Raw genomic sequence first — 72,089 nt, 5'->3', positions numbered from 1 at the left:
TTCCTACCTTGGTAATGTGGTACCTGCCAGTGACCGACCACTTGAGACATATCTTCCTAAACCCTAAAGAAGCCGCACTCATAACATGGTGGGATGATGAGCGCAAGGTGGATGATGATAAAATTGCACACCCGGTTGATTGTAGTTAGTGGCAAAGGTTCGATGAGAAGCACAAAGAATTCAGCGATGACCCGAGGAATTTACGATTTGGCTTGAGCACCGATGTAATGAATCCCTTTAATGAGAGGATGAGCGACCACAACACTTGGCCAGTGATCTTGATCATGTACAACATCCCAACATGGTTGTGTTAGAAGAGAAAGTACCTTCTCCTCACTATTCTTATTTCTGGCCCTAAACAATCAGGCATTGATATAGACGTGTTCCTCGAGCCTTTGATGCAAGAAATAGAGAGGCTATGGAGGCATGGGGAGCCGATGTATGATGCGTTCTGAAAGGGGGACTTCATATGTAGAGCAATAATATTTGTTACTACCAATGATTACTCCGCGATGTTTGCTTTGTCTAGACAGATCAAAGGGAAGACGGGATGCTTGATTTGCTTGGATGGTACTACATGGGTGTACCTGGATGCATCTAAGAAGATAGTTTACCTAAGGAACCGACGCTTCTTAAAGACAAGTCACAAGTACCGTAGCAAATTGTTCTTTAGATTTTATGACAACACCCTGGAGATTGAACCCCCTCCGGAGAGACATCATAACAGAGAACATGTGTATAGAATGGCGAAAAACATACGTGTCGTCTATGGAAAAGAAGAATCCAGATGGGACGAACAGAGAAAGAAGCACACCTCCTATCGAAGGCGTACCTTTCAAGAAACAATCGATCTTCTTTTAGTATTTGCCTTATTGGCCAGATTTGGAAGTCCCCCATGCCATTGATGCTATGCACATGCAGAAGAATATCTTTGAGAGTCTCATTGCTACCTTGATGGACACAGGCAAGTCAAAGGATGGTCTAAAAGCACAGAAAGACATAGTGCAGCTAAATGTGATGCCATAGCTTCACCCGATACCTAAGGCTAATGGAAAATACACTTTGCCCACGGCGTGCTTCAACCTAACACCATACGAGAAGAGAGCTATATGCACTTTCCTGAGGGGGGTCAAAGTCCCGACTGAGTTTTCAGCAAATGGGAAGAAGCTAGTGTCGATGAAGGACTTATCAATAACACACTGCAAGGGTCACGATTGTCATGTGATGCTGAAAGGTCCTAATGGCTAGAGGGGGGGTGAATAGCCTAATAAAAATTTCTACAACAACACTTAACAAAAGGTTAGACAATTATGAGGTGAAGCAAGTGTTGCGCTAGCCTACTCAAAATGCAAGCCACCTACCACAATTCTAGTTTACATAGTGTCGATTCACACAAGAGGTATGACACTACCCTATGTTAGTGTGCTCTCAAAGGCTAACTAAAGAGCCACACCAACCAAGCAAACAAGCTCTCACAACTAGTTACACTAAAGAGCTTGTCAACTAGTTTGCGATAATGTAAAGAGAGTGATCAAGATAGTTATACCGTAGTGTAGAGGAGTGAACCAATCAATCACAAAGATGAATAACAATGAAGACCAATCACCTCGGAATCAAAGGATGAACACAATGATTTTTACTGAGGTTCACTTGTTTGTCGGCAAGCTACTCCTCGTTGTGGCGATTCACTCACTTGGAGGTTCACGCGCTAATTGGCTTCACACGCCAAACCCTCAATAGGGTGCCGCACAACCAACACAAGATGAGGATCACACAAGCCACGAGCAATTCACTAGAGTACATTTTAGTGCTCTGCCGGGGAAAGGTCAAGAACCCCTCACAATCACCACGATCGGAGCCGGAGACAATCACCACCCTCCGCTCAACGATCCTCGCTGCTCCAAGCCATCTAGGTGGCGGCAACCACCAAGAGTAACAAGCGAAATCCACAGCTAAACACGAACACCAAGTGCCTCTAGATGCAATCACTTAAGCAATGCACTTGGATTCACTCCTAATCTCACTATGATGATGAATCAATGATGGAGATGAGTGGGAGGACTTTGGCTAGGCTCACAAGGTTGCTATGTCAATGAAAATGGCCAAAGATATGAGCCATAGCCGGCCATGGGGCTTAAATAGAAGCCCCCACGAAATAGAGTCGTTATGCCCCTTCACTGGGCATAACACGGGACGACCGGACGCTCCGGTCGAACTGATCGGACGCCAGCCCTCAGCGTCCGGTTGCCCGATGGACGCCACGCGTCACCAGCTTCAAACGCTATTCGTCAGATGTCAACAGCTACGAGGCTGACCGGGCGCTCCGACAAAACTGACCGGACGCTGAAGCCCCAGCGTCCGGTCGTTTCCAGTAAGCTCCCCGAGGCGTATTTCTTCGACCGGATGTGTCCGGTCCACCTTGACCGGACACAGACCAGCGTCCAGTGCAATACCCTAGGTACTGTGCCGACCGACCAGTTCGACCAGACGCAAGCTGCTAGCGTCCGGTGCTTTCAGACCCAGCATCCGGTCAGTTGACCGACGCCAGCGTCTTCGTGGCCAACTCGTTTTCACTTCTAACTTCTTCACCCTTGCTCCAATGTGCCAACCACCAAGTGTATCACCTTGTGCACATGTGTTATCATATTTTCACAAACATTTTCAAGGGTGTTAGCATTCCACTAGATCCTAAATGCATATGCGATGAGTTTAGAGCATCTAGTAGCACTTTGATAACCGCATTCCGATATGAGTTTCACTCCTCTTAATAGTACGGCTATCAAACCTAAATGTGATCACACTCTCCAAGTGTCTTGATCACCAAAACAAAATAGCTCCTACAAATAATACCTTTGCCTTGAGCTTTTTGTTTTTCTCTTTCTTCATTTCAAGTTTAAGCCCTTGATCATCATCATGCCATCACAATTATCATGTTATGATCTTCATTAGCTTCTCTACTTGAAGTGTGCTACCTATATCATGATCACTTGATAAACTAGGTTAGCACTTAGGGTTTCATCAATTCACCAAAACCAAACTAGAGCTTTCAATCTCCCTCTTTTTGGTAATTGATGACAACCCTTATACAAAGATATGAATTAAAATTCAATTGAATCCATGTTGCTTGCCCAAGCATATTTACCAATTGTAAAAGGATATGGACAAGTTTCATGAACCCCAAATGGTAGCAATTGCTCCCCCTACATATGTGCTAAGAGTTTGGATTGAAGCTTACACATATGCTTAGATAGGAAATATAGGAGTCAATGTCTAACAAATGATCCTAAGGTATAAGAGATGGACCTTTGAAGCGTGATACTAATCGGAGTGCACCAATATACCATCCTTAACACCATGGTTAGCTCAATATCACTTGGAAACAAACTTAGAAAGATACCACTTGTAAAGACTTACTTGGAAATGAAGATTATCTAGTGATTTCATTTCATCATTCAATCTTACAACTAAACATTCATCACACAAGCATGGATGTTTAAATTTAATACTTGTGCCATGCAAGCAAACATATGAAATGCACATTCAAATGCACCATACAAGTTCATGAGCTTGCTCCCCCTACTTGTGTGCGCAAAATTTTAATTGATCCATTTCTCCTAGCAAAATTTTAATTGATCCATTTCTCCTATATCAAGATATTTTTATGTTTCTCTCCCTTTATGATATTTCTCCCCCTTTTTCACTATTTTTACTACTATCTTTGTTTCTCTCCCCCTTTGTCATCAATGACCACAAATGTTCTAAATATAGATAGTATTACTTGTAGGGTCGAGATTATCAATGTCAATCAATGGGGTGAGAATCATTTTCCCAAATTTGGTCTAATCTAGATCATTTACCAAAGATATTTAATTCGGTTTGATCCAAGGACAAGCTTCTTCACACCTCCAAATAAGGGTTATCTTGTACCATGTTGAGTTAAACACTTAGAGCTCATTTTTTTAGATCAAACACTAGGTTTACAAGCCCATAAACATGTCACATGCTATCACTAGATCAAGTCAAGCATAGAAGCAATAGTGATACCATATAAACATCAAAATCATTTAATTTTCATGAATGAGCCTAATAAAATAGAACCACTTGAAAGTTCCTAATAGGATTGAAAATATGACTAGATGCACTAAACATGTCCTTAGCAAGGATGTATGTTAAGCCAATCAACTTTTACCTTGGGATGCTCGAAGGAGAGGCATGTCATATTGGTGGGGGTGCATCAACACATATTTGAGAAATCCAATTTGTTCAACTCATTCCTTAGCTTGCAAAACCTTTTCTCATCCAATGGCTTGGTGAATATATCGGCAAGTTGATCTTCGGTGCCTACACTCTCAATGCAAATGTCCTTTTTTTGTTGGTGATCTCATATGAAATGGTGGCGGACATCAATGTGCTTTGTTCTTGCATGTTGAACCAAATTGTTTGTCAACTTGATTGCACTCTCATTGTCACATAGCAATGGCACTTTCTTGAACTTGATTCCAAAGTCACTTAAGGTGGCCTTCATCTAAAGTACTTGTGCACAACAACTACCGGCGGATATGTATTCGGCTTCGGCGGTTGATAATGCAACACTATTTTGCTTCTTTGATGACCATGAAACAAGTGATCTTTCCAATAATTGACAAGTGCCCGAGGTGCTCTTGCTTTCAACCTTGCATCCCGCATAATCCGAGTCGGAGTAACCAACTAGCTCAAACTTTGCTCCTTTGGGATACCACAAACCAACATTTGGTGTATGCTTCAAGTACCTCAATATCCTCTTTGTAGCCTTCAAATGACTTTCTCTTGGTGAGGCTAGAAATCTTGCACACATGCATACACTAAACATGACATCCGGCCTTGATGTGGTCACATAGAGTAGGCTTCTAATCATAGACCGATACAATTTTTGATCTACCATGTTTCCACTTGCATCACTATCCAAGTTGCCATTGGTTCCCATTGGTGTGCTCATGACTTTGCTATCAATCATGCCAAACTTCTTGATCATGTCCTTGATATACTTGCCTTGACTTACAAATGTACCATTTTTCAATTGCTTGATTTGAAGACCAAGGAAGTAGCTTAACTCTCCAATCATTGACATTTCAAACTCATTAGCCATCATCTTTCCAAACTCATCACAAAATTATTGATTTGTTGATCCAAATATGATGTCATCAACATAGATTTGCAATACAAATAGATCTTTTCCAATCTTCTTGATGAAAAGAGTAGTGTCAACCTTGCCCATTATGAACCCTTTAGAGAGGAGGAAATCCCTCAATCTCTCATACCATGCTCTAGGTGCTTGCTTCAAGCCATACAATGCCTTCTTCAACTTGTACACATGGTTGGGCTTCTTGTCATCTTCAAAACCAGGAGGTTGCTTAACATATACTTCTTCATTGATGTAGCCATTTAGAAATACACTCTTAACATCCATTTGATAGAGCTTGATGTTGTGAGCACAAGCATAGGCTAGCAAGATTCTTATTGCTTCCAATCTAGCAACCGGGGCATATGTTTCTCCAAAGTCAAGACCTTCAACTTGTGTATATCCTTGTGCTACCAATCTTGCTTTGTTCCTTACTACTATCCCATCTTGATCTTGTTTGTTTCTAAAGACCTATTTGGTTCCAATCACATTGTGTCCCTTTGGTCTTTCTACTATTTCACATACTTGATTTCTTGTGAAGTTGTTTAGCTCTTCATGCATAGCATTGACCCAATCAACATCCTTCAATGCTTCATCTATCTTCTTTGGTTCAATGGATGACACAAATGAGAAGTGTTCACAAAATGATGCCAATCTTGATCTTGTTTGTACACCTCTTGAAATATCTCCAATGATTGTATCCAAAGGATGATCTCTTACAATACTTGTTGGTTGAAGGATTGGAACTTGATTGCTTGCACTTGCTTGATCATTGGGTTGAGATGATGTACTAGCCACTTGATCTTGATCAATGTCATGATAGTCACTTGCACTAGCTTGATTTGTATCATCTTGCACATTTGAGTTGGAGAGCACTTGCACTTGATCATCATCATTCACTTGCCTAGGCCTCAATTCACCAACATCCATGTTCTTCATGGCATTTGAAAGTTGAATGCCTCTAACATCTTCCAAGTTCTCATTCTCTTCTTGTGAACCCTTGGTTTCATTAAATTCAACATCATGAACTTCCTCAAGAGTACCACTATCCAAATTCCAAACTCTATATGCTTTGCTTGTTGTGGAATAGCCAAGTAGGAATCCTTCATCACATTTCTTGTCAAACTTGCTCAATCTTGTGCCTTTCTTTAAGATATATCATTTGCAACCAAAGACCCGAAAATATGCAATGTTGGGCTTTCTACCATTCAAGAGTTCATATGGTGTCTTCTCTTTTAATCGGTGACAATAGAGACGGTTGCTACAATAGCAAGCCATGTTGATAGCTTCGGCCCAAAAAGATTGACTCACATTGTACTCACTAACATAGACCTTGCCATATCAATAAGTGTTCTATTCTTCCTCTCAACAAGGCCATTTGATTGTGGAGTGTATTTGGCCGAGAATTGATGTCTAATTCCAAATTCATCACATAACTCATCAATTCTAGTGTTCTTGAACTCACGACCATTGTCACTTCTAACTCTCTTGATGGTTGTTTCAAATTCATTGTGAATGCCTTTGATGAATGATTTGAATGTTGCAAATACATCACTTGTGTCCACTACAAAGAATACCCATGTGTATCCAGTGTAGTCATCCACTATCACAAAGCCATATTTATTTCCACCGATGCTAGTATATTGTGTTGGCCCAAATAAATCCATGTGCAATAACTCAAATGCTTTACTCGTGCTCATCATGCTTTTCTTAGGATGGGTGTTTCCAACTTGTTTGCTGGCTTGACAAGAGCTACAAAGCTTATCCTTTTCAAACACAACATCTTTCAAGCCTTTAACTAAGTCATGCTTAATCAATCTATTCAATTGTTTCATTCCAACATGACCAAGCCTTCTATGTCATAACCAACCCATGCTAGACTTAGTGAACAAGCAAGTAGATAATCTAGCTTCACTAGCATTGAAATCAACCAAATATAGATTCTCATATCTAAAGCCTTTGAAGATCAAGTTAGAGCCATCTACACTTATGATTTCTACATCATCTACCCCAAATATGCATTTGAATCCAAGATCACACAATTGAGCCATGGATAGCAAATTGAAGTTCAAGCTCTCTACTAGCAACACATTGGATATGCTCATGTCATTGGATATTGCAATCTTACCAAGCCCTTTGACCTTGCCTTTGCCATTATCACCAAATGTGATACTATCATAACCATCATTGCCATTGGTGTTGATTGAGTTGAACATTCTTGCATCACCGGTCATGTGTTGAGTGCACCCACTATCAAGAACCCAATGCCTTCCTCTGGCTTTGTAATTGACCTACAAAAGAAGATCAATTCTTTTTAGGTATCCAAACTTGCTTGGGTCCTTGAAAGTTAGTTACTAAGCTCTTTGGAACCCAAATGGCTTTCTTCTTTGAGCCCATCCATGGTTTTCTAATGAACATAGCCTTCACACCATTTGTACCCTTAGTAAGCATATAGCATGAATCAAGCTTAATGGATGATACATTAGCATTTTTACTCTTGTTTTTGCATTCTTGCTCTTTGTGACCAACTTGCTTGCAACTAGTGCAAAACCGACCATTGTTCTTCACAAAACTAGTCTTGTGAGGAGCAAAGGCCGCCTTGCCTTTCTTGGGGGTATAGCCCAATCCCTCTTTGTAGAGAGAAGCTCTTTGGCTACCCAAGCACATAAGCAAGCGGTCCTCACCACCATAAGCCTTAGCTAAGGTGTGAGTGAGCTTAGTGACCTCCTTCTTGAGGTTCTCATTCTCAACCACTAGTGAGGCATCACAAGTGAGACCATCACTACTAGATGAGGTAGAAGTGGAAGTGCTACAAGAAGGGTTAGTAGTAGCAACAATGATAGGCATAGATAGTGATGTATCAATTAAATCACAAGTTACACCTACATCACAAGTTTCAACATGCTTCTTTTTATCTTGTTCATTAAGCAAAGTGGAATGAACTTTTTCAAGCTTTTTGTGAGCTTTGCCAAGCTTCTCATTGGCTTCCTCTAGCATCTCATGAGATGCATTGAGCTCATCAAAGGCTTGCTTAAGGGCTTTTAGTTCCTTACGCAAGCTTTTGCATTCCCCTCTCTTGATATCAAAGTGTTCTCTAGCATCTTCTAGCATGTCAATTAATTCATCTTTAGTAGGTTCATCATCATCACTATCACTATCATTTTCATTTTCATGTTCATTATCATCAACATGTTCTTCATCGCTTTCATCATCACAAGATTGTACCTTAGTGGCCTTAGCCATGAAGCATGATGAAGATTCGAAGAGAGAAGGCTTCTCATTGATGGCAATGCTTGCAAGAACCTTCTTCTTGGTGGTCTTGTGATCATCACTATCATCATCATCATCACTTGAGGAGTCATCACTATCCCAAGTGACTACATATGAACCACCCTTCTTCTTCTTGAAGGCCACCTTGTCCTTCTTCTCTTTCTTTTCCTTCTTGTCCTTCTTCTTGTTCTTCTTGTTGTCATCATCATTGTCACTATTGTATGGGCATTGAGCAACAAGATGATCTTTGCTTCCACACTTGAAGCACCTTCTTGACTCTTCTTTGTTCTTGGATGAAGACTTCTTTCTTCTAGCACGGTAGCCCTTCTTCACCATGAACTTGCCAAATCTCTTGACAAATAGAGCCATCTTCTCATCATCATCATCATCCCAAGATTCATCTTCTTCACTTGAAGTTTCTTGCTTTGCTTTGCCCTTGGATGATGTGGCTTTGAATGCCACACTTTTCTTCTTCTCATCCTTCTTCTCATCCTTCTTCTCCTTCTTTTCTTCCTTCTCATCATCATCTCTATAAGTATCATCGGTCATTATATCTCCCAACACTTGGTTTGGTGTCATGGTGTCCAAACCACTCCTCACTAGAATAGTGACCAATGTACCAAATCTTGAGGGTAAGCATCTCAAGAACTTGTGGGAGAAGTCCTTATCCTTCACCTCTTCTCCAAGTGCTTTGAGATCATTGATAAGCACTTGAAGCCTATGAAACATCTCCGACACACTCTTATCCTCCTTTATCTTGAAGCTTGCAAACTTTTCTTTGAGGATATATGCCTTTGCACCCTTCACGGCTTGAGTGCCCTTAAATGATTCTTCCAACTTCTTCCAAGCTTCATGTGCCATCTCAATATTCTTGATTTGCTCAAATGTTCTTTCATCAATTGTATCATGAATCGCACTTAGAGCAATGTCATTGTTTTGGAGAAGCACTTCTTCGGTGGCGGTGGGATTCTCCGAATCACTAATCTCAATTTTGATTTCTACCACCTTCCACACCTTTCTATTGATTGACTTGATGTGTGTTGTCATCTTTGACTTCCAATAAGGATAATTTGTGCCATCAAATTAGGGTGGCTTCTTGGTGTTGTTGATTTGAGCCATTTTAACACCGAAGGTTGTTAAGCCTCAAATAACAGTGACCTTGGCTCTGATACCACTTGAAAGGTCCTAATGGCTAGAGGGGGGTGAATAGCCTAATAAAAATTTCTACAACAACACTTAACAAAAGGTTAGACAATTATGAGGCGAAGCAAGTGTTGCGCTAGCCTACTCAAAATGCAAGCCACCTATCATAATTCTAGTTTAGATAGTGTCGATTCACACAAGAGGTATGACACTACCCTATGTTAGTGTGCTCTCAAAGGCTAACTAAAGAGCCACACCAACCAAGCAAACAAGCTCTCACAACTAGTTACACTAAAGAGCTTGTCAACTAGTTTGCGATAATGTAAAGAGAGTGATCAAGATAGTTATACCGCCGTGTAGAGGAGTGAACCAATCAATCACAAGGATGAATAACAATGAAGACCAATCACCTCGAAATCAAAGGATGAACACAATGATTTTTACCGAGGTTCACTTGCTTGCCGGCAAGCTACTCCTCGTTGTGGTGATTCACTCACTTGGAGGTTCACGTGCTAATTGGCTTCACATGCCAAACCCTCAATAGGGTGCCGCACAACCAACACAAGATGAGGATCACACAAGCCACGAGTAATTCACTAGAGTACCTTTTAGTGCTCCGCCGGGGAAAGGTCAAGAACCCCTCACAATCACCACGATCAGAGCTGGAGACAATCACCACCCTCCGCTCAACGATCCTCGTTGCTCCAAGCCGTCTAGGTGGCGGCAACCACCAAGAGTAACAAGTGAAATCCGCAGCTAAACACGAACACCAAGTGCCTCTAGATGCAATCACTCAAGCAATACACTTGGATTCACTCCCAATCTCACTATGATGATGAATCAATGATGGAGATGAGTGGGAGGACTTTGGCTAGGCTCACAAGGTTGCTATGTCAATGAAACTGGCCAAAGATATGAGCCATAGCCGGCCATGGGGCTTAAATAGAAGCCCCCACAAAATAGAGCCGTTATGCCCCTTCACTAGGCATAACACGGGACGACCGAACGCTCCGGTCGAACTGACCGGACGCCAGCCCTCAGCGTCCGGTCGCCCGATGAACGTCACGCGTCACCAGCTTCAAACGATGTTCATCAGATGTCAATAGCTACGAGGCTGACCGGGCGCTCCGACAAAACTGACCGGACGCTGAAGCCCCAGCGTCCGGTCGTTTCCAGTAAGCTCCCCGAGGCGTATTTCTTCGACCGGATGCGTCCGGTCCACCTTGACCGGACACAGACCAGCGTCCGGTGCAATACCCTAGGTACTGTGCCGACCGACCAGTTCGACCAGACGCAAGCTGCTAGCGTCCGGTGCTTTCAGACCCAGCATCCGGTCAGTTGACCGACGCCAGCGTCTTCGTGGCCAACTCGTTTTCACTTCTAACTTCTTCACCCTTGTTCCAATGTGGCAACCACCAAGTGTATCACCTTGTGCACATGTGTTATCATATTTTCACAAACATTTTCAAGGGTGTTAGCATTCCACTAGATCCTAAATGCATATGCGATGAGTTTAGAGCATCTAGTAGCACTTTGATAACCGCATTCCGATATGAGTTTCACTCCTCTTAATAGTACGGCTATCAAACCTAAATGTGATCACACTCTCCAAGTGTCTTGATCACCAAAACAAAATAGCTCCTACAAATAATACCTTTGCCTTGAGCTTTTTGTTTTTCTCTTTCTTCATTTCAAGTTTAAGCCCTTGATCATCATCATGCCATCACAATTGTCATGTTATGATCTTCATTAGCTTCTCTACTTGAAGTGTGCTACCTATATCATGATCACTTGATAAACTAGGTTAGCACTTAGGGTTTCATCAATTCACCAAAACCAAACTAGAGCTTTCAGATGCTGATAGTGTTTTACCTATTGCAATCAGGGCTATAAAGCCAGAGTTCTTGAAAATGGCCATCACCCGCATGTGCTACTCCTTTTTGAAGATCTCATAGAAGACGATTGGCAAGCAAGAGCTGAGTGACCTACATGAATTTGTGGTGGAGACATAAAACCAACTAGATATGTGTTTACCTCTTGCTTTTTTTTGATATAATGACACTTCTCATGATTCACATGGTTCATCAAATACAGGCGCTGGTCCTATGAGCGGTTCATGTCGGTTCTAAGTCGATACGTGCATAATCGAGCATACCCAGAGGGCTACATGATAGAGGGTTATAGTACTGAAGAAGTCGTCGAGTGCTGTCAAGAGTACCTAAAAGTACAGAAAGGGATTGGTAAACCTGATTCTTGTCACAAGGGTAGGCTGACTAGGAAGGGCACCAGTGGTAGAAAAGTGTTCATCGACCATGATTATAAAGAGGTGAGTCGGGCGCATTACAATGTCTTGCAGAGTACACAACTGATGCAACCGTACATTGATGAACACTTGGCTATCATTATGGCGGAGAGAAATGGTCGTTCGGATGATTGGGTCATGAAATAGCATAAGCAACGACTAACTACATGGTTGAAGGACCAAAACATACCGCCTGAAGAAACCATAGACTCTATTACCATCAGTAGGTTGGTGGAGGGGCCATCGAGACAAGTAACATCTTGGAATGCTTATGACATCAATGGGTATACATAATATACCCACACAAAGGATAGTAAATATGTGAACCAAAATAGCGGCGTTCGAATAGAGGCTCTCGATGGATTGGGGTGAAAGATCCAATACTTTGGCATCATTGAAGAGATATGGGAACTTGACTATGGAAGGGATATAACGGTGGCCCTGTTTCGATACCGCTGGACCAAACAACACCAACTGAATGAGATCGGATTGAGAGTCCTAGACCTCAAGAATCTAGGCTACCAAGATGACCCTTGGGTTCTCACTTCACGTGTCGCACAAGTTTTCTATATGTCTGACCCACAAAGTAACCTCCCCTCGAAGAAGACAAAGCACGTGGTTGCCTCCGGGAAACAACACATTATTGGAGTTGATGGCGTGGACGATGTTGAAGCTTACAATAACTACAATGAGATGCCGCTATTCACAGACTTTCCTAAGAAGATCAGTGTTGTGGAAAAGAACCTACCCAAAGACATAACGAAAAGGTGTCAAGAGGAAAGTTGTTACAGTGGGCTAGCTAGTTGTTGAATGTGGAGTGTTTGTATAAGTGTGTGTTTGTAAGACTTCATTTATGCATGCGTATGAGACTATATATTTATGTATGTGTGTAAGACTATATATTTATGTATGTGCGTGAGACTATATTTATGCATATGTGTGAGACTACCCTTTGTAATATCTAGATGAATCTATTTCAACATCCACTTTATTACTACTAAAACTTTATGAAATTACTTAACACTTTATGAAATGAAGAAATGGCCAAAATAAAAGTAGGAAATAGTGATGTGTTCAACTACTTTTATATTCATCACCTTTACAGCTGAAATCATTTAGTGGTTCAAAATCAGGTTTGAAGCTGTCATTTTTAGAAATTCAAAATTTGAACTGTTCAAATTTTGTCAAATAAAAAGATGACCAAAATAAAAGTTGTAAATAGTGATGTGTTCAACAACTTTTATATTCATCACCTTTACAGCTAAAATCATTTAGTGGTTGAAAATCAGGTTTAAAGCTATCATTTTCTAAAATTCAAAATTTGAAATGTTCAAAATTAGTGACAAAGATAGATGACTAGACTAAAATGATAGAGCATGATTTTAGAAAATTTTAGGAAAAAACCATCACATTTGGAGTTAGCATGAGGAAAAAAACTAGTTACAAGTTTCAGCCACAAATTAAAAAGATAAATCACACTTGTTCATCATTTATCATCATGAACAGTTGTGATTTTTCTTTTTAATCTCTGGATAAAATTTATAACTAGTCTTTCTCCCTCATACTAGCTCCAAATGTGATGATTTTTACCTAAAATTTTCTAAAATCATGCCATATCAAGTTACTTTGTTGATTTGGTCATTCTTTTCATTTGACAAAGTTTGAGCAATTCAAATTTTCAAATTAAAAAAAATGACAAGTTCTAATAAGATTTTTAACCATTAAAAGATTTCAGCTGAAAAAGTGATGAATATCAAAGTTGTATAACTCATCAAGATCTACAACTTTTATTTTGGTCATTTCTTCATCTGACAAAGTGATAGTAAATATTGTTCACAAATCAACATGTCTCTCGTATAGTTCATGAAACTATGAGTCATATGTGAATTTGTGAACAATGTTTACTAATACTTTGGCACATGAAGAAGTGACCAAAATAAAAGTTGTAGATAGTGATGAGTTCAACAACTTTTATGTTCACAACTTTTATTGTTGAAATCATTTAAGGTTTCAAAATCTTGTTTAAAGTTGCCATATATTGAAATTCAAAATTTCAACTATTCAAATTTGGTCAAATGAAAAGATGATCAAAATAAAAGTTGTACATATTGATGAGTTCTATAACTTTGGTATTCATGAGTTTTTCAGGTGAAATCATTTACTCTTTCAAAATATTGTTTCAAGTTGAAATTGTTTGAATTTTAAATTTTGAATCGTTCAAACAAAGTCACATGACAAGATGACCAAAATAAAAGTTGTACATGTTGATGAGTTATACAACTTTTATGTTTACAACATTTTCATTTTAGGTCATTTAATGTCCTAAAATTGTAGTCGGAGTTTTAAAATTTAAAATTTTAAAATTCAAATTGCAGTCACATGACAAGATTGAGTTATGTTTACAACTTTTACGACTACAATTATTTATATATATATTTGTGCATATATAGAATAATACAAAATATTATATACATTTACTTTGTGTTTTTGTGATATAAAAAATACATAATTAATAATTTAATAAAATAGAAAATATTTGTAGGGGTGGCTAGATTAGGAACCGCCTCTATAAATCATCCAGGGTATATAACCACGGGCGCTCGAGTGAACAAGTGTTGGGCGCTCTCTTCTTCCTCCCGACACCATCAGGCTGCCCAACCTTTTCCTCGGCGCCCACGGTGCTCCCGCTAGGGTTTTAGAGCCCAAGCGCCTCGCTCCGCGCCCCATCTCCACAGTGGCTAGGGCTCCTCCACAACGCCACCACCCCTCTAGCCCTCCTGTCCCTGGGGCTCCTTGGCTCTCCACCGCCATGAGTTGAGGCAGCCTCGCGGTGCAGCTCCTCCCTCCCTGCAGCGCAACCTGCGGCGTGGCTCCTTACTCCCCGCGGTGTGCCCCATGGCTCAAACCTCCCCATCATTGTCGCTGTCACCGTCGAGACCCCCCTCTGCCGCCACTCCTCCCATCCCCATCGAGTCCCCCTCGCGGCGTGGCTCCTTACTCCCCGTAGCTCGAACCTCCCGTCGTTGTCACCATCGCCGTCGAGATCCCCCTGTGCCGCCACTCCTCCCGTCCCCGTCGAGTCCCCCCACAGGTACGCTCGCTTGGCTCCTTCTCGTGATTGGAATCTTGGATGGGAGTAGTAAGAGTCTGTGATTTGCTATTGGACACCTTCATGTGAAAAAAGATTTATTCTAAATCTTGGATGGGAGACACTAGTTTGCGCTGAAAGTTACTACAATGAAATTCTAGTTTTTTGACAGAGAGAAATTAATAGACCATTGTAGTGGCCTCTGTGATGATCAAAACTCAGACCATAGGTATTGTAAAATAGGATTTTAATTTCACCCAGCCACTAATTCCTAGCATTTTTTGGCTAGATGTGCCAACAGAAACAAATTTAGCAACCCATACTTCAAATGTATTAAATCAGAATCTAATTTTGCCTACTCACTATCCACATACATTATGTTTGGGGTACAATACTCTACAAACTTTCATAATAATATTTTGGTTCGACATTTTGAGCGCCACTAGGACCTAGTGAAAGGGTTGTTTCAGCTGGTGAATGACTAGTATGATTTTTTAACTGGGTTCAAAAGAAGGCCTGCACTAGGCCAAACTCAACATAAAATTCTACTTCCCTTTACTATCTTTAGATATTTGAGCAACATAGCCTTCTATTCCCAAGCAAGTTGGGGTAGTCTAGAGGTGAAACTCAACATGAGAGAAAAAATGTAGAAGAGCAAAAGGAAAAAGAGTTCCTAGCAATAGTAATAAGAGTAGACCAGTAGCCTAGTATTGGTTCTGACATGTGGATTACTGATTTCCATGCATTTCTATCCCTGGCCACTGTGTTAACCGTCCGAAGCTAAAAGCAAATTCTTTATGGATTGTGCTTTCTTGAAAATCTGTATCAGTACTTTCTTGTTTCTTCCCTATTAGCATTTGAACAAAATATGTTACTTGAAAGGGCGTACATGAAGGGCCATAGTAAGATTTATCAAGGTTCTTACTGGGGACCTTTTCTTCGTTGTATTTGCATTTTCCATGTTATCTAGAAGGCTAATTATTGCCATGTGATGGGAGACCTTAATGCCACTGCCATGCAGTGGATCTGCTAGAGCTTGCAAACTCTTTTATGGAGAACTAATGCATTCTGTTTTTGTTGGGATAGAGCTCTAGCCTAACACCACATAAATTACTTGGGAGTTGTGTTATTGCTCTGTGTTTTCTTGTACTTGGTTGTGCATGCTTGCAAAGTTCCTTTGGACAGCAGCATCTAAGAGTAAAATACCTAACTTGTTTAAGTGAAAAAGAAAAGAAAAGTAGTTGAAGTGTTGTTTTTAGTTAGCGAAAATTCTTTAGGAATTCTACCATTGAAAATCAAGTTTTTACTTGCTTAGTTATCATTCTACATATAGTTTAAATTTCGTGGACTCAATCTATCATTGAGAAGAAATGGCCAAGGATATTAGTAACCTAGTTGTAGCCAGCCTATAGAAATGTCCAATCCCTAATGTGCTTTTGATCTGCTACTTCAGCAATCTGTCACTGCTCTTTACTGTCTTTGAGCCCTTCACTTGCATGCCTATAACTAGTACATTGTTGTAGCCTATGGGCCTTTTTTCTCTATCTAGCACTCATATTTCTAGCACCTCCGGAACTGTATTTCTTGCACTGCACAAAGCACTCTGCCACCACACCTCCACTAAAAAATTTACTGTCAACTCCTCTTATGCCCATACCCTACTCATCAATGCAACCGTATACTAATTTGTACATCACTTCTTTCTAACTACAACACACTGTCTCCCATAAATTTTAGACCCTGCTTGCTTCTTCTAATACTTTCTACTGCATAACTCTCACTTGCCATAGAAATTAAGGCCCTCTTTACTTAACAGCACCTCCCACCTTGTCAACATGGTAGTACTGATGCTTGTATTCTATCACATTTCCCAAACTATCACTCTATTGCCTTGTTGCATCTACTGCAGTCTATCACTTCTCCTCTCTAATTACATCACAACACCTCTATCTCTCATAAATTTCAGACTCTGCTCTCTTCTCCCCAAACACGAGCCTGTCCACAAATCGAACCCTTAGTACACTCCATATCTTTTTTAAATATCTACAGCATTATTTAGTCTCTCTCCCATACTAAACTCTATATCTCTCTCATCTCTAACTGTAGCTCGATACTTCTACTTGCCATCAAGTTCATCCTCCCTTCTTCTCTATTGAAACTAATTTTACTAACAAATGCTCCCAACACCTCATTGGCTTGCAGTCTCCTCACTCCTTATGATATTGCTTTTTCTAGACTATGCCTACTGCTTTGCACATGCTGCGAAGAGGAGAGGGATGGGGATGGTGGGGGTTAGCGGTGGCGGCGCTGCTTCCGCCCGTGTCACCTCCAAAGGGACTGGCACGGGTCTACTGTTCTACTAATACTCAACTACTCTCTACTCTACTACTACTGTACTACTCTCTACTCTACTACTACTCTACTGCTATACTATTGTCCTACTACTGTCCTAGACTACTCTACTAAACTACTACTACTCTACTTGCTACTGCTAGCTACTCCTACTACTACTAGCTGGCTGCTACTCTACTCTCTTCCCTAGCTGCTGGCTGCTACTCTACTCACTTCCCTATACTACTAAGTGGCTGCTACTAAGTGACTCACTTCTACTACTCTATCTACGACCACTACTGTATCTAAGTGGCTGCTGCTCTTAACTACTAGCTACTACACTGCTGGCTGCTACTTCTATACTACTGTCCTACTACTACTACTACTATTGTATCTAAATTGGCATGATGATCGAATGGGTCCTCCTACTTTCCTATCCTCTATGTTTGGGAAGCAGCTGCTGCTTTTTTTACACATTTTCCTCTCTATGTTTGTTTCTCTATGTTTGTTAAGCAGTTGTTGCTTTTTTTTGCCAAATCTCCCCTCTCCTCTCCTCTCCTTCATTTTGCCGATGATGAAATTGTCTAAGTCCATACATTATATGGAATATGAGCTGATGATCAAGAACTTGTGAGGAACTTGGCATCATTAGTAGTTGCCCCTACATTACCTTCTCCTCTCTTCTTTGTTATGATGCCTTGATGCTCTAAGTTCAAGATCAGATGATGATTGACATGTTTATGAGGCCTCTACTACTGCTACTACTCATTTTTTATATATTGTTGTTTTATAGGACTACTTTGGTTTATAGACCTTTTTTATTTCTTATACCTTCTCGCGTACCTAAATCACACTTTCTTGCATCTATTAGAACAAAGCACTAAATAATGTCGTGGACACCAGACAGTGCAGCCTAATGCCCTGAGCATGATGAGCAGCCAACCTTTGAGGAGCAAGCACTAGAGGACCAGCTTACTCAGGAGCAGTTCAATAACAAGTTAGAAAAGAATCTAGAAGTGATGCTTACTCAGTAGTGGTGTGATGAGGAGGAAGGGGGAGCAGAAGGAAGAGCAGGAGATGCTGTTGAAGGCGAAGAAGAAGAGGATGATGATGATGATGACTTAGAAGAGGGATATGTAAGTCCTGACGATCCTTTCCCACGTGAAGCCAGAAGGAGGCCAATGGAGGAAGATTTGGACAAGGATTTTGACCCAAACGAGGAGGTAGGGAAAAAACTTTAGCTTGTAAATTTTGCTAAAGCTTTGGCTATGTTACCTCTGCTGACACTTTGACCTGTCGTATATATAGGTCCCTCCTGAAACTTAGAAAAGATGACGTCGATGTTTGTGACATCTTGCTGGACAAGACGGAGTAAAGGAAAGGAGAGCAGAGGCAACAGCCATAGAGATGGACATTGAGGCCTCTGCTCCATAACCTCAAGACACAACCATGACTACCAAGCCTAAGAGAAAAAGAGGGGATAGAAAAGCAAATCTATATCCAGATAAGGCATGCTATGTGATAATAGAGGTCGGGCCAGCAGGGGAGATCCTTAAGCCAAAGGAATTAAGAGGATGATTCCGTAATGCGATCGGGGCCCTAGTAAGAGATAAATTGAACCTAGCAATCCCTAACTAGAAAGAGGTACCAGAGAAGAAAAAGGATAAACTATGGGATAGGCAGCTGAAGCTCAATTTTAGATTTCTGGAGGGTAAGCACGAACTGGTAAAAAAAGCTTTTAGGATGATGGGAGAGTCATTCCGACATTGGAGGTCAGAGCTCAACAAGAAGTATATCCAAAAGGGGTTAACTCCCTTCAATGAGTTCGGCAAAATAACTCCTAGTCAATGGGAGGAGCTCGTGGCTCAGAAGACTTCACTAGAGGCATTGGAGCTCAGTGCCTGTAACACCGAGCTGGCGAAGAGGAACAAACACCACCATCATCTAGGCCCCGGTGGCTACTATGCTAAGGAAGAGAAGTTTAGGAAGATGGACGAAGAGGCCGCAACTACTAGGAATATCAATGTGATGAATTTGAAGTTACACTCAAGGAATTGGATATATACGAGGAGTACAGAATCATCTGACAGTAATCTTAAGTTTGATAAGCCAGAGACCCAAGAGGCAGTATCAAGGATACTGAAATATGCTAAAGACAATGAGAAGGGCTCATTCAATCCTTCTAGAGAGAGGGACAAGCTTAGCCTTGGCTTGGGAAACAAGGAGCACACAGGTCGCACCAGGGGCTAGGGAAAAGGATGACCTAGAAGCACGGATTCGAAGAGGACAGGCACATGTACAAAAAACATGGTAGAGACTAGGAGACTAATCTTGAGCTCCAAGTAAAGGCTCTAGTTGTGAAGGCGTTGGAGGAGGAAGGACTATCTATGGAGCCACAGACATTAATGATGCCGCTGGGAGAACTGGCATTAGTTGGCAGCCCTCCGAAAGTTCCTAGCAGCCAAGGTTCCACTGCAGCCACAACCCCCATTGATCGCATATGAGAACCAACTAGTTGCACCTTGGTGTTTCTCAGTGGCCGACAAAAAATTGTGATGGAGCTGGCAACGGGTGTGGCACATCCTCCCAGTGGCTTACACCACAATAATAAGATATCGCCGGACTACACTAGGGTCGAGGTGCATACCATGAAGCATGAGTTCTTACAGTGGAGGATAGACTATGCAACTCCTGAGGGGCTGGTGTTACTTGGAGACGTAATGGGGCAGTTCATCCCCTGGCATAAACGGGATATTATATTGAATGCTTCTTTGCCGCCTCCCCCTCTCCCAAATTTGGAGCTAGTTGTTGAGGTCGGGGAGATATTTTCACTGTCTCACAACCACCACATTCCTGAGATGCCACATTCTTCCCCGCCTCCTAGCGAGCATATGCCTTCTCCAGCTCGTACCGAGCAAGTGCATGATGAGATGCCACAGTCTTCTCAACAAGCACAGCCGATACATGAACAGCGAGTGCCTCCTGAAGAAGGTGATGCACAAGAAGATGAGGACGTGCCTAAATGGGAACTTCGAAAGAAGCATCCAATCACCATAAGACCAGTTTATGTTTGATGAAAGACGTCTCATCGGTGCACAAGTGGTATTCCCATGACCAGTTCAAGCCTGAGAACCAAGTTAAAAAAAGTCACATCACGGGGTTCTAAGGAGGCTGTCACTAGCAAACTCCACCAAACAGCAAAGCAGTATCCAAATGTTGATGCCATCAAATGGTCAAAGGATTGCCTGAAAATATATGAAAGAGGCAAGCCCTTCCTACCAAACAGGGACATCCAGCACCTACCACTTGGAATAAGAAGGTTCCATGATTGGTACTTGTGTGTTCTCCCAACGAGCATAGACCTCGTACAAGCATGCTTCCACTGACACATTTGGAAACCTAGCCGGGAAAATTGTCTTTGACTTCAATGACATGCAGACATGCTTTCACCTTGGAGCAATGGAGATGAATCTAATTCGCATGTGGCGCCTGTAAGTCCTTGTCCTCCTGATATGATATGAATGTAATCTTTGAATTTTGTTGTAACTAACCCATGCCGTGATTTGTAGAATGCAAGTGCACATTGTCAAACAAATGCCAAGTGTGAAAGCCGGGTATATAGACCCTCAAGCTATAGCACAAACAAATTTTAATTACCATAAACTGTGGAAACTGGATGCCAAAGAGCTAGCTACTGGAAAGACCCTTCGGGAGAAAGAGCACATCCGTACGGTGAAACTAAGGGAAGAGTCCCTTAAGGTTGCGGCATATATTGCCCTAGCTTTCAAAATTCTCCAACAGCACTCTACTATATGGCTACCATACAACTTCGAGTAAGTTCAACTCTATACTTAAAGCTGTGTTCGATATATTTTATTCGATGCAAAAGAGTTTATCTAGTTCTATGATTAAATCCATGCAGCAACCACTGGATTTGTATAGGCGTCGATGTCGGGAGGAGCATGGCATGGGTCTTTGATTCAATAGATAGGGACCCAGTGACATACAAATACTTCATATCGATTCTCAAGACGTATACATATCGACAATCCTCATTAGCTTATATGTTTGTATACATACTTGTAACATTCACTTTTGGATACTAACAAGTTATATTTGCTAAAATAATTTGAACAGGGCATTTAGGTTCTATGTCACTAAACATCATGGAAGGCATGATCCAGCAAGGAAGGAAAAGTTGGCTATGAAAACACTATGTGCGGTAAGTGTAACTTACTTCTTCAGTACTCCATTACATGGCTATCAAAAGTATTACTTAACATTTCCATATGCAAAACACATAGTGCCCCAAGCAGAAACCTAGGAGTGTACATTGTGGATACTATGTATGTTCTATGATGAGTAACACCGGTGCCTATAGGAGACACCCCTTAAGGGTAAGTTTGAACCTCTTTACTCGTAGTCTAAAAAGTTCATACATGGTATGAAATACTAAACCGAAACTTGTTCTCTTGTAGTGGAAAGAAGAGAAAGAAATGAAAAGAGACCCATACAAGGATGACCAACTCTTAGAGCTCGTTGACGACCTTTGCAACTTCATATTGGACCAGATTGTACATGTCAAAGGCACCTACCATGATCGAGAGTCTGACTTAGGTAGAAATCCTCAGTACCAACACCTTCATGAGACTGAAAGGCTAACTCTAGGACGTTGATAACAATGTGTATGCAATTTGACATTGGTTTTACCTTGTGAATTATGTCTATTTAATGATGGATTGTATATATTCTTGTGAATTAGAATTGTAATTGTAGTTTATATAATACTCTTGTGCTTGTAGTTTATATAATACTCTTGAGCAAACGCGGTTTGGAACGTTGGTCGCGGGGTGTTCGGCAGGATTATCTCGCTTTCCTCGCTCACGTTGGTCGTGGGGCGCTTGGCAATGCGAATGCTGGTCATGGGGCATTGGTCGTGGGACGTTCGGCAACGCGAACGATGGATGGAATATGCAGAAACAAACAGTGTTCTGGTCGAAATTGAATTGTAAATTTGAAATTTTTTGGTGGAAAAATGTACTGTAGGGGCGGTTCTAGAATGAACCGCCTCTACAAATAGGTATTATAGGGGCAGCTGGTACTACAGCCGCCCCTACAAATTGATTTGTAGGGGCGGCTGATAACACTAGCTACCCCTACAAATCAATTTCTAGGGGCGGTCTTGGAACCACCCCTACAAATGCATGATTTGTAGAGACGGTTTGGTAGGGGCGGCTGGCCAAACCGCCCCTACAAATGGTCTTGAGCCACCCCTACAAATGATATCTATAGTAGTGTCTTGCCTTCCGACAACACCGGTGTCGGTGTGGCGTTGCTACGGGTGCTTGTGTTCATGGTGCAAGGCACTGCTATGCTCAGAGACGGAACCAGAGCATGGCGATAGCAATTCTGAACTGTCGCATGGCATGCACCAATGCACGAGTTTTGCAATTCTTGAGCTATATATCAGATACTTGGAGGCATGTGCTCGATCATGAAAGGAGGGACGAGAGCTCGCACATGGAGTTAAGGGGCAGCTACGTGAAAGTACTATTCTACCCTTTAAATTTATTTTGTAAATAATTCTTTGCTCATATATTTTTAGTTCTGGACCCACTTTTTTTTGTTCCGGTCCACAACTTAAGTTCCTCTACATTGGTTCTTTTTATTTTATAGCCATATGATCTATCCTAATGGATGGCTCTAGTTTTTTTCCAAGCACCGTAAAATTTCACTTTCTATAAATCCTTAAATGGCCTTGATGTAATTTTGGGATTGATTGTAGACCTTGGGACACTAAACCCTTTGTTGTTCCTTGGCAACTTAATCATTTCATGTTATGCTCATGTTTTAACTTGTTAATGTTAATAATAATGTTATTTTGTGAGTAATTAACCTAATTGTTAAGTGAAGGAAAGTTGTACTCAAGTTAATTAATCTTGTTAAGTCACCTTAATCCTTTTTGCACCTTCAATGTGTTGAGTTAGCACATCCTCATTCTAAATCATGCATATTTATTTATGTTTAGTACATAAGAGTGGTGATCCTAGTGTGGAGCAAGTCCCCGGGGAAGGTTTTCACTATGTGGAAGTTGGGTCCGAGGGCTATGATATTTCTAGAATATCTGACAACCTTGACACCGCAGGCAAGCCCTAGAGCATACCACCACTTCCTTGTGTTTTACAAACATTATTCACATAAGTCTTATGCTTGTCACATTAGGTATAATAGGAATGGATTGATTACCAACTGCTACATTACCTGCCTTGATAACCTTATACCATCCCTTGGTATCCTTTTTAGTATGATAGGTTAGCTATGCTGAGCCTTGCTTATTTGATAAGAGTCGAGTGGTGATTTCATCATTCGTCAGGGTTTTACACTCAGGGATTCCCTGAGAGTTAATAATGAATAATGTTTAACTCGAGATCGGATGGGACACGGGTGATGTTTTTGGTGGTTAAGCCGATAGGGTTGCCTGTTTGTGCTTGTCCCGTCTATGTCGATTGAGGACCGATCGTTGTAGGCCTACTTGTGATCATGACTTATAGTACTGGCCACATACTTCGGTAAGCCTCATACCTCAGCTATTGCATTATGTGAAAGGCCAACCGTGCACTGGGAGTGGAGAGATGGCAAGAGTAGCGTGTACACATCCTGTGATTCCACCAGGAGTGGCGTAGGGAGGTGAAGTGTTGTGCTCTCGGGTAGCGCTGGACCCATTCATGTTTTGGGGGATCCGAGTGAGGGTTGATATATGTAGGTTTAGGACTGATCCTAGACCTACATATGTTGTGTGGTAAGGAAACCCTAGCTGGGCCAAACCAATTCAAATTGCCGCTGCTTCTCAGAGAAGAATACTCGATCAACTAACCTGCATCGTAGTTAATAACTGAAACATTAGTCTTATGATCTTGAGATGAGATGATTAATGGAGTGATTGACCTAGATCAGGTGCAAATGAGATACTTGTAATTATTTAACTTGAGCTAAAACATTGAAAGTAAGGATCAACATTAGTAAGCTTTTCTGCAAAAGTTCAAATTGATTCTTGCTACAGACTTACCTTGATTCCCCATAAACCTGCATATCCTTGGAGTCTTTCCTTTTCACCAGTTAAGTCTTGTTGAGTACCTTTGTACTTGGAGTTTGTTAAACCCTTGTTGAAGGTGAGCCTCATGAGCAGTCAGGCTTTTGTCCCTGCTGCATGACAGTTCTGGAGGAGTCTCAGTAGTAGAGTAGTTGTCATGCATCCTTGGGCAGGGTGAACTTCTTTTGATTGTAGTATAAGTGGTATCCTTTTGCTACCCCACTACCTGGATGGCTAAAACTTATGGTTTGTAATAACTAACTAAATAGTTTGTAAACTTATGGTTTGTAAGACTTTCGCCACTTACTCTGATGTAATATATTTGTATAATTGTTGTAATACTGTGATGCTTCCTGTGATGTGTCCTGCTCGGAAAGGTAAATGTGGATGATTCGGGTTTCCCCCGAGGACACCCGATAGACTACCAAAGTTGTTTGGCTCCCATGTGCAGCAGTTGAAGTCTGAAGGACAATGACAGGCTCATGTGGGCCACATAACTTGGGCAGTTCTCCCACAGCTGGTATGAGAGCATGTCATTATAGAAGTATTATAGTATTAGTTTACAAAACTTCAAAATGAACTATGCAAATTAATTTCAAGTCTAATTTGGTCAAAAAGGTTAATTCTAACTCATCCTTATGCTTTCTTAGGATGCCTCAAAGGATACCATTCGTCATGACTAGGGATGAAGGAACTAAATGATTTCTAGCTATGCTACGGGGGCTCATGTGGCATGCCAATTTCTCCTATGCACCGGAGTACATTGTCTACACCACCAAAATAGGTCCCAACCTTGTAGAATGCTACGCTAGTGTTCTCCAGCAACCTTGTCTCATGATCGGTTCTCTAGAAAGATCCCACATCTTTTCTGGTATTGGAAGTTCTACTGAAGCATCAATCCAAGCCAGTACTTATAGTGCCCTTACTAGCCTTAGACGCAGATACTCAGAGCTTAAATGTTCCTATACCTTTGCCTACTTCCCTTACTGAGTCATCCAGAGTGTGAATGAAGTCCTATACCCACATCCTGAACATGAGGATGATAACTAGAGCTGTAAGATGTCTGAGCTTATCCGAGCACTAGATGTCTCATACTGATGCCTTACCTCAGAGTTGAACAAATCTCGAAGGTGTTTAGGGGACATGACCGCAGAATTAGAAAATCTTCGCAACCGCCACTCATATCCCTCCACTAAGACAGGAGCACCCCAAATTTTTACCCCAACAGATCTTTTACCAGATAGGACTAGGACTCTTCTATTGTAACCAGCAAGGACTAGGACTCTTCTATTGTAACCGGCTTGGACTATATACGTGCCATTACCCTCTCGCCTATATAAAGAGAGGTACGATTATTGATATTTCTTAGCGTCGCTACTAAGAACAGAGTTTTAAATCTGTCCTCGGCAATGGCGCCAAAAATGTTTGTTGGTATTTATTAACATGTCACTTGTTTTAAGCAGTCACCCTATTATAAACCTATATCTCCTAACATTACTTTACTATGTTGTCATCCCTAGTGATGATGTCTGAGATGCTTGTTGGTACTACATAGCATTACTACTAGAATAATACTAAGCGGTTCTTTATTAAATTATGTGACTAGGAAGAATATATATATATAAGATAATATACCATTGTAGCACTTTACCCGAGAGTATTCTAGTTATCGTTATTTATATTTTTACCACAGGGAAGGTCTGACACGAACATGTATTGATAACTTATACTATTAATGGAGAAATAAACCATAGCCAATGTTCTACTCATAACAGGGGTAAGTCACAAGATAAGATATATGATAAGTATTGATCAATGATAATGATAAATAACTTAGAGTACTCTTTTCAATGGTATTAGCATGGTCAGGTAGAATATTAGAGGAATAATTCCTAAGTCATTCTTAATTACAAGTCAAAGCATACATTAATTGGTGCAATTATACCTAGTAGTCATTGCTAAGATCATCTTCATATTTACACATAAGGGATATTACTAAGGAAGATTAAGAACAGAGCTTGTTTTTCATTTGTAACCGGACCCTACGTGCACCTATATTCGGGGAGTGGACTACAAAGGACTTAACGGGAGTGTTACATCTGTGATCTACCACATGACCCAGAATATAGGGTGTATCCATAGGTAAACAACATATAAGCACCACGCTTACACAATGTCGACCACTCACCCATGGTACCTTAGAGTGAGCGCTATATGAACTTATGCACGAACATGATGATAATCTAATTATACTAAGCATATAATCAAAGTAGACGATGATCATTATAACAAAGAACATGAATAAGATGAATACTAATATTGTCATAACAATTGTAACTAGCATATAAAAATAATGGAGGTACAAAAGAGAGGGGGTACAAAGATTATACCGAACCATGCTCTTGATAAGATCGGGAATTCAAGCAAAGCCTGCTTGCCTCCCTCTAGACCTAGCCTAACTAGCTATGCCCTAGAATATGGTGGAGCTCTGAGGATGATTAGGGTTTCTGTCTTCTCAAATGACTTATGATTATGCCTAGGGTGGAAGGGGCTAGTATATATAGCCTGGAGTGTCTAACATGAGCCCTTGGATCAAACCGACATAAAGAATGGCGTAGATGCAACCTAGAAGGTGGTGAAGAACCAGCATTCGAAGGAGGGGCTGACAGGTGGGCCTAGGAGGTTAGGCGGCCTACAGGCAGCCTCTGTGTTTCTACCTCGACGTGGAGTCCTCTCGAATCTTCTAGAGTTTTCTGGTGTTTGTTTCGCTGTGGATAAGCATGATTAAATCTGACATATAGGTCCACCTTGATGGTTTTCTAAATAAACCCTGCAGAAAATACAGATTCACCAAAACTCATGGAATTTGTTAGTTTAAACCCCTAGACCTTTATTGGTGATTATATTTATGCCCTTTTGCATGTTATATTGACGGTTTATAATGGTTGTTAACTACCATCAATAAACTCCCCCAAGCTTACCCTTTCCTAGTCCCTTACCAAAGCTAAACTTAGTAAATAGATCAGGAGTTTAAGGATTTTGAAAACATCGACACAACTCCTTAAAAGTACATAGGCATTCAAACAAGAATTCTCCTTCGGATTAGAATGAACCGATCTGACTTTCAAACTTACCCATATTACCTTCAACCATGGGGCTTCTCAGCCTTCACTTGGGTCTTGAGCAATTGAAAGATAGAATGATCAAGTCAAACACTATGTCTCAAGTTCTTTATTCAACCATTATTCTGGAGTTTTTATAGGTTTTCAAAATAAAACTTAGAGCTTCCATTGTATGACACTCTCAAGTCTCTCAATATATGTGGTATTTGTGGATCCTCACCTAGGCAAAAGCGGTGTTATGCCTTTTTTTCTACAACTAAAGCTTATGTGGATCTCATAGGAGTGGAAAAAACATGAAAGAGCATACTTGCAATACATATATTGTAAAGTCAAACCTCGGATCCAAAGAGAGTTGAGTCATACAATCAAATCAAGATGTGCATGTGTATGGATGATATATATATGGTGGAAATATATAGTGGCTAACCTATTTCTACTATGCTCCTTGAAAACATATCTCTTTCTTGAAACTTAGAAACAACTTTGCAAGAAAACATGGGCTATCTTATTCATGTTTCCCTTTTTTTTAGGCCGGCATCTAAGTAACCATTGTTTTTAATATCTCAAACACTTGTCTATTTTTTCTCATCTCTTTTTTTATGAATAACTTTTTCATAGCCATATGCTTCTTTTATGCAACAAAACTTTTGAGAGATAGCAACAAGAACTTGGAGCATTTATTTGGTGGATATCCTATCAAGAATATTTTTTATGTTTACTCCTAGTGTAGGAGTAAAACATTTTTAGGTGGATCTAGATGGAATGGCATGTTGTTGCGCCTATCCCTAGTGTAGGAATAGTGCATATGTGGGTGGTTGTACGTGATCTTGATTTTAAGAGCATGACACCTCTCATAAGAGTAAACAAAGCTTGACTAAACTTAATGCAATACAAGCAGCACATATGTGGAAGTTTTCCTAATCTAAATATCATATATGGCTTTGGTAGGAATTCAAGCTTTGTCATATAGGAGCTTATCATGTAACATTTTTATGTTTTTCAAAAGATAAATCTCTAGAACTTTAGTGTCACTTGGAACAAGATAAACAACAGCTCAGACCTTCTCATGTCATATCTATCAATTACCTAGACTTAGATCAAGCATATGCTACCCACGAGTTTCAAGTTCAAAGTAAATTCTTATATCAAAACAGTCGTATCCAAAACTCGGGAGAACTCAAGACTAAAAACTAGGTACTTGAAAGGAATTACGACAGAGCAACTATTCATCATTTCCATTGCAAGAGATTATCCTCAGAGTTCATTTATTTAGCTCCTAAAAACATAAAACTAGACACACACTTTTTATTTTATTTTCAAATTTTAAGATCACACCTTAATATATATATATATATAACTAGCTAAGATAAATTTTTATTTTGTTTTTAGTTTGTTATGCATCTTTTTATTTCTTTATTATTTTTAGCAACTATATAGCAAACTTAAAAATAGTAAAAACCAAAAGGGGAAGAAATACTTAGCTAGATACATGGGGAATGCTCCTCCCTCAAGCTGGATGTTGTTGTGGTCTTTCTTAGAGTGAGTCTACAAGTAGAATTCTTTCTCATCCATCTAGAAGTAGGGTTCCTCGTGCAGTGGGTGTAGCAGCGGTTCAGAAAAATGTACTTCGGATGGATGGCTTTACTCTTGATCATCCTGCAAAATACTCCAACAAGAACACCAAAACTCGTGGCACAGATTAGGATAAGGGGTTAGCGGTCAGCCATTCAGAGATTTGTTGTCCTTGGGGGTTTAGACATATTTCCGTTTTGGCTGTTTTTTAACATGATATCTTTCTAATATCTTTATGGATTTCCTTATTTATATAATTCAGAAAGAATAATAAGCATGCATGATATATATTATTTTTTTATATATGCCACCACAGTGAATACTCCCTTGGGCTTTTACACACAAAGAAATTTTTTCACATGGGGCTTAGCCTTTATGATGCAATGATGTAATGCAGTCATGAAACTTTTTATCTTCCTTTTTCTAAATGCAATGCTAATGCTGAAAAATGAATATGCTAAAGTGAAAAGTAATTCATGCAATACTAAAAAGTAAATATGGATAACTACCGATGTTACCTCACGGCTAGGGTTCGGATTTTTTAGTCCTTCAGACAACAGTTGGCTGAAGAAAAGCCTTTACTCTTCGGGTGCATCATTCGGTCTCAACGATGGAGACCCAGATGGCTGCACATTTTGTGACGGTGTCTCTGATGGTGGTGTTACCTTCTCTTTCCCTACCTACTTAGTCTATGGACTTGACTTAGGTGGAGTAGGTTCATCTTTCACAACTTCTTTAGGTTCTTCATCATCTTCCCATCCATTCTTTGGGGATTGATTCTTTTGGTTTTGGGATGATCGATGTCTCCTCCTAGAGCGGGTCTTCTTGGACTATTCATAAGTGGTATAACTATTAAAATAACAGCGCACCTTTTCTCTAGGGAATTGGAAGTGGACTTGTCCAGATCCGACGTAGATGATTGTGTTGGTATTGTTGATAAATGGTCTTCCAAGGATGATGGGCGTATCAATGGTACACTCGATCGTTGGTACGCCTAGATCATCCTTCTTAGCAAGAAATGGTGAAGCGAGGAGGTGGTCGTACTCTGATCAGAGTGTATCGATCATGTTGGCTGATTCTTCTTGTGGCTACCTGACCTTATTCTTCCTCCTTCTCTTGTTGTTCTTCTTCTTGGCCACTATTGTCTCTTTGGGCAGATATGGCGTTTGTGGATGTCTGAGAGATCGCAAGATGTGGTTATTAAAAGAAAACTTCTCCTTCCTATCCTTGATTATGAAGCAGATCTTGGCACTGTCTGCGTAGATGATGGCTTTTGTGGTGCTTAGGAATGGTCGGCCCAAAATAATGGGTGCCCTTACGTCTTCATCTATTTCCAAAACCACAAAGTCTACATCAACATATTATTGTTCCACTCAAACAATGGTATCTTCAAGAACTCCCTTGGGGTAACAGAGTGACTAATCTGTAAGCTGCAAATGCATGTTTGTGTACAATAAAGTATCTTCATTAATTTGATCATAAATTACCTTAGGTATGATGTTGACACTTGCTCCGAAGTCACAGATAGCTTCTTGAAAAATATGAGGTCCAATGGCAATGGGGATGACATGTCTCCCTAGATCGCTCTTCTTTTCTGGCAAGGTATAATCTATCTACCTTCCTATCGATGGTTGTATATAGTAGTATGTTGCATTGTGAATATCAACAAGGTTTATAGTTTCTAGATCTTTCGGTTGCCCCAGAATCTTACCTTTGTCGGATGGAGGAACAACAGCTGCTAGCTGAGCTATTTGTAATTCTATCATTTTATTAAAGCTATGCTGGTTTTTAATGGCAGAAGCAAAGCTATCCATTCTATTATTTATGTTCTCTAGAATTTTATCATTAGTAGCTACCTTTCTAGATAATCCCTCCATAAGTTTGGATTGTCCAGCAATTAATTCTCTCAAGGGTGGTTGATTGAAATTATTAAAATTATTACCTTGATAGTTACCTTGGTAATTACCTTGGTAGTTCGGTCTCTGTTACTGATTCCATCCTTGATTCTGTTGAGGATGAAAGTAGTTGATGTTGTTGATAAAGTTCACATCCTCTTCAGTTTCAGGACAGTTGTTCTCTGAATGCCTAGTATTTCCACATTCTTCACATGTCATGCGAGAATCATGAATGTGCATGACTTCTTGCTTCTCATTGGCTCAATCTTCAAGCTTCTTCATCAGTAGGTCCATCTTGGCAGATAGCATGTCTACCTCTTTTAGTTGATGCATACCTCCACATCTCTTGTGGGTCTAAAGACGTTCTTCATTCCAACCTTGGTTGGAGGCCATCTTCTCCATAAGAGTTGTTGCAGCTAGTATGGTGAGTGACAGGAATGCACCTCCAACAGCAGCATCCATAGTTTCACGGGTACTATAGGTCAACCCGTGGTAGAAAGTCTGCTTGAGTAGCCAATTCTCCATCCCATGATGAGGATATTCCGTAATGTAATCTTGAAAGCGTTCCCATGCCTTAGGGATAGATTCACCATGTTGTTGCTAAAAGCTTGAGATTCTCCCACGTAGAGCATTGGTCTTGCCTGTGGGAAACAACTTTGCTAGAAAGGCAGTGGAGCAATTATCACAAGCAGTATTTCTATCTTTGTTAGCATAGAACCATTGCTTTGCCTTCCCCAAGAGTTAGAATGGGAAGAGGCGAAGTAATATGGCATCTTAGGTTACTACTTTGATGGTGAAAGTGCTACAGATCTCTAGGAAGTATTGGAGATGTGCACTCGCATCTTCATGTGACTTTCCACTAAACTGGCTTGCTTGCACCATGTTGATGAGGGCTAGCTTGAGCTCAAATCCATTATCTCCAATATTGACTGTCGGTCCAGTACGGATGTTGGCCGTAGTTGGAGTAGAGAATTCATGGAGAGTCCTATTAGCCATAGATTCAAATTCAGGTGTTAAGCTTCGCCTTATCTGGTTGTCTTCTGATTCTAAAGCTAGAACTTTCTTGAGTTTGGCTCTAGTCCTTCTGATTAATGCTTCTGGATCTTCAACGTAGTTTATTGGAAGGTCAAAACCGGTCATACATTACCCTGCATAAAATACACAAGTAGACAAAACATGGGTAAGCCTGCCTGAGTATAGGTCAAAGGTTTTCCTCGATCACATCAATAAGTATAAGTTTATCAATATTTCCTTTGCCTAACTACCTTCCCTGGCAACAGCGCCAAAAATGCTTGTTGATATTTCTTAGCGTCGCTACTAAGAACAGAGTTTTAAATCTATCCCCGGCAACGGCGCCAAAAATGCTTGTTGGTATTTATTAACATGTCACTTATTTTAAGTAGTCACCCTATTATAAACCTATATCTCCTAACATTACTTTACTAGGTTGTCATCCCTAGTGATGATGTCTGAGATGCTTGTTGGTACTACATAGCATTACTACTAGAATAATACTAAGCAGTTCTTTATTAAATTATGTGACTAGGAAGAATATATATATATAAATGAAAGGAATCTGCAAGTGCACAGATAATATACCATTGTAACACTTTACCCAAGAGTATTCCACGTATCGTTATTTATATTTTTACCATAGGGAAGGTCTCGCACAAACATGTATCGATAACTTATACTATTGATGGAGAAATAAACTATAACCAATGTTCTACTCATAACAGGGGTAAGTCATAGGATAAGATATATGATACGTATTGATCAATGATAATGATAAATAACTCAGAGTACTCCTTTCTATGGCATTAGCATGGTCAAGTAGAATATTAGAGGAATAATTCCTAAGTCATTCTTAATTACAAGTCAAAATATACATTAATTAGTGCAATTATACCTAGTAGTCATTGCTAAGATCATCTTCATATCTACACATAAGGGATATTACTAAGGAAGATTAAGAACAGAGCTTGTTCTTCCTTCATAACCGACCCTACGTGCGCCTATATTCGGGGAGTGAACTACAAAGGACTCAATGGGAGTGTCACATCCATGATCTACCACATGACCTAGAATATAGGGTGTATCTGTAGGTAAACAACGTATAAGCACCACGCTTACACAATGTCGACCACTCACCCATGGTACCTTAGAGTGAGTGCTATATGAACTTATGCACGAACATGATGATAATCTAACTGTACTAAGCATATAATCAAAGTAGACGATGATCATTATAACGAAGAACATGAATAAGATGAATACTAATATTGTCATAACAATTGTAACTAGCATATAAAAATAATAGAGGTACAAAAGAGAGAGGGTACAAAGATTATACTAAACCACGCTCTTGACAAGATTGGGAATCCAAGCGAAGTTGCTTGCCTCCCTCTAGACCTAGCCTAACTAGTTATACCCATATTATCTTCAACCATGGGGCTTCTCAGCCTTCACTTGGGTCTTGAGCAATTGAAAGACAGAACGATCAAGTCAAGCACTGTGTCTCAAGTTCTTTGTTCAACCATTATTCCGGAGTTTTTATAGGTTTTCAAAAAAAACTCAGAGCTTACATTGTATGACACTCTCAAGTCTCTCAATATATGTGGTATTTGTGGATCCTCACTAAGGCAAAAGCGGTGTTATGCCTTCCTTTTCCTACAACTAAAGCTTATGTGGAGCTCATAGGAGTGGAAAAAGCATGAAAGAGCATACTTGCAATACATATATTGTAAAGTCAAACCTTGGATCCAAAGGGAGTTGAGTTATACAATCAAATCAAGATGTGCATGTGTATGGATCATATATATGGTGGATATATTTGGTGGCTAACCTATTTCTACTATGCTCCGTGAAAACATATCTCTTTTCGGAAACTTAGAAACAACTTTGCAAGAAAACATGGGCTATCTTATTCATCTTTCCCTTTTTTTAGGCGGGCATCAAAGTAACCATTGTTTTCAATATCTCAGACACTTATCCATTTTTTTCTCATCTCCTTTTTTTATGAATAACTTTTGCATAGCCACATGCTTCTTTTATGCAACAAAACTTTTGAGAGATAACAACAAGAACTTGGAGCATTTATTTAGTGGATATTCTATTAAGAATATTTTTGGTGTTTACTCCCAGTGTAGGAGTAAAACATTTTTTGGTGGATCTAGATAGAATGGCATGTTGTTGCACCTATCCCCAGTGTAGGAATAGTGCATATGTGGGTGGTGTGTATGTGATCTTGATTTTAAGAGCATGACAAACCTCTCATAAGGGTCAACAAAGCTTGATTAAACTCAATGCAATGCAAGCAGCACATATGTGGAATTTTTCCTAATCTAAATATCATATATGGCTTTGGTAGGAATTCAAGCTTTGTCATATAGGAGCTCATCATGTAATATTTTTATGCTTTTTAAAAGAAATCTTCAGAAATTTAGTGTCACTTGGAACAAGATAAACAGCAGCTCAAACCTTCTCATATCATATCTATCAATTACCTAGACTTAGATCAAGCATATGCTACCCACGAGTTTCAAGTTCAAAGTAAATTCTTATATCAAAACAGTTGTATCCAAAACTCGGGAGAACTCAAGACTGAAAACTAGGTACTTGAAAGGAATTACGATAGAGCAACTATTCATCATTTCCATTACAAGATATTATCCTCAGAGTTCATTTATTTAGCTCCTAAAAACAAAAAACTAGACACATACTTTTTATTTTGTTTTCAAAATTTAAGATCACACCTGATGAGGACATCGCCACGCTAGACACACCGACGCCATGGTCTTCCCCAAGTTCCAATTCGTTCCCAACTCAGCTGCCACGTCGCCCTCGGATTCAGCAGACACGTCGTCACTGTTTCGGTCATAACTTCCTCATACGACATCGAAACGGGCCGTTCTTGGATGCGTTGGAAAGGGGACGACGACGCCGTCGTTTTGGATCTGGTCCCAGCTCCAGAAGGTCCATGGATCATTCTATGTGACCACGGCAAGGTGCTGCGTCACCTATTTGGGCCAACTTGGCCATGTATCGTGTCGGGCCTTAAGCCCAAGTTGTGGGCGCCCAACCCCTGGCCGTCCCCAACCCTAGGTCGAGTCTTAGACTATATAAACACAGCCGTCGCCGCTGCTACACAATTGGGTTTTGTTTAGAGTTTAGTTTTCCATTGAGAAACTGAATCGTTCATTATAACTGTGGTGACAAATCCTTTTACAGTGATCCAGGGCCCCCGTTCTTGATCTCCTCCACTGTGTCGATTAGTCCTTTGGAACCGAGTTCTTGAACCCTCTATTGATATTCGCGTCATTCATATTTGCAATATCAGATTGCGTGTTTTACCTTCTTGCTTGTGCTCTTCGATTCGCTTGCAGGAAAAGCCTTCTTGGCGAGGTCAATCAAGTTGTGCTTGGTTGATAACCAACGGAGCAGTGGTGTAACGGTTGCAGGGTTCGAATCGCGTCTGATTTGAAGCCGGATCGCCAGCGTCGAGATCTCCACAAATCGAACTTACCGGCTACCTCTCGAAAGATCGGGCCTGTACTCATCAATTGGTATCAGATATTTCAGGTTTACCGCGAGGTATAATCTCGTTTGCCTTAGATTCATATTTGTTCATTACCTAGCGTCCACAAAAAGCCCAAAAATATTTCAATTTCCGCTGTCCTATCGCCCTTTGTGCCTTTGCAATTTCGTTTCAGATTCGTGTTGTTGAGTTTGTGTCCGTGGTCGAGTCTTGTTGCTGGTTTAGGATTGTGTTCGTGGTCGTAGTTCAATCGCCCATTGCTGTGATTTTGTTTTCCGCCGCTATCCCATCCACCGTTCCCAAACAACAAGTCGAAGCCACCACATTACTCGACTTGCCCCGCTAGCCGCCTTGTGTAACTTCTCGCCGCCGCGCAAACCCTAGATAGGTTGCCAGCCGCTCATATTTTGCCTGCATCACAGCCCTCCTTACATCATCAGGCGAATACCTACTGCTATGATCGGTGTTAGAGTTTAGGGACGCTTTGCCCTAACTACCGCCGCCGTGTTGTGCCTCCCGGAAAACATACCTTGAGATACCTTCGGTAAAACAGGCATAACTTTTCGCTCGTTTATCAGAAAAATCTAAAATTTTTTGTGCAGCTTCTTGACACCATTTGGACCCGACCCAAACTCGGCTTCGCCCTGTTTGCTTTCGTCAAAATTGCCAAAAAAATTCGGGAAAATAAAGAAAAAAATTGTCAAAGTTTTTGCACGCTTTTCAGAGAACGTGCTGAATTTCTGTAGACCACATCCCACCTCAGTTGTAGGTGCCAATTTTTGTGGTTGCATCTTTTGTGATCCTTGTTCAGAGAAAAGTATAAAAAAATAGTAAGAAAAAAAAAATTTGTTTCCTACTAGTGCCTTTTGGAAAAATCCGGGGAAAAATTCAGGAAAAAGGCAAAATCCGGGCTATTTGCTTGTTCCGTGAGTTCTTTCGATCGTCCTTTGTTTTCACCTTGTTGCGCTACGTCTCGTCACGTCTTAGCCAGCACCTGTGACTTGTACTTTGGATCCGGATTGAACAATCGTTACTCTGCACTCGTTAATTGCTAATCCTTGCTGTCATATTGTGTGCCTACCCATAGCTCCACATATTCTTCTGTCAGCACAGGTTCAACTTGCAACTGTTACCCACGCTCGACAATAGATTGCTTCGCCACTTTGGTTTTGCTCCTGTTTGGCGTTGGTAAGAATACAGGCAAGACGGTGGTAAGCCGCTTGTGATTTTGCATTCCACTTTCACCACCACCACCACCACCACTTGTTTCCTTTTAGTTGATAGCGATAATACTTTGGTGTTGTCTTTTTCTATCTTCTAACCATGGTAGGAACTCCGACGGACTTCAATGAGTGCGTGTCCAAGGGCGAGCTTGCAACGTTCATGACTGAACAACGCAATCTTATGACCGAGCTGACGCGCAACGTGAACAATCTGGTCACCCGCATTGAACAGCTTGAGCAACGCCCTCCGCCTTATCGTGCTGATGATGAAGATGCGGATGCTTTTGGTGATGAAGATGCGTATGCTGACGGTGGTGCCCGTCGCCGCCTCAACTTCAATCGTCGCGGCATGGGAGGTAATAATCATGGTAATAATGATCCTTTTGCTAAAATTAAATTTAGTCTACCTCCTTTTGCTGGTAATGTTGATCCAGAGGCATATTTAGATTGGGAGCTTGCTGTTCAACAAAAATTTGATTCTCATAATGTTCCTCCTGAGCATAGAGTTAGACTTGCTACTAGTGAGTTTACTAATTTTGCTTTGTTCTGGTGGAGTGATCTTTGCAATGCTAATAATGCTGCTGTTGTGCCTCAAACTTGGAATGTTTTAAAGCAACGTATGAAATCTCGTTTTGTTCCTCCTTATTACCAACGTGATTTACGTTTGAAACTACAAACTTTAAAACAAGGTGATAAAGGAGTAGAAGCATACTATCAACAATTGCTTATTGGTTTAGCACGTTGTGGTATAAATGAAGATGATGATGATGCTAGTGCTAGATTTTTTGGTGGTTTAAACCATGATATACAGAACATACTTGATTACAAAGAATGGCGCAATTTTTCCCAATTGTATCATCTTGCTATTAAGGCCGAACGAGAAGTACAGGGACGTAAACAACACCAGCCTTTCAGGTCTAACAATGGGAGGAATTTTCAGCATCGTTCCGAGCCGGAGACGCCCAAGCTTCCTGTTGCACCACAGCCATCTACACCTCCATTTTCTTCCGGGGTAAGTAAATTGTCTAATGTGCAGTTTCCACAGCTGAAGAAAGGTGGCACTCCGGGTGCTTCTACTAGCTCCTCCTCGTCCAGCTCTAAAATCATTTGCCACCGATGCAAAGGCATGGGACATGTCATGAAGGAATGCCCCAGTTGTCGCGCTTTCATTGCTACCGAGGATGGATATGTAAGTGCTAGTGATGTTGAAGATGATTTAGCCCTTGCTGCTAACATTGATGTAGATCCCATCGAGGGCGATCAAGACAAGGAGGCCATCACCATTGACTCTGTGGCTGCTGCCACGGACTACCCTAGCCTTCTTGTGCAGCGTGTGTTGAGTACACGTGTGGGTCATGAAGAAGAGATGAAGATCCAACGCCACAATTTGTTCCACATGTATCTCATTGTGCAGGGTTGTCGTGTTCTCACTATCATTGATAGCGGGAGTTGCAACAACTTGGTGAGTTCAGATTTGGTTGACAAGCTTGGCTTGACCACACGACAACATTCGTATCCATATAAACTTCAATGGTTCAATAATAGTGGTAAGACTAAGGTAACTAAATCAGCACGCATTAGCTTTTTCACAGGCTCTTATCATGATACTGCTGATTTTGATGTTGTCCCTATGCAAGTTTGTTCCATTTTGTTAGGTCGCCCATGGGAATTTGATAATGATGCTTTACACCATGGTAGAACTAATACATACACTATCATACATAAGGACACGAAAATTACATTGCTGCCTTTGTCTCCTACGGATATTATTAAACATGCTAATGAGATAAAAAATAAACCTCCAACAGACATTGCTAAAAATAATGGGATTAAGTTAAAAGGAGGTGCTTTTCTTGCTACAACTCCTGCTACTGCTGAGTTATGTGATAATCCTGATGCACCATGTTATACTATGTTTTGTCAACCTTTTATGTCTGGTGCATTGCCTGCTGTCACTAACCTTTTGCAGGAGTTCGCTGATGATGGGATGGAGTCAAGGACGACTCCAATTCTACAAGGAGGGGATGATGAGGGCATCGCCAAGATGGAGTCGAGGACGACTCCAATTCGAGAAGGGGAGGATGATGAGGATATCGCCATGCTAGACACACCGACGCCATGGTCTTCCCCAAGTTCCAATTCGTTCCCAACTCAGCTGCCACGTCGCCCTCGGATTCAGCAGACACGTTATCACTGTTTCGGTCATAACTTCCTCATACGACATCGAAACGGGCCGTTCTTGGATGCGTTGGAAAGGGGACGACGACGCCGTCGTTTTGGATCTGGTCCCAGCTCCAGAAGGTCCGTGGATCATTCTGTGTGACCACGGCAAGGTGCTGCGTCACCTATTTGGGCCAACTTGGCCATGTATCGTGTCGGGCCTTAAGCCCAAGTTGTGGGCGCCCAACCCCTGGCCGTCCCCAACCCTAGGTCGAGTCTTAGACTATAAACACAGCCGTCGCCGCTGCTACACAATTGGGTTTTGTTTAGAGTTTAGTTTTCCATTGAGAAACTGAATCGTTCATTGTAACTGTGGTGACAAATCCTTTTACAGTGATCCAGGGCCCCCGTTCTTGATCTCCTCCACTGTGTCGATTAGTCCTTTGGAACCGAGTTCTTGAACCCTCTATTGATATTCGCGTCATTCATATTTGCAATATCAGATTGCGTGTTTTACCTTCTTGCTTGTGCTCTTCGATTCGCTTGCAGGAAAAGCCTTCTTGGCGAGGTCAATCAAGTTGTGCTTGGTTGATAACCAACGGAGCAGTGGTGTAACGGTTGCAGGGTTCGAATCGCGTCTGATTTGAAGCCGGATCGCCAACGTCGAGATCTCCACAAATCGAACTTACCGGCTACCTCTCGGAAGATCGGGCCTGTACTCATCAACACCTTAATATATATATAACTAGATAAAATAATTTTTTATTTTATTTTTGAATTACTTTAGCATAGATTGTTTATCATGTTTGATAATGAATTTTTATTTGTTCACTGCATTCAAGCATGGTTCAAGGCAAAGTAACTTGCAGCAAAAGACAAAGTGAATGAATTTTAATACTCACAGTTCTTCCTTCAATGAAGTATGAGATGTGTCTTCTTTTGCGTAGAGTTGTTGGAGTTCATCGCATGCCTTGATTTATCTCTGATGTGAATTCATCTCTTGACTTATCCAGATTGAATTTGAGAGTTTTCTGCAGGGGTTAGTCCAACAAAATAACCAGTATCTACTACAACAAGTTTTAGTTCAATAACCAAACTAAACTCCATGTCTAATTTGATTAAAAAAGGCATTTTAACCTAAACACCACGCTTAATTTAAAAAGGCTTTGGAAATAAGGTCACACACCTCTTGGTTTAAATTAAGCACCATGCTTACTTTAAAAGATGTATAAATATACTTCCAAACCTAAACATACTATAGTAAATAAAGGGTAACATGAAAGCATTATAGAGATTTATTCAAATAGAGATGAAAGAGCATGATCATGGTGAGAGATTTTTTTAATAAAAATATGCAAGTGGCATGAATGTATGCAAGGAACTAAATATGCTGTGAATTTGATATGAGAGAATTTAAACTAAATGGAGTGGATGCATTAATCATTTAAAGTAAACATGCAATGGTATGCAAAAATTAAAAGATAACTACTCATCAAGTTTAAAGTCCATGAGCAAGACTATCTCATCTTTCTTGATCATACTTACCATGACTCACATGATAGAATTTATGAGTAGTGCAGCATCTGTATTCATCACTTGAGATGTGATTCTTGTGACGTCGGCCTTTTTCTCCAATCTACACATGGTTAGAATAATATATATGTGTATACAAACCTGTGAGACGACAAGGTTCCAATGTTAATGGATCTTGAATGTTCAGGCACCCTAGGGTTCTTCAATATTTCTTCTTTTCTTGTGAAAGCTTTCCGAAAGGTCGAAACGGCATCTGTTATCCTGTCTATTTTGTAATATAATAGAACAAGGGTAATCCTACTAAAGCTAGCGGTATGTTAACGATCTAAATCTTTACGTCAAATGTTTCCCCGACAACAGCGCCAAAAATGCATGTTGGTATTTATAAGTGCAAATAGAATATGAATGATTCCGCAAGCGCACAGAATACCATTGTAGCATTTTACTGGGAGTATTCTAGGTGTCGTTATTTATATTTTACCATAGAGAAACAATGGAGTAAAGACTTATTGAGTAATAAAGAAATATCTATGAGTCAACATACCTGCATAGCTAGAGCAAGGGGTAATGGTAATGATAGGATTTAAGCATAAAAACACCCAGGGGATAGATCACTAAGATAAATAACTAGTCAACTCGCGAGAACAATGGGTGAGGTAGATTCCTATGATATTCTTATAGTGGGTGAGATAAATAACTAACTCTACTCTTGTGCACTTTGGGACACCGCTTAGACGGTAGAGCACCCATAATAGATAACTCTACTGACGCGACTACGGTCCTACAATTTAAGAACATGTTCAATTCGACGTGGAGTACAAATGATAGACAGGACTATCACCACCCGCTGCTATCACACAACCAGAGAATAGAGGTACTCATAGATAGAGCATCGTATAAGCACCATGCTTACACGAGGCTCGGCTATTTAGCCCAATCGATAAACTATAGCAGGCTAAACACCCTATGAACCCACACACAAAAGTAATGATAACCTCAACTAAGCAAGATATATATTCAAAGTAAGTATAGCCATGTAGATAAGAATATAATGAATTGATAGTAAGTCTTACAAGATGTAGAAGTGAAGATACAAGGCTTTGTCGAGCCTCCGAGATTAGATCCAGAACATGAGCATGAGCCCAACTTGACCCTCACTCCTGAGCTACTAATCTACTACATTGGAGAGTTCTAGATCTAATCCTCCTGGTGTGTGTGTTGATCTGAATGAGAGATATGAATTAGGATTTTAGGATGGCCTAAGGGAGGGGGTAGGGGTTGCTATATATAGGCTGAAGCATCAATTCTGAGCCCTCAGATCAAACCAACTTGAAAGAACGGCGTAGATGCAATCTAGGATGCGGTGGAGAACCAACATTCGAAGGGGATGCTGACACGTGGGTCCCACAGGCCGGCCGGCCTGTAGGTGGGGCCGGTTGGCCCCCCCACATCAGCGTCTCGGATCGATCTTCGGTGGAGAGTTTTATGAGGTCTTCTAGAATCTTCTAGTGTTGTTTACGTCGTGGATAAGCGCAATTAATTTTGACATATAGGTCCACCTTGATGATTCTCTAATTAAATCCTCCTACAAACACAAATTCACCAAAACTTGTGGAAGTTATTAGTTTAAACCACTAGACCTATGTTGGTGATCCTTTTTATGTATTTTTATTAGTTATATTGATGATTTATGATGAACATTAACTACCGTCAACACCAGCGCTGATGTATGCTAGGTACACTCTTATTTTTACCTTGTAGTACACGGTCGTAGTGAATGCACATATTCCTGGATGGAAAGAGGATGTCTTCAAATGAAAATTCATCCATGAAAAAAACATTGTAGAGGACATAGATAGGTAACTAACTCAGAGTCACCATCGCTTGTAATAATAATACCTATGATTTAACTATTTCTATATATTATTGATCGTGAATCTTGCCACAGACACTTAAGTGGATATCTTATTTTACGGTATATATCTACGTGGAATAGATCAAAAGCCACACATATTTATACGGTTAGTATAACACTTTGTTTTAAGTTTTTGTGGAAGATTTTTCAAGAGACGATGCATTACCCATGCGATAGGCACTTATATTGATATATATACTCGAACATGTATCTACGTGGAATAGATCAAAAACCACACATATTATTCTCATGTATTAATTTTATGCTAACAATTCAAACCTCACAAATAATTCATTTGCATGTTTGTAAACAAGACATAAAAAAATATTATGTCCAATAAAGGATGTTTCTTTTGTGATATGGTGGTATCTAGCTAGTAGGTCACGTTTGTGCCAACGTCAACTGGGTAGCTTGAGTTCATTTCCTGTCCAAACAAGAAATGGCTGCAACCATATCTATCGTTTGGTGCCAAGCAGGCCACATGACATTTGTGTTGCCCTCGAAATCATTTGAAATCCTACGCAGTTTATATCATCAACAATCAACATAGACTAATTATATCAGATAATAAGAGCATATACTAGCAAATAAACACAAAAGGATACCTTATAAAATTCAAAACAATTTCAAGCTAGACACTATAAGATATATCTTAATTTTAGATAAAAAGTTCGAGACTATTTCATATTTTTCAACCTAAAATAAATTTTTGTATGATTTTTTCTAAGACAAAATCAAGTTTGGGTTTTTTAATTACATAACTCTTCAAGAAAAAAATTAGATTTTTTTTGGAAAAAATATGTATTTATATATTTTTATAAAGTCCATTTGATCTTTTAGAACTATCAACATAGTTTACACTGATGTGGCGTCACGTTAGCTAAACCGTTGTCAAAACCGTCGACGGAAAGGTTTCAAAAGATAGATAGAGGAGCAAAATAAACGATTTTTTAATTGAGGGCGACCCACTTATTCTACGAGCGCACGTTGGGGGTGTTAGCGGCGCGCGTGCGTAGGCAATGACAGCCAGACGCGAGCGGAGTCCAGTAGAAGGCTACACCGCTGAAGGCTGCAGCAAATCCAGCGATAGCTGATAGGAGCGGGAAAGAACGAGCGTTGTGTTGGTGGTAGTAGGGTTGAAAACGGTCGGGAACGGTCGGGAAAACATCGTAACCATTCTCACTCCTGCATTATATGACCGGGAACGGTAGCGCGAACGGGAAAGCCGGACGGGAAAACGAATTCGATATTACGGGATATCGGGAACGGAATACTTCGATCGGGAACATGTCGATTACGATCGGGAATCGATAACAAAAAAACGGGAACATCGATATACATGTAACCACTTAAAACAGTTAGCTCGACGCAATAATTGCAACCATGCATATACGGATGAAAGCAACACAGAATGACAGCAACATATCCACACCACAGCTTGAGTGCTTGACAGAATGACAGGTTGACAGCAACACAGAACAAAAAGAAGAAGAAGAGATGTCTACTAAATACACACGGGCTTCTGCCAAGAGAAGTGGAAATGCAGAGATTATCACATCAGCACAACTGACCTCGCCGGATGCACGATCTCGAGCGCGCTCACGTCCTTGGTAACGGACTTCAGGAGCACCTCCGACGTCCTCACCCGGGAGAGTAGCTTCAGCCCGAAGCTGCAACAAACAGAAAACAGACAGCGCATAAGCCCAACGACCCTGCATCATTTCGCCATCTCCAAATCAATCCCAGCCGAGCCTTGAACTCACCTATGGATCCGGCTCTTCATCGACCCCTCCGGCGCGCTCCCGAACCCGATCCAAGCCCTGTTCATCTGCAAATCCAAACCAATCCATCAGAAAACCCAAATGCGGGCGACGCCACGGGTACCCGCGCGAGCGTGGCTGTGGGGTGGGAGGCGGGCACCTTGTCAGCGACAAAGTCAACGACGGCCTCGGCCTTCTCCGGCGCCGTGCGGCCCCGAAGGAGATGCCGCGCTAGAGATCCCTCAGAGTCGTCGGCGGCGGAAGGGCGCCATCGGCAGTGGACGCTGCGGCGGAGGCACGCGGGAGGGCGAAGCACCAGGCGCGGCCCTTGACGGGGAAGACGACGACGCGGGCCCGCATCGCGCGGCACGGCGCGGCGAGGTGGGAGTGGGAGTGGGAGCAACCGAGCAAGGGCAGGGGGCACGGTGCTGGAGGCGACGGCGTGGGGGAGGCCTTAAAAACGGGAATTTCCCGCGGGAGTTTTCCTGTACAAATACGGGATCCGCTAGATCGGTCGGGAAAAAGACCCTAACCGATTTCGATCCCGGATTCGCCGTATTTTCCCGAATTTCTTCCCGAATCCGTTTTTTCCCGAGAAAATGATATCCGGTCGGGAATTCCGGTATTCGGTGCCGGTTGGTACGGGAATTTCCCGTTCCCGCTTTCATCCATAGGTGGTAGGGACAGATTTGGAATTTCATGGCAGCTGAAAATGAGAGGGGAAGAAAAGATTAAAAGAGAGAGAGAGAGAAACCTCTAACCAAAACAATTTGCACGTTGGGTATTATATTACTACTAATTTCTGAAAAGCAAGCGAATCGAGTCTGACATAACAAAATCTTTCCCACGCCGCCGGCCACCAATCGAGCATCTGGCTCTGTCCCCGGCCTCGGCGCGGCGCTGTAGCCAGCAGGAACCGAACGACCGGTGGCGCCCGGCAAGCGAGGCTGCACTGCAACGGCGTGACAGCAGCGGTTCGTCGCGTGCGCGAGGGACGGTGCGGGTTGTGGCCAAGAACGACAAACGGTGGCAGCCGCGGAAGCGAGCAATGGCGATTGGTGGCAGCCAGCGGCGAATCTAGGATTTTAGGTCAGGGTACGTCGCTCAAAAATATTCATATATAATTCGGTAAATTTATTTTAGTAATTCGGTAATAATTATAAATTTTACAATATGATTCGATAAATTTAAGGATTAGATTCAGACCATTCACTAAATACAATATAAATAGTTCAAATATAGACATAAAAGAGTACCAGAGACTTACAATGCTATTTTTCTCACTGGTTTATTCGACGTTTACAAAGGGACATGAATGTCACTATATCATTTTCATCAACTTTAAAAAAAAATATCTCGCTCAACGAAAGTGACTAGAGAATCATTCAAAAGGCTAAACAATAATTTTCTATAAAAACCTGAAGAGCAAAGATTAAATTACCGTAAATATTGCAGACGAGATGTGCGAGAAATAGACGGTGATCCTCCAATTCAGAGCAGGGCAGAGGGCGGCAGCCGGCAGGCACCAGGGGCCAGGGCGGCACCGACTCGACTCACCCGGTCAGGGCATCAGGCGCATGCGGTGTGTTCCTCCGTGGCTCCGTACTCAAATTAGGAAACTGAAACGTCGTGTACATAGTCGGAGACTCAGAGCGCGCATACCGTATGGGTTCACTTGCCGAGTGGGCCGCGTTACATGGGCCTCCCATCATCAAGCGATGGTGTCCAGGTATGCTTTTTCATTTTTCTTTTTTTATAAATACACCGTATACACTATATTATATAGTATATATATACTACTTGCCGCCGGTTTTGCGGGGTATGCCGGTGCATACCCGGCATACCCTGTGGCTCCGCCACTGGTGGCAGCGCGAGGGACGGCACCGGCAGACTAGCACGATCGGCTGAAGTTCGGTCGGTGGAAATCGAACACCGCATCAATGACACCGATGCCGAAAGCCGTTGGTTTATCTTTCGCTTGCATCCATCTAACACGAAAGTTTACTCACCGATGAAAACTGAACCAAACTCTCACTCCTCGTCCCCGTTGATACTTGATACTCAAGTTGCAGGCGGGGCGGGTTGTTAACGTAACCCGCCCGCTCGCCCTGTAAAACTTGGCTTCGTGGTTGTCGTGGACCGGCTGCAATTTTTTCGTGGCCCAAAGACTTCCAACCCTCTAAGCCCGTTGGACGAGCGAGAAGCCTCGCAACAACCCGCAAGACCCGCAACACCCTCCTCTGCTCTTGTCATTAAGTGCAACAACACCAGCAAAATCACCATGGCACAGAGTCGGTTCCTTCCCAAATCCATTAATATGATCCCCATCGACGAATTCGTCCCCAGCATTCCAGAACAAACAGGCCGCCTCAATGAGAAGAGCTTGGAATGCAGAAATCAAACTCAATAGCTCCACCAGAGGAAGGCGGCATTACATCCCAACCAAAAAAAACATGAGCAAAACAAATCAATCGCCTACACTATACAAGTCTCGCTAATCCGCGACAGAAGCAATCAAATCCCCAGGCCCAGCCGCCCAGCTATGAACTAACCCGAGAACGCAGGCCCAGGCGCAAGCAGCCGCGTACAAGCAAGCACATGCCAGGGAAGAGCAGAAGCAATCTGTGGAAAACGAGGATGAGCAGCGGTGTACCTCGTCGACTGGGCGCGGATCGGTGTGCTGGCTCTCTCGGGTGTGTGGGCGGGGGGCGCGCGCGGCGGCTCTCTTCGCCTTGGCCACGGGGGTCTGCTGCTGCTTAAGGAGAGGGGCAAGGGGAAGAAGGAGCAGGAGGCTTCGGCGGCTAATTTTTGCTTCTTATATAGGCTGGCCAACGAATCATTATGTTCTCATACGGCAATGGCTTGACATCGACATTGTTCTCATTAAAATTGCATGAGGGACTGTACTGTATGATCTTGCGGGTTTTGCATACAAGTTTGTTGTATCCGCGGAACACTTGTCCGTAAGATCCGCAGCTTTGTGACAAGCCGCAAGTTCGTTAATAAACTTTGCGACAAGCGAGGCAGGTTAGCGGCCGGCCGCGAACGAGCCCGCATGCAAGTTGACTTGATACCGATTGGCGATTGCCCACCCGAGATAGTCCCAACTTCTATGTCCAACTCCCCAACCCGGCAACCCCCAAGCATCGCACCACGACGCCCCGCGCCCGCGAAAACCGATCCCACCAGCCACCAACATTCCCCCGGCCACCGCGTCCGCCGCCTATCGACGGGGAGCTTCATTCCGCGGAACCCACGGATTCCGCATGCTAGTATGCCACCCTGCTTCAAACGGACTCCGCCCGTCGGCTGCGACGGCTACACGAGGGGGCGACGCCCGACGACCCGCGTGCGTCGTGCGCTGCCAGGGAGGCCGCGGCTCGGCTGCTGTCCCGAGTGGTGGTAACTGGTAAGGCAATCTCGTAATGGCTTTGTCTGACCAAATTGCTCTGCTTCTAGTCTGATCAGATTTGATTTGGCACGCAATATTTAGCAGCATCCATTCCTTCCCCTACACTGATCTAGTGATCTACCACAACACCATTGTATAAGTAAAATCTACCCATTAGATCAACTAATCCGTTAACAGACCCAGACTCAGACGTGGCTCTTACTTTGCAATTCCAAATGACCGGTCCAGATTTCCCACCGTTCCTGCCAATCTGTATTTCTGTTCCTCCTTTGCTCATGCAGTATAATTTATTTTTCAAGCTAACTTTGCTCGTATAAATTAGCACGATAAAAAAATTTAAATGTCTGCAGCTTCCAGATGTGGATCAACTGAGACATCAGTTTAATTCTTATCCTTAAATAGGAATCAGATTTACAGTGACAGTGTGATGCATGTCGTGGCATCTAAGTGTTGTGCCAGTTTGTGATTTATACCCTTATAGTCTTCTTCAAGTGATAGTTGTATTTGTCCACGGCCCACTTTCAAACTACTACTGTTTCTCCTTTTTTGTTAATTAACCACTATTCTATTTCAGATTCAAGTGTTGTTTCTCAAATACGTAAAAGATTTGCGTATCATTGTATTAAGGAAAAGAGTTTAAAGAAACATACAACGCGCTTCTATCGAGCACCGAAGGAGGTCGACCTAACACAGCCGAAGCTGGACCATCCTAGCAAAAGACCTCATAATTCGATATTACATAAAAGAAAACAACCAATATCGACGCAACTTTGTGGCCTAGGTGGCCTTGCGTCTTCGCGGCTGCCTGGACGGTGCCTTTCCAACGGCTGGGAAGAGCTCGTCCAGCGCCTCGGCTTCGGACGCAGTCAGGTTGCCGTTGAAGAGCCTGTCAAAGGCCTCCAACTCCGAAGCGGATGGCGCAAATGGATCCCTGGTGTACCCCATACGCTACATGATCAGCACCTCACATCGCTTGGAAGCTGGCACTCGGGAGAGGCTCTGAGCCACCAACCGCCTGCTCCGCCACGACGGTACCGGCTTAGCAGGAGGCTGTTTGGGAGGCTCACGAATCAACGGAGAGTCCCTCTTACGTGTGACATTGTTGATGAAGCTGTCAAGGCGTCGTTTGGCAGAGTCGTCGTTGTCCACAGTTTGGTGGGTAACCCCTGGTGGTGAACTGGAAGGGCCATCCACCGTGAGATCGACCGTGTGTGTCTTCGACGAGTCCACTGCCCACTGAATGGGGCATGGGGGTGGTGTCCGCAGCACACAGGAGGCTACCGCATCCTCCAGCTAGGGGGCCGCCACCGCCGGTGCCTCATCCGGAAGCTAGGAGGTCGCCGAAGTTGACGGGAGGTGCTCAAGGGAAGGCCACGCGACGATCTGACTGCCGACGGGCGAGGCTGCGAACTCCTCAACCATCGGGTCCTCCGAGATGTCGTGATCCTGTGTGGCGCCCAGGTACAACGTGAGCGTCAACGGGTCGGGTTCAACCATGCCCGTCGCATTGGTCAGCCCACCGTGCCTTGCCTCAATTCCAACAGCGACCGAGGTGAAGTCCGATGCAGTTTGGACGGCCCCTGTCGACCGCCCGTGACTGTGCTGTCACTATGCTTTTGTGGTCCTAGGTAGGTTACTTGCATTTGCAATGGCTGGTGGAGTTGCAATTCTTTTTGCTGGCGATGAGTTCATATTTAATTCTGGATAAGGAATTTAACATCTATACTACAGGAACATATTTTCCTTTCGAGCGCTGTATTTTCTTAGGGGGTTGGATCTTAGGAACCAGGAGCTTTCTCAAATATACTTGGGGGTGCTTTATGCATCACCTCTAGATCTCTTTTTTTTTTAAGATTATATTAAGAGTACTTTCTTAGTTAGCCTAATCTTTTTACCATAAGATATTTGTCTTGATATACAAAATAAATTCTGTATTTGTATGCAAAAGTTGTTTCAGTAATTCATTCTTCGTCCTTTTTTGCTTAATGGCTTAATAAGATACTTTATAACTGACAGGTTGACAGGTTGTTACCTAAACCTGAATTGCCAAGCCCTGAAATGAGATCATGGAGACTTGAGAAATATCAAGGACCCATTCGAGTCACCTACTCACCTAAACATCAGGCTATATTTATTTTGCAGTTGATAGGACCGTCTTCTCATTTGCAAATCTATTACTTTCCTAACACGTTTTCTTCAATTTTGTATCACTCAATGAATCCTAAGGTTGCAATTTTGTGTGTAATCTTATCCTTATTGAGCCAACCTGGTATACTATAAACTAGTACTTTGTTCTTTTAGTTTAATATAAGATATAAATTTTGGTTCTAGTCCTTATTTAGTACCCAAATGTAGGTGGGCTATCTTCTTTTGTTATGATGGCCAATCTGGCCTTTTTATTAGACAAAGTGCTGATCACAAGTTTCTACAAACATTGCTCGTTTATTTAAGAAAGTTCTTCTGATCTAGTGATGTAATTTCCAATACATATTCATGGAAGATTTAGAGCAATAGATGTCTACTATGTTTCTGTATACTGTTTAATACTGCTATTGATCAATAGCACAACCGTCAGCATTACATACCACAACCAGCATTATATGCTTTATATATAGTTCTATAAGCTTTGCATTATTTTCTTTGCCGACTTAAATATATTTTCTATGGCGTCAACATGTTTCCTTGTTTAATGTTTACTCAACATTTGTACAAACTAGATTAGGTAGCAAACCTGTAGAAGAACAACACAACTTATGCAGAGTGAAATCTACGATAACAATGTCAACTATGCCAAATCTGAAATTCAAACATGGATTCTATAAAGAGAATATCAGGTTATGACTGAAGTAGATATCTGGTAATTCCCATGGTCTCCAAGAACACTGATGTTTGCTGTGCTATTATTTGTAACACCCTAGGTGTTACGAACTTAATAAAGACTTGATCATGTTCAGCATCATGCATAACCATTAAACATTAAGGCATACATGCATTTCATGTTTCAATTATAGCATGAATATGTTGCTTATGATGTGTTTCATGTGTTCCATGAAATGTTAGCAGTAATAGTGATTAAGGTTCTTTATAATTTTATAAACTAATAATTTGTTTAAACAATTAAAATTTTGTTAAAAATAAACTTTGTAGAATAAAGTGTGATTTATAATATAGAAACAAAAATTGATGATGTTTCTAAATTAAACATGTTCAAATTTGAGCTCCAAGTTTGAATTTAGTTTTGAAGTTCAGCACTTAACTAAGTTTGGTTAAGTCTTGGAATTCAACTTTGAATTCAATTTTGGAGAATTTATTAAATCAATTTTCACAAATAAAAGTTGGGCAACCTTTGTTTCATTGATTGGTATGAGGTTTGTACGTTGCAACTGTGCTATTGGTTGAATTGTTTGACAAGTAGTTAATCACCAATTAATTACCCAAAATAGCTAATTAACTATTTTTCAAATCCTAACTGAAGATTAGTGGTTCAGTTTCGAGGTACCCATGTTCTTCACCGTAGATCTCTCTAACCAGCTAGAATTAGAGGAGGATTCTTTAAGCAATATTGGAGAGGACATCAAGATGAACAACTTTCGTTTTTGGAGCTGATCCTACATGAATTTGGGAGAAATCGACAAAACAAGATCAGGCTTCAAGCTGCTACAGTAACCTCGGCGAGCTGCCTGCTGCTGCGTCACCGCCGTGCACGACTTGGCCGTGCCTTCGTGGCGTTTCCCACGTGGACGCCTGCATGTCGAGCTCACGAAGGTGCTGTCAAGGTCGCGACGTCGCCCTCGCCTATAAAAGCTAAGCGTCGGTCGCCGTTTCTTCTTTTCCTTCTTCCCGCCGCCGTCGTCGAGCCTTGCTTGCCGGTAAAATTGGTCGCTGTCGTTCCGTCTCCATCCAATTGCTCGCTCCCTCAGTTTTGCCTCACCCTTGCGTTTCTCCCTGACCTACTCGCGTTGAGCCTCGTGGCCAGAGTCGCCCGTGGCCGTCTTCTTCTCTGTCATCGTCCAGGGTGCTGCCACACGCACCTTCGTCGTAGCCAGGCCACTCCAGTGAGCCATTGGACCACCTGTTTGTTGCGCTAGCTTCGCCTTGATGCCTAGATCTTGGTATACTCGCTCGTTTTACCTCTACCACGCAGGACACGCCAGACGTCACCGTCATCCTCGGTTCACGCCGCCACGTCCGCCATCACCGACGGCAACACACCTCCGCTCCATCTTCGCCTCGCCTTAGCAGCCAAACAAGATTGGGTGAGCTCTTTTGTGCTGTAGGGAATGCTAGATAGGGCGAGATAGGGCTGTTACGGCCGGACTGCCGCTGCGCCGCCGTGCTAGGATCTGCCGTGCCGCCATGGCCGCCGGCGAGTCCTCTTCGTAACCCTAGCCTCCCGTTTAAGCCCCTAGATAGGTTCGCCTGGTCTTGGAGGTCACGTGGGTGCCCTTGCCGTCACCGGCGAGTTGCACGGCTGACCCGCCGGCCAGGCCACGGTCAAGGCCAGGGTGGGTCGGGTTTGACCCGGCCCCACGTGTCAGCAACAGTGGCTGGCGGGGCCTATGTGCAAAAGAATTTTTGGCCCTTTTATATTTTCTAAAAATGAATAAATGTGCTGAATCTTGTAAACTTCATAACTAAATAATTAGAGCTGATAAAATTATGAAAACTTTTATGTAGCCTCTTCATGGTGTTATCTACCTAGGAAAAATATTAAATTGATGAAAATCAGTAGTTGTATGCTTAAAAATTATCTCTTTTAATTATAAAATGGACCTTGTATAATTTTTGTAGACTAAAATAATGATCTTTTGATCATAAAACTTTTTGTGTATGCTTTACATGCTTAGACCTGACTTCACACAAAGTTTGGTACTGTCTGTTTTGATAATTTTTAGTTATTCACTTAATTTCCATGCTTTAATCAATTAATAAATAAATACCAAAATGCTTAGGATAAATCAGGAAATAGCTTGGGTATGTTTTGGAATTGATTGTAGACCTTGGGACACTTTCACCTATGTTGTTCCTTGAAAATTTAATTGTTTATTGGTTGCGTTCATAATCAACTTGGTGATAATAATAATTAAAAGTAATTTACCTCAATTACTTGCAATTGTACCGTGAAGGAAAATTGTACTCAAGTTAATATTGTTATGTTTTCACCAATGCATTGTCATGCATCATCTCAAGCATACCATTATTGAGCATGCATCATTATCTCTGTGTAGTGAACGAGAGCGTGGATTTCGTGGTTGATCAAATCCCCGAAGGAAGTTGCCAGTCGGTGGAAATCGGGTCGGATTTCTGTGGTCCTTCTGAGGAGATTGACTACCCGACTACCGCAGGCAAGCCCCGGAGCATACAACCCTTCCTTGTTGTTTACAAATGTTATTATAATTCGAGTCCTATAATATGTGCATTAAGTGATATAGGAATTGGTTGTATACCAATTGCTGCATGATTACCTTGAAGTTTCAGCTATCTTCCTTGTCACCACACTAGCATGTGTAGGTCGAAACCTCCGATGCTTAGTAATGCTTAGGCTCCGATAGAAGTCGAGCGATGGTTTCATCATTCGCGAGAAATAGATTTTATCTTTGTTCTTCTCGGCTCTGCTAACGGGTTGTGAAAATACCATGATAATGATGATGTTTAAATCGAGACCGGGCGGGTTAGCTTGCATTGAGAATGGAGTCTTGATGTAGTGCTCTGCCTGTGTCGATTAAGGACCGTTCCGATTGTAGACTTGTTGATCAAGATTGAAAGTACTTAACTGCATGCCCTCGGTAAGCCTGAGTACCTCGGCTATTCCATCATGCGAAAGGACAATCGTGCACTAGGAGTGGAGAGATGGCGAGAGTAGTGTGTACCCACCCTACTGGAATAGGGTAGGACGGTGGAGTACTGTGCTCTCGGGTGGCGCGAACCCGTTCATGTTTTGGAGGATCCGAGGGAATGGTTGATATATGTAGGTCCAGGACCTGCATATGTCGTGTTGGTTAAGGTTTACTCCAGCTGGATGTACATCGATTCGAATCGCCGTCTCTCCCGGATAGTGAGAAACTTGATCACTGCTTTGCATCGTAGTTAATCAATGGAACATGGTGATTTATGGTTAGGAAATGAGATGAAAAGAGATGAGATGCTTAATTAGTGATTGGTTTAGATCAGGTGCAAACTGGATACCGATAATGACTTAATACGAAGCTAAAACATTGAAAGTAAGGATCCACTCGTAATAAGTTTTTCTGCAAAAGTTATCCTTGCTTCAGACTTTCCCTTAAACCTTCATACCCTTGGAGTCTTTTCTTTTAGTCGGGTAAGTCTTGTTGAGTACCCTCATGTACTTAGGGTTTGTTAAACCCCTGTTGCAGGTTCTGGCTTGTGCTGCTAATCAAGGTCATGTCTGTGGGCTCGACATGATTTGGATGTCTCTTCTACCCCATGTGCTTCTTCTAATTTGCTTCCGCTGTCCTATTCACCTTTTGGATTTAAAGTTAAGTTTTACTTAAACATGTTTTGTAAACTAATGTTATAAGTCTTCCGCAACTCTGTTGTATGAAATTTTTGTATCAATGGTGTAATGTTGTGGTAACTCCATTATTGATCCTATATGAGTTGTAAAATGTGGATGGTTCGGGGTTTCCGAGGACACCCGATAGACTACCGGATTATCTGACTTTTGTGTACAGCAGTCGGAGGTCTTTAGAACAACGACGGGTACACATGGGTCAGCATAATTTGGGTGGTTCTGCCACATTATTCTTTCTTGTAATATTTTTCTCACTGGAGCATCATCCCAGTGGTTCTATTTTGCTGCTGCATCATTGATTATAGAATTAAAGGTCTTAGCGTTATTTTCCCTACCCATACTAAATGTTCCTATAGCTTGAATAAAATACTATATTTGCTATGTAGCTGGTAATAAAACTGCTTCTCCCAGTTGATTGGATTAATGTTTCCAGTATCATCTAATTCTTGTTCAGCTTTAACTTTTAAACATTTCTGGAACCATTCTTAGGAAATGCTGATTATAGCGTTCGCCTAATTAACATACTTTCAATTTGAAGAAGGTGCAAGAAGCTGGGCTGTAGCATTCTGCTATCTCCAGGTAACTTTTTTGTTTTCTCTTGACAGCTGCTTAAACCAGCTGCCAATGGGATTGATCCTTATAAAGCATTCTAGGCATATAGCTAGATTGTGTTGACAAAATTGAGCTGGCAATTCCATTGTATTATGCATTGCTATTTTGTCCTATAGTACAATTTCACCTTCGAGGGATAATTGGTGATGAAGCTGAAGCCACTATCTTCTGTTTGATTTTATATTCAGACCACATTGTAAGGCAAGATCCACCCTATGACATTTCAAGAGACAGGACTGGCATTTTGACTATCATCTTCCCATGCAGAGTTATCGATGCCTTTGACTTAGTTACCCCATATCACGACAGAAAAGGCTCAAGAAGAGTCCAAGACTAACCTACAACTACAACCATATCATAGCCTGTCACATAAATGAACACAGACCAGCAATTCTCATTGGTGCATGTTATTTTCACCTATCATTGTCCCCGTCCACCAACCTGTTCGGGTCACTAGTGGGCAACCTTCACGCATGACATCTTTCAAATTGAGCGTGAGCAAGCTGTCTGTCCTTCCCCTTCGAGCTTCTATTTTTATATTATTCTAGTGGTTGACACATTTCAGTGAGAGTCAACTTGGAGTAAACAAAGGAACTCCTTTACCCGCCTGCCATCCAGACCACCGTACACAGAGCATACTCCTAATGCGCTTTCCCTCTTCTATTTAGAATATATGATGCGCGTGCTTAATGCTGCCTATCCCTGTTTTGTCTCTCTAACTTTCCTAAAGGTTGGGTCCTCATGTAGTCATTCATGCGCATATAATATTACCACTTGAGAAGCTTTATTAGCAGGCGTGATGGACCTGAAGTAGTTGTTAATGGTCTTAACCATATTGTAAATGTGGATAGAGTAGGGAGGGTGATTCTTCCTGCCTCTTGTCAAAATTCAAGTTGAAAACCTTTCTGGCCCACTTAGGTTGACATCTCACCCACAATCACCATTTGATGCTGTTAACTTTGAGCCTTGGAAGGAAAATTCTCATGACCATGCTTTTCTCAGAAAACTACCCAGAGTGCGGAATGGGTCCCCTGCACCATGAATGGAGACACCTTAGAGGTATTGTAAACACAATGTGGTCCTATGTTTATCCCCTGCTAAACGAGCAGGTTGAAAAGTTTTGCTATTGTCCCTCTCACAACATTCCTTTAGGTGGAGGAGAAAGCCAAATACAGGTAGCTGACCCCAGAGGACAATTAGATTACTGAGTATTATTGGCGCACGCCTCCCCGTCCTCTGTTTCAATTGTTAAAAGTGCCAATATATATGGGTTAGATCAGGGCGGTGATCAGTGATGAGTTTTGTAAGGATTTTATACCCGAAGTGGATGTTGCCTTAATTTTGGTGGGAAGCCACCACTCTTGCAACTCTAAAATTCTTGAAATAAAGTACTGTATCGTTTCTGCATTTTAACATATGAGAGTGGTCATTCTGCCATTTGAGCGCGGACCAAATGTTCTGATACTGACAAGTGTCATGAGCAATTCTGGTTCCTACTGAAGTTCCTTTGCTAAATAAATAAATTCCTGGCCTGTCCTCAATTTTTTTTTTCGAGAATCTAGTGGGGGTCTCTGCACTGTGACCAGAAGGTCTCGGGTTCGAGTCGCGGTCTCCTCGCATTGCACAGGCGAGGGTAAGGCTTGCCACTGACACCCTTCCCCAGACCCCGCACAGAGCGGGAGCTCTCTGCACTGGGTACGCCCAATCTAGTGGGGGTCCAGGAAATCATTGATCTGAAGAAAGGCTATCTGAAGCATGCTGCTTTCGATGGGACACATTTTGAGCTTGTAGTCCACTATATTCCCTTTTACGTGGCCACGTGCCAGAGTCCAACCGGTGGTGAAATATACCAGTGGTCAGTTTGTGTTTCAATTTGAGTATCATTATTCGGTAATAGTCGCACTAGCCGACTGCTCAGTCTTAGATGAAAAAGTATGTACAGCCTCAGCATTATGTTATCAGATTTCAGTCTCAAGTAACAGTCCTGTGCGTCCAAAAAAAAGGTCTCAAGTAACAGTTTTATTTGAAACCTGAATATGATATCACTACATTAGCAGGCCTCCCTTGCTGTAGAAGAAAGCTCTGCAGTTTCTTTTCAGTGGAAATATGCAGAGTGCTACTTTAGTAATAAGGTCACATGTTTCATTTTTACGTTGCCCGTGTATTACTCAATGATAGAGTTAGGCACCACACCATCTGCTTGCTAATCAATTTTCGCATCTGATCGAATGCTCCTACGTTCCTGCTTTTTTTAATTAAAAAAAAAAGCTGATCCCGTACTGTTAGCACATGCTCTGTTATATTGAGTGTTAATGTGCGGTCATAATATATACAGTGTACTCAATTGATCATGTATTTAGGACCAAACCATTTGCTTCACAAGAGATGGGGTATCCTCGATTATGTATGTAAAGGCAACAAAATATTATGCTGTTTGCCTGTTCCCCTTTCCGCAGCTGACCCGCCGGTGATTTTCATCTGTGTTCAGATTGCAGGTCCATGCTTTCCTGGCATTGACACACCTTATGTGACGCAAAGGAGTCAGAGATCAAGTGATTGCAGCCGTGAAACCCTGCCCTCCTCGTCCACTGCCAGTGCCACCACCGTCGCTTACCAACCCTACAGCTACAGGCGAGCGAGCCCTTTCCGCTGCACTGCAAACTCTGCTCCAATGCTTGCCGATGCCGAGTTAAAAGGAGCAGGGCAAGGTGGCGCACGCAGTGCAGTGACAGCGTAAGGAACTATGCGTAAACGACAGAGGTTTTGTTTTCTGCGGGTCCATGATCGGAGATTTTGAAGCTTCTGAATGCTGACCCACTCAAGTAGCAGCAAGACTATAAAGCGTAGTGGCACTGATTACTGTTGTCTAGGAATATTCCCTCGCTCTCTAACGGTTCAAGCTGAGTTACGATGTCTGTTGCTTCGTTTAGGCTCGGTTTTTTATGCGTACGTATGCATCTTAATCCATGTGTATTAAAGTGGATTAGAGTGAAATTAAATTAATTTTTATTTCATTTCACTTCAACATGTGTGGATTGAAGTGGATACACATGCATCCTAAAATTCATGTTTGGACATATCGAATGTTTGGACACATGCATGGAGTATTAAATATAGACTAATTACGAAACTAATTGCATAACTTGCGACTAATTTGCGAGACGAATCTTTTAAGCCTAATTAGTCAATGATTTAACAACTTGGTGCTACAGTAAATATGTACTAATGACAGATTAATTAGACTTAAAAAATTCATCTCAGAAATTAGCCTCCATCTATGTAATTGGTTTTGTAATTAATCTATATTTAATGCTCCTTATTAATATCTAAATATTCGATGTGATATAAATTTTAGGAACGACTAAAAACCAAACACCTCCAAAGATGCTAAGTTATGACTGCCATCTAACTGAAGAATGCAGACTTGCCTTATTCTGTTCTGTCCAACGCGAATTCTCCAACGCTGGCCATTTACGACCGTGCTGGGATCTTCATGAATGGAAGTCGATGTGCTCTTCCACTGCTTCTACAAAACCTTATATCCTTCTCGTGACATATCTGTAAAGTAATATGTTGCTCTCCCATCACGCGGCAGGGACAGGTGTCGAAAGAGCTCCCTGCTACTGTACTGTAGCTACGACAGGGGCAAACGTCGAAAGGTTCCCCTACCGTACTGTAGCCACAGCGAGGGCACACGCCAAAGTCAGCTCTGCTGTCACATCTAGTCTCTGTAGTAGCATGGTAGCCTGACAAGTCTGTGTACTAGGATTAGATGGGTATAGTTGTATATGTAACTTCTCACTGCAACTCTGTAAAGGGAGCGAGTTCAGTTTTATCATCTCCTCTGCAGAGCTCCGGTCAACGTTGGTGCTTGTGCTGTGTGCGCGCGCGCTCTGTTCTCTCTCTCTTCTTCTACCTCCAGCCATAGTGTATAATCAGCAACGACGATGAGCGATCGTCTCACCCGTACCGAAGATGTCAGGACCAACAATATCTAACAAATAAAGGTTCCCGAAGGACAAAACATGTTGAAAGCAAGGACGGAGAGAGTTCAGAAGCTTAGTCTTTCTAGCTTTTTTAGCTCTTAAGCTCTTTTAATTTGTTGTTTTATGTTTCTCAGCTGTGAGGCTTTGAGCCTAAAAAGCTTGTGTAATTTTTGGCTAGGTATATATAACCTAGAGGCCAGATTTTTATATTTATCTAAAAAATCAAGAAAAAAAAGACTACATCTAAGAATGAAGAAATATACTTGTGATGAGACTAACGTCAGAACTACTCGGGGGCGAATAACCCGCTCCGAGCCAGTGAAATGCAACTATAAGCTTCGATGACGTGCTCTGCGTGCCGCTTCAAAGTAGGCCATGGCGACCTGGCCTCACCTCTACTAATAGTAATGGGTCGAGATTTCAAAAGAAAATCTTGATTATTAGAAGCCACAGAAGCATCATATCACTAGCTATACTATCCTCTTAGTAAAAAACATTGTACCTTTATTTGTTTCGATAAAGCATGGTTACATATTCCACCTTTTCATCATGTTAAATACGTATTTGATTTGAAAACTGAAAAGGGCCCCAAAATTCTGAATGATGTCTTGCCGCATGCTCGCATCACGGTGACGGCAGCATATCATCCTAAAAAACCCACCGGAAAATATTCCATGGACGCCCTACAAATAGGCCCCCACACGGATCAGCTTTGGTCCACGGCCCCATCGCATGCACACCCTTCGACCCGTAGACACATGCGATGCACCTGCAGGCAGGCGGCGCCGTGCACCTCCACCTCCTCCAGTATTTCATGCCCCAGCACCAACCGCAGGAATCGGCCACCGACCTAGAGGCGCAGGAGTCGGCCGTGTACAGGCGCAGCTCATCGTCCACTTCGCCGCCGCCGGCTACCATGTGGGAGTATCACCAGGCGGCGCATGCGGCGGCCTTGCAGACGACCTCGTCGCCCGCGTCTTCTTTCCCTTCCTGGAGCCCCTACGCCGGGACTACGGCGGCGCTCCTCGGCGCCAGCTCGGCCTTCGCCACCGACGCCGGCTCGTCGCCACCCGGCATGCGCCTTCCACCAGCTGGGGAGCACGGCGGCCATGCATGGAGCCAGCACGGCGAACAGTGAGTACATACGCATGCATGACCTTATAGCAACGACGATCTAGCTATCGCATGTTTCTTTTTGCTGTGAAAATCATGTAGGTTAACATAACACACGACGGTTTATATATGCTTTCAGAAGCAACATCACATGCTACAAGGAGAACTTCCTCGATCTGCTCGCGTCGAAGAACGTGACGCAGGAGATGTTCGAGGACGTTCCCGCCGGTCACTACGCGGCCGCGCAGGCGCTGTCAGGAAGATTCGGGGCAGGCTCTGATGTTGCACCGGTCAAGTACGAGGTCAGCGCCGGCTCGCCGCTGTTCTTCGGGAGTTCTACTGGTATGCACCAGGGGATGGACATGGTGGGTTGCACGCCACGGTACACCTACGCCGCCGACCACCATCAGATGAAGGAAGGCGGCAGCAACCAGCAGCAAGAACTTGATGCGGCCCCGGCCATGGCTTCCTTTCTTCAGCAACTGAGTTCAAATGCTAGTGTTGGCATGCATGCTAGCTTGGACTATTCAGGCACAGGAGGACTTGACAAGATTTGCCAGGAGAGTCGAGCATTGGAAACTAGCCCTTTTGGCATGAGGAGCTTGCCGGATCTCAGTTCTTTCGGTGGCTACAGCAGATCAACCGCAGAATCGACATCGTCAGCACAACCATACCTGAGATCCAGCAATCTCGCTGAAAGCAGTAAACAAGAGCCGGATATTGTGTCGGTAAGACACGAACATTCATGTCATTCATACTACTAGTGCCAATGAATTTGTTGATGCATATGGCAGTTGTTCGTCAACCATGTGTGTTTAATAAACTTGTAAAATGTATTTCGATGTGTTCCTTTCAGGCAAGGAGCAGCAGCAGTGGCAGTGGAGTGGCGAGTGATCGAAAGAAGCGGGCGTCCGAGGAAAGGACGAGCACCGTGAAGAAGTCTAAGCAAGAGGGCTCTAAACCATCTCCTCCCAAGGTAACAACGAAGATGAAAAATGAGATGCCAAAGTTATCCGTGGAATTGGTTCTGGTAAATCATTTCCACTTCAATTCGCATGTCAAGAAATAATGTTTTCTTTAAAAAAAATGCAGCAACAACTGCCTAAAGTGAAGATAGGAGAGAAGATAACAGCATTGCAACAGATCGTTTCACCATTTGGGAAGGTACACTAGCATATGGTTAATAATTTGTTTAATAAATTGCTTTACACAGGCAGAGCGAGAAATATAGCTGCCAAAAATGCCCAGTTAAACCATTTCTTATGAATGGCACCTTGTTTTTCAGACTGATACAGCATCAGTGCTGTTTGAAACGATCAAGTACATCAAGTTTCTGCATGAACAAGTACAGGTAAACAAGTACATTCCCCCCAAATCCCCTGCATTGCGTGCCTCTGCTCATTTTGACCTAACTATAAAAGCGTCCACAGAAAGTAAAATATCCCTATGCTCATCCTGGCATTAGTAGTAAAAAGAGAGTGTACTACAGTTAGGCAATATACGTACACTCACACAGATCGAGCCACGCATCTTCAGAGATACAATGAATCATTTCAGCGACCGGTGTATAGCTGGTTCCACATATGATATTGACCTACACCCTGTTCGCTTGATCGTATCAATCATACTTATTAGTCATGATATAGTGTTTTTTTCTCACAATAAAACATCATCAGCTGACTTATAAGCCACGGAAACGATCAAGTTGGACCCCTTTTCATAAGTGGACTTCCTAGTCATGGCCCCGAAGAACATAGAATGTTCTCGTCTCGTCGTGTCCCACACCACACAGCACCACCAAGACATGAGAAAAGGACAGCGCCTGCTTGCATAGTTGCCTGTCGCAATCGCAAGGCGGCCTCCTGCTTTTTCTTTCTCATTCAGTTGGGGCTAACGCACGCATGCATCTGACGGCCTCCTGCTTTTCTTTCTCCGTGCAGTTACTCAGCGAGCCGTACACGAATTCGAGCAGGAGCAAGGTACAGATCGAGGTTCCAGATGCCTCCGTCGTTATCCGAGAGGATTGCAGAATCATTCTCACTCACACCAGCTGTTGCCGCTTGTATCTGGGTAACCACCTTCCATGCGGAGATCATGTTGCTGCAGCAGAGACGAGCAAGGGAGATGAGGCAGAGCACGACCTGAGGGACAGAGGGCTCTGCTTGGTCCCTGTCTCGTGGACCCCTGAAGTCTACCGGGACGGCACTGCCATGGACTACTGGACGCCAGCGTACATGGGCCGCCTGTACCGATGAAGAGATCTCGTCTGACTAGTTGCTGAAATGTTCCTTACTGTCAGTGTCAGTGGCTCTGCCTCTGCCTCCAAGTTGAAGTTGCATAGGACGGCAGCGCAGTTGATCTTCTTAATTATGTTGCTTGTGATCCTAGCTAGTAGTTTGTAGTACTGGTTTGCCTGGTTTAATTTGCAGTGTCGTGTTTGTTGATTTGTACTACTAATGGGTACTGAAGGAATTATCTGAACAAATCCACCTTAGCCTCTCATCTTTGTAACGAGATGCTGCACCACAGCACAAGAATTAGTCCCAAGTTTGTTTGCCTGTTTAATGAACTGATTATTATAGAACTTACATGATGTCGGACATCTAGGCAGTTGTGCATGAATCTAGCTTCGTCCCTCGTACATGCAGTGCACAGAGTTTACGTGGGCGGCGTAGCTTCGTCTGTGACCATGACCATACCTTTACTGTTAATTACTATCGTCCTGTTCGTTTGGCTTATAAGCTGTACTTTTTCAACCAACGAATAATATTTTTCGTTCACAACAAATCAACCAACAGTGCTTTCACCCATGCCTTATCAGCGAAGCGAATAGGACGTTAAAAAGGACATCATACATGGGCGCATTCCATGTCTGGCGAATTGGGGATGGCAATGCGAGAAAGCAGAAAGGTAGGAACGACGCAGCCTGAAGCCTGCGGGCACTGTTATGTGGCTACAGAACTAGCCCAACGGGTTCGGTGCCTCCTGGGCTACATAACACTATTCCATGTATTCTGCAGCCTGAACAACCTAGGCCTGAAGTCCTAAATAATACATGCAGCTTGTTTGTTTGTTGGTTTCAGCCAGAACTTATCAGGTAGCTAATAGTATTTTTCTCTTACAACAAACCAGTATTAGTCGGGGTTATCAACTCTGAAACCAACCAGCGAACAGGCTCATGTAATACAACTTCTTGATGACTCGGAGGACCAGTCTTGAAGCTAGAAACCTGGAAGTTAGATATACTGGTGGTGATCGATAGTTAGCTTCTGGAGGAGAGCTTTTAATTTGGCTCTGTTCCCTTGTGCGGTAGTCTTTCTTTTATTAGCGAGGTCTTGAGTGTTACCTGAACTTGGATGGTATGTCATCCTCAATTCTCACTTGCTCATTGACAATTTAAATCCGAGGTGTCTATAATGATGAAAACGGTCGGAAACGGTAAAAAAAAAACTCCTAAATTGTTTTCTACTTTTACATTTGAAATACGAAAACGAAAGCGAAAACGGTAAAACCGGACACGAAAACGAACGCGAACTTACGAATTATCGAGAATTTCGAAAACGAACCAATTCGAGCGGATTTATGTCGAACACGGTCGATATATACGAAAACTCAATACGGAATACCGACTCGTAGACCAAGTGCATGACTAAGTGCATACATGATCAAGTTCAAGTGCATATAATAATTAACAAGTGCATATTATAGAAACATTAACTCGAACTGAGTCAGAATAATTTTATTAATCTTTTAGAATAGATGTAGTATTTTATTTTAAAGATTTATTCAGATTTTTCTTTTGAGTAACAAAGATTTATTCGGCTGAAGCAAAAACTATCAAATGATTGACTTTGCAAGTGGGGGTTAAACCGATGAGCTTGATGGGCTACGGCCCAGGTGGTTTTTCGTGTAGATGCTGCTGGTTTTCCTGACATTTAGCCCCATCTCGTGAGGTGAAGAGAGATGAGGCTGGGCACCGTCTATAATATAGGGCAGCTGGCCACCAGTAGAAAGAACGCAGCTGCGTGGTGAACAACCTGTAATTGGGCTGTATGACCTGTGCAGTTGGCCAAATTCGGTTTAAACCGAATTTTCAATTCGGAATATTTCAAGTTAAAAGTAGAAAAATAGAAAACGGTCGAAAAATGTCTAAACTGTTTTCTACTTTTACATTTGAAATACGAAACATCTGAAATGCGAAAACGAAAACGGTATAGTCGGACAAGAAAATACGGATTCGATCGGATTAAATATAGAAAACGATGCGGTTCGGTTCAGGATATTTCCGTTCCGTTTTCATCCTTAGGTGTCTAGCAAAAATATTCTATATTCAAAACGATATAATCCAAACCATCAGCCAATTGGAGAGATGGTTTCAAGACGGGAGTACTTAACGATATTGAACTTTTTAGTTTAGATCTTTTAAGGCCCTGTTTAGATTCAAAAATTTTACCCTAAAGTGTCACATCAAATCTTGCGGCACATGCATGGAGTACTAAATATAGACGGAAAACAAAATTAATTGTACAGTTGGATGAGAAATCGCGTGACGAAACTTTCGAACCTAATTAATCCATAATTAGACACTAATTGTTAAATACAAATGAAAGTGCTAAAGAGGCAAAAAATTTGCCAACTACACGCGCCCTAAGTCTGACTAGTAGTACTAACAATTTCGGCTAAAATATAGGGCAGGCCTGTGGCTATATAGACCCTCGAAAAAAACAGAGCTAGTTGTTGATAAGCATGCTGTGACCAGTGACCATGCATGCCACCGCCCGAACGCCGACTGTTGTAGCACAAACCTGAGTCATTATAGACAGTGACGGCCTCTAGATTTTGACTTTTGAGCCTAGGTATTCAAAATGTGAATGGGTGTTAAAAAATATTTTGTGACAGCATTAACCTAATATTTGACATGTATAATGCTACCTCCGTCCTGAAAGAATGCAATTATAGGTTGCGTGACACGAAAAGTGATTCACATGTAACCAAGTTTTTAGTGAATAATATTCACAGTTATATCTTTAAATTAATTTATTATGAAAATATATTTCGTAATTAATCTGATGGTATTTATTTAGTACCATAAACATGGATAATTTTGTATCTATAATTGGTCAAACTTAAGGTACTAAAACGTGACACTGTGCTAGAATTGTATTCTTTTAGGCACGGAGGGAGTACCACATAGTTGTAATTATAGAATATATAATTGAGCATCATTCATATATTCATAGCATTTGAGTACAACTTAAGACTATTTATTTAATATGAAGAAATACCAATAGCCACATCTGAAATATGTAGATTTGAGGTTATTTGTCATCTTTATTTTGGATGACGGCACGAGGCATGGATTAGTAGGGAACAGTTTAGGCCCTGTTTGCCACAGCTCTAGCTTTTGTTTTTTTAGAAAACAACTTTGTGAGTAATTTTTTAGGTGAAGCTGAGTTGTGTTTGGCAAAACAGTTTCATCAATGGCTTCATGCATGAATGAGAGAAAAAAAATGAGGGAGAGAGAGCTAGGATAAACTATTTTTTTCAGCTTCACCCGAACTTATGTCTTTGTGAGAGAAGTGAAGCTGTTTTTGGAAATAAGTGTTTGGCAAAAAAAAACAGTTGTTATGAGCTATGCAAACATGCCCTTAATAGCTATGGTGACTTTGTTTCTGCTTTTTTAAGAAACAATAGCTATGGTAGCTAGGTCACTATATTGGCCCTGTCCGGCTGACCTTAAAAGTCGGCTTGTTCGGCTTCTTTTTTTTAGTCGAAATCGTGTTTTTTTTCTCACAACAATTCAGCCGGAACGGTGTTTTTCAGCCAAATTCAGCCAAGCGAGCCATTAGCCACTATTAAAGTGCAACAGCTGAGATCTATTTGTTGAGTATGGGGTCTTAACTATGTTTTGGTTGCTGAAGGCTATTTTCCTTGCACACAACATTCTTTTTTATATATTTTAATTGAAAGACAGAGGAAAAAACAACTGAGAATGAATGAAACGTAGACCCGTTTACAACACATCCATAGAACAGTTTTTTCCCTTAAGCTTCGCGAACAGCTCTGAGCTAAAACTGTTTTGACAAAACAGCGTCTTGACGTAAAAAAAAAGAATAAAATTCCTAATGTCATTCTCCTTTTTTTTCCTCCTCTCCCTTCATCCTTATCCGCTTGGGTTTTCTTCTTTTCCCTTCCTCCGATCTGCCCGAGCGCCCGCGAGGCCGCGACGGACCGCTGCCTCGAAGCCGTGCTCCCGCCCCGACGGTCCCGTGGCCCCCGGTCGGTGGCCGTGCCCGCCCTGACGGTCGTGCCCTGACCCTGACGGCTGACCCCGACCCCGACGCTCGTTCTTGCCGACATACTGTGCGCACGATGCCTTGCGCCCGCTCTCCACGTTGCCCACCAGTCGTCTCCGCCGCTGCGAGCCTACGGCGAAATCGGGAAAAGTACCATACTCGCCACGAGTGGCAATGCGTCGGCCAGGCGTTCGCCACGCTGACTACCGTCAAGCTGCACTCCCCACGAACAGTGTGAGCCGTTGATGCCGAATTGTACGCTGGAGATGGAGGGTAAGTTACGTCGTGACTTCCAATTCCAAGAGCAAAGTTGGAGATTTTCCAAGAGCAAAGTTCCCGAATCTGTGAATTTCAAGAGCTAAGTTGCAGATTATCCTAGAGCAAAGTTACTGAATCTGCGTCTGAAAGATACTTCAGCGGCAGTGGTGAAAGGTGCAATTATATATTGGACTCCCAGTCCCCTTAGTCCCCACCATAGAACACACCTGTGCCCCCAAGGGCCAAGACCATATATATGTCTTTGGCTTGGCATATGTTCACCTGTGCTTTGGAATGGCCCCAAAACTCCAGTGTAGCCATCACCTTCCTTCACCCTGTTCGCTTGATCGTTTATGTGGCTTATAAGTCGGCTGATGCTGTTTTATTGTGAGAGAAAAACATTATATCATAGCTGATAAGATCAAGCGAACAGGGTTTGCTACTATCTGGTTGATTTTCTTCTTTAATTAAAAAGAAAAAAAAAGCACAAAACGCTTTGCTTAAGACATCTGCAAAATCAAAGTAAAACCATCCTCATTTTATACAACACAACTCGATAACTTCAACATCTCCAGCTGTTGGTATCATCGTTGAGTCAGACCCTCAGTTATATAACCGGTCATGCTTCTCTTCAGTTTCTCGAGGAAATGATGAAAAGAATTGGATAATTGGTCGCACACAATCAACCAGCCAACCAGTATCATTCTATTCCCTGCCGCCCATGCATCATCTCCCTGTCATCCATTCATCCTTTCCTTTATCCGATCCATGTCCATCTCCTAACCCCGGAGTACTGGCACATCCTTTTCAGAGAATTTTCCTCCCCGGAGTGCCCTGTCATTGCCGGGTACCAAACCGCAAAGCTTCACCAAAATCACAATACTGGATACAATCAAATTTCTCAACTTAAATATTGAAATGAAAAGAACATGCAATCATTTATTAAACTTGAACATTAACAGAGGATACCGAATTTGATGGAAATTTTCCAACAAATATGACTCGCATATATTGGGACTGCGTGATTGATCAATAGAACTTTAACCAATCTATGTAATCGACAGAATTAAGAATTTACAGGAGTGAACTTATATATTGAAGGGGATTGTTGCTGGTTCGAACTTCAAATAACTATAGCAACTGCAAGGATACCTAATAAATTACCTAGAGCCATATATCAACACTGATTGAACAATAATGATGATCTCCAAGCTCTGCAGACTCAGACCTGATCCAAGCTCGGTACGATCCACGATGGCTTCTCGCCACGCTTCGCCATCTCCCGGCCATTGAGCAGGCACACAAGTTTCTTGGAGATACGGCTCTCCAGGCTAAATGCCGACACGCTGTAGTTCACCGTGGTGGGACACCTGTTGTCCACGTCCTTGCTGCTCACTGAATAGATTGTGTTGCTCTCAAGATTGCCGAACCCCGCCGTTGGCACCGCGAACCCGTGGAGGGAATCCACGAACAGCGCACGGTCGCCGATGCCTGTGATCTCCTGCCAGGCCGGATTGACGCCGCGGTGGTTGACGTGGAAGGCCTTCGAGAAGTCGACGTCGTCGCCGAAGAGGCACATCCACTTGGACTTGACGAGGAGGAAGAGCTCGTCGCCGGCGACCGCGACGCGCGCCTCGGTGGGGAGCTCGACGGCGGGGGCCGGGATCACGGCGGCGACGGCAAGGGTGACCGCGTCGACGATGGTGGTGCGGCAGACGTCCTCCTCGAAGACGAAGAACTGGCCGCCGGCGTAGTTGATGCTGCTGGCGTTGCAATCGGCCAGCGCGGGGATCGGGGCCCAGGAGGCGGCTGTCGTCGGATCGGCGGCGCAGAATAGGAGGCCCTCGCCGCAGGACGCCATGACGCCGTGCGGAGACCAGTCCCAGGCCAGGTCGTCGGTCTCCTTGAAGAAGGCCGGGAGCGGCGGGAGCGGGCGGGTCGCGCCGGTGAAGGGGTGGACGAGGGAAGCAGCCAGATCTGTCGGGTCATAGGCGAGGGTCCACCCATGCGGGGACGCGTAGAGGCGGCGGCGGCGGTGGTGCGTCTCCGCGGCGGGGCGGGGCAGGCGGATGTTCGGGTAGATTCGGTCCTCCCGGGGGCAGAAGAAGAGCCGGGACGGGGACGACGGGAGGAGAAGCCACGGCGGCTGCGGCGGCGGGGCGGCCGCGGCGTCCCGCGCCGCCGATCGCCAGGACGAGCAGACGGAGCGGAACCGAGCGATGTCGGCGAGCTCCGTGATCCCACCGGCGATGTCGGTGAGGAGCTCGGACGGGAGGTCGGACCAGCCCATGACGGCCATGGCGATCGCAATCCGCGGAACGATCGGCAATCGCAATCTGAAAGGGGGCGTTTTTTTTTCCAGGCTGCGGCGTTTGTGCGACGGAAGGACCCATTCGTTTCCCCCATTTTTATGGGCGATTTGGGAATTTCCAATGGCAGACGTGGCACGCGCTGCGCCGTCGGCGAGGGAGAGGTCTCTCGTGGCCGTGGAGACTGCAGAGCGGTGCCGTGCGCGGTGCGCTCTCTTTTTGGTTCGGTGCCCCGTTCCCTCCCTTGCCGCACGCGGCACGCGCCGTGCCCGTGCGGGCACCTAGGAGGCAAGGACTCATCCCAGGCGTACGTGGGCGCGCCATCTATAAATGTTCACGTAGTCCGAGGCACGACGGTACAGCATGAAGCACGTATTTTTAGTTCGACACGAGCACGGCACGGCCCGGTGACATGCAGGCCTGGGCTGGCCTGGCTCGAGGCAGCAGGCCGTGTCTGGGCCCGCTGCTCAGGCCCATGGGCTGACACGGCCCGCCCGACAGCGGCTCGGCCACCCTCTCTCCCTCGGCCCCTCCTCACTCCGCTCCTCCCCTCCCTCTCGGCCTCCCGCGGCCCCAGCGCGCTGCGCGGCCCAGCCGCAGCGTCTGTCCGTCTGCGTCCCCGCCTCCCCCCTCACCTCATCGTATATAAACTCACGCTGCAGTCGCGAGCGAAAACCCTAGCTCATTTCACTCGCTTGCCTGTCGCCTCGCCTCGCTGGTCGCTGCTCTTGCCTCGTAGTCTCGCTCTCGGCTTCATCCTCCCCGACTTCGGTGAGGTGACCTCGACGCTCCGCCTGCCGCCGGCGAGCAGCTCCCTACTCCTCCTACCTGATTCCCTCCCTGATCCCTCTCTGTCTCTCCCTTCTCCCTATCCCTATCTCCCCTCTAGATCTCAGTGACTATGTGAGTTCATGTCCCGTCTGCCCCTCCTCCGCCGCTCGTCGTCCTTCTAATCAGTGTGTCATCTTCTCTGGATGGCCCTCGTCTTCTCCGGCACCGGGCTCCGGTTGTGCAGGTACATCCCTAACCCTAACCCTAACCCCGCCTGCCGCCGGCGTGCAGCTTCCTACTACTAAGTCCTACCTGATCCCCTCCCTGCTCCCTCTCCGTCTCTTCCTTCTCCCTATCCCTATCCCCCTCTAGATCTGGGTGATTATGTGAGTTCGTGTCCCCATGTGCCCCTACTCCGCCGCTCGTCGTTCTTCTAACCTTACTGTCGTCTTCTCTGGGTGGCCCTCGTCTTCTCTGGCACCGGGCTCTGGTTGCGCAGGTACATCCCTGACCCTAACCCTAACCCTCCTCTTCTTCCATTGATAAATGGTTTGCGATATATTCTGATGTACTGTTTTCCTCCTCCATGTCTTTACGCGGGTCGGTAGCCGATGCGTCGTCCTCTAGCTATGGCATAGAGCGACCAAGGCTGCCCTACGCACTGTTGAGGAACGGTGCTGGAGAGCCCTCCGCGATCGAGGACGCCATGGCTGGCGTTGATGATGAGATCGTTTGGCCGCTCACCGGCAACGACGATCTCATCGCGGCAGGCCTAGCACCTGAGGACGACGACGACACCCAAGAGGACGCTACTGCCTTGTTCGGTCTAGACGGCGGCGGTGGTAAAGGGGCGACGGCGACGGGACCCCGGTCTGCTCCAACAGCTCAACTCCATCTGTTGCTGGTACTGGTACCCTCTTCTGGAACTATTGTTGATAAGCGTAAATATGTTGTGTGGGCTGATTTTGATGAGATCTATGAGACTATGAATGGTATGAAAATCTGCACTAAAGCTACCTGTAAAATGTGTAAGCATACTTTGTCTGCTAGATCTAATGCTAGCACTGGACACTTAAAGAGGCACAAGAAATCTTGTAGGTAGAAAACTGATCAAGCTGCTAGGGTTTAGTCTTAGCTTGCTTACAATGCTGATGGTTCTATGCATAACTAGAACTATAAACCTGATGTTGCTAGATCAGAATTATGTTGCTTGATTGCTAGGCTTGATTTGTCGTTAGGTATTGGTGAGACAGAGGCCTAGGAGGATTACATTGTCCGTGCTCATAACCCTAGGTTTGTTAAAGTATCTAGACAGAGCACCACTAGAGATCTGAGTAAACTGTTTACTGAACGTCGTAATATTCTTAAGAATTCGGTGTTGTCTGCTGCTTCCTCTGTTGCTCTGACATCAGACATATGGTCTGGTAATGCTAGAGATATTATGTCTGTTTCTATTTTTACTGTCTCTTTGAAATCTTATTTAGCTTGACAGGAAGGATAATCGAAGAGCGGCGGCGACCACTGCCTGTTGCCTGAAATAATGGAGATGCTGGCCTGCATAAAGGATTGGGAGTTGGGAGGAGAGCAGATTACAACATATTGTGACAACCAAGAACTGGAGGACTCCTTCAAGAATCTGTACCTCGATGATGATACAGATGGGGCTGCTGGTACTGCTGGTGCTGGTTCATCTAGGGCCGGTTCATCTAGGGCTGGTACAACTAGGACTAGAGCTGCTGATAGTTAATCACTTAATCTGTTATCTCCAATTCTTCATTTTGTATCTATCAACTGTGACTGACAAGTGTGACTTGAGACCTTTGAACAATGATGGAAGAGTTATTAACAACTGTGCTGCACCTCTTTTCCTTTCTAGGGTTTCTCACAAAGGTGAGTTTTACCTAAAAAGATTTTTAATGAGGCAACATTGTACAAAACAACTCATTTATTTTATCTCCTTTGCTGTCTTTTGTTTGTTGGCTTGGATTTAGTCATTTGGAGTTTGCTAAGTTCTTGACTATGTGTGATAAGTTTGTGGCTGAGAAGAATTTGTGATCAGTTTGACAGTTTGTGAATCTATGATCAGTTTTATGGTTTATGACTTAGAAGTTCTTGACTTGTGAGTTGAGATTTGAAATTTGAATGAATGAATCTGTGCTAACTGTTGGATGAGAAGAATTTTGAGGTGACTTACGATCACCGGGCCTTGGGCTATCCCGGCCCACAGTTCTGGTCGTGCTTCCCGAGCCAGCACGGCACGAATCTCGGCCCGTAGGGCCGTGCTTGGGCCGAAAGCCAGGCACGACGCCCGAAGGGGTACGGCATGGGAGGCACGACGTGCGGTTGCCGGCACGACCACCTGCGGGCCAATGCTTGCCCCGGGCCCATGCTAGGCCGGGCCGGGAGGGCCCGTTGGCCAACTATAGCGCCATCCGACCGGAGCAGAGGTTTTATTTGACTCGCCCGATTGGGTGCCTGCAGGCCCGTGGCTTCGTGACTCGCGTTGAAGCGTGAAGCGTCTACGCTTGCCACGCAACACAGGGCACCAAATGGCTTCGAGTCGCACATGCCCCGCAGCAGAAGTGCAGAACGGCGCAGAACCCAACAGGCTAACAAACTTTCAGTAGCGAAGGCCCATCCAACACTTTCAGCAGCGAAGGCCCATCCAACAGAGACTAAGAAAGGAAGAAAACAAAAGAAA

The 72,089-nt window shown here is 43.0% G+C and overlaps 3 protein-coding genes, 1 long non-coding RNA gene and 1 other non-coding gene across 6 annotated transcripts; 2 read left to right on the top strand and 3 right to left on the bottom strand.

Annotated features, from left to right (window-relative positions):
- Positions 1-31,494: 31,494 nt before the first annotated feature.
- Positions 31,495-31,603, top strand: LOC136468158 (small nucleolar RNA R71). Its single transcript, XR_010761697.1, has one exon. It is a non-coding gene; the product is annotated as a small nucleolar RNA R71 (small nucleolar RNA).
- A 12,275-nt stretch (positions 31,604-43,878) lies between these two features.
- Positions 43,879-44,459, bottom strand: LOC136464093 (uncharacterized). Its single transcript, XM_066463050.1, is given in 4 exon segments — positions 43,879-44,009; positions 44,103-44,167; positions 44,260-44,312; positions 44,315-44,459. Coding segments are annotated over 4 exon segments (381 nt in total). The 3' UTR covers positions 43,879-43,891.
- A 14,917-nt stretch (positions 44,460-59,376) lies between these two features.
- Positions 59,377-62,101, top strand: LOC136464092 (uncharacterized). Its single transcript, XM_066463049.1, has 6 exons — positions 59,377-59,775; positions 59,894-60,482; positions 60,611-60,730; positions 60,847-60,918; positions 61,040-61,105; positions 61,695-62,101. Exons 1-6 carry the CDS (start codon positions 59,405-59,407, stop codon positions 62,007-62,009), a joined length of 1,533 nt encoding a protein of 510 aa, XP_066319146.1. The 5' UTR covers positions 59,377-59,404; the 3' UTR covers positions 62,010-62,101.
- Positions 62,102-65,747: 3,646 nt separating this feature from the next.
- On the bottom strand, positions 65,748-66,581 carry LOC136464091 (uncharacterized). Its single transcript, XR_010761140.1, has 2 exons — positions 66,536-66,581; positions 65,748-66,392 (listed from the first exon to the last, which is right to left on the bottom strand). It is a non-coding gene; the product is annotated as an uncharacterized lncRNA (long non-coding RNA).
- A 151-nt stretch (positions 66,582-66,732) lies between these two features.
- On the bottom strand, positions 66,733-68,705 carry LOC136464089 (uncharacterized). Of its 2 annotated transcripts, none has more exons than XM_066463048.1 (2): positions 67,473-68,705; positions 66,733-67,190 (listed from the first exon to the last, which is right to left on the bottom strand). In XM_066463048.1, the coding sequence occupies exon 1, from the start codon at positions 68,605-68,607 to the stop codon at positions 67,531-67,533; it is 1,077 nt and encodes a 358-aa protein (XP_066319145.1). In that variant the 5' UTR covers positions 68,608-68,705; the 3' UTR covers positions 66,733-67,190; positions 67,473-67,530. The 2 variants fall into 2 exon arrangements, with proteins under 2 accessions (XP_066319145.1, XP_066319144.1); XM_066463047.1 differs by having other exon boundaries at positions 66,733-67,171.
- Positions 68,706-72,089: the final 3,384 nt, after the last annotated feature.

The sequence above is a fragment of the Miscanthus floridulus genome, chromosome 7, assembly GCF_019320115.1.
Source record: "Miscanthus floridulus cultivar M001 chromosome 7, ASM1932011v1, whole genome shotgun sequence".
Lineage (NCBI taxonomy): Eukaryota > Viridiplantae > Streptophyta > Magnoliopsida > Poales > Poaceae > Miscanthus > Miscanthus floridulus.
The sequence above is the reverse complement of the archived record's forward strand: the minus strand, read 5'-3'. Positions and strand labels throughout refer to the sequence as shown.

Bases quoted from the DNA above. Each gene is read 5' to 3' on its own strand.
- LOC136464092 (XM_066463049.1), top strand. From the start codon at position 59,405: ATGCACCTGCAGGCAGGCGGCGCCGTGCACCTCCACCTCCTCCAGTAT. The intron at 60,731-60,846 runs GTAACAACGAAG...AAAAAAATGCAG, and splicing joins CTAAACCATCTCCTCCCAAG to CAACAACTGCCTAAAGTGAA. The intron at 60,919-61,039 runs GTACACTAGCAT...CTTGTTTTTCAG, and splicing joins TCGTTTCACCATTTGGGAAG to ACTGATACAGCATCAGTGCT.
- LOC136464089 (XM_066463048.1), bottom strand. From the start codon at position 68,607: ATGGCCGTCATGGGCTGGTCCGACCTCCCGTCCGAGCTCCTCACCGAC.